Source organism: Pholis gunnellus, assembly GCF_910591455.1.
Source record: "Pholis gunnellus genome assembly, chromosome: 21".
Classification (NCBI taxonomy): Eukaryota; Metazoa; Chordata; class Actinopteri; order Perciformes; family Pholidae; genus Pholis; species Pholis gunnellus.
This window is the reverse complement of record NC_136548.1, coordinates 15,805,741-15,877,829: the sequence shown is the minus strand read 5'-3', so window position 1 is coordinate 15,877,829 and position 72,089 is coordinate 15,805,741. Positions and strand designations below refer to the sequence as shown.

The following is a 72,089-nucleotide window of genomic DNA, read 5'->3' as shown; positions in this document are numbered from 1 at the left end:
ACACACACATATTGAACCACACTGGGTAATGTATGAAGGTTTGAGCATCTGTGGCACTTGCTGTCTGGCCGGCTTCACCTGTCACCTGTCAGTTTGTCACTGTTCATGACTCCCCCATTCTCCCTCTCTCTCTCTCTCTCTCTCCCTCAACCTGCCAGCGTGGGGGCCATGACGGGGGACAAAGCCGGAGTGACAGACAGTGACAGGGCGGTGATCCCTTCTGTATGCCACGGGCAGGGGGCTGCCTCTCCATGTGTCACCCTGAGTGACAGAGTGGAGTCCTGAGCCCGAGGTGAGAACGATGCCGCCACTTGATAGAGGACTGATCCGTGATGCGGGCCTGTATCTCTGTCTCACACACACACGTGCATACAAATGATCAAAATGCACACACTTATTAAATGCATGCTCATATGAACACGTTGTACACATAAACACACGTGTATCTGCAAACAGACAGACCTGTTTCCTTACTGTATGCCCTCTTTATTCCACTCTGAGTGGGAAAAATTTGAAAGAGAAAATAATGAATAGATAATGAAACTCATTTTACTGGCTCTGTTGAAGGCTGCTGGGCATATGATGAAGTTGTAAATTGGATTTTATGTGAGATTGTAAAAAAATAATCTATATATATAAAACAAGCTTTTATAAACACAGCTTGATTGGATTTTAGATCAATCGGATTTGGACACACCACATCAAAACACAAACAAATCACAGCTGTGTAAATTACATTGGCTTTTTTCCATTGCTCTTAATTGCACACACAGAACATCGCCACCCTCACTCCAGGGCCGCTGCATTCGAAACTGAATGGACTCCATGAGTGCCATTCAGATAGATGCTGAATGTTGTTAAAAACAAAGAGGAAAAGGCTTAAAATATGTCCATAAAATGTCTTTAATAAGATATATATGTATCTTTATTCAGCTGTTTCAGCAACACAACCCTCAGCGACAATCTGCATGGAACCAGTTCAAACCAGATCAAGGCAAAGATTCCAGTAGCCCCGGTATTTTGATATATCTTTACTATCTGGCCTCAGCCCCCCAGGCATCACTAAACCCAATCAGGCTTGCAATGAGTAGCGTCATCACTGGAAGAGCTATCTCCCCCCGGAGACCCCCGGTGTCTGATCTCTGCGGGTTCGGGGTGCAGAGGAGGGGAAGCTGAATCCACATGAAGGGGTTTGTGGAAGGTCTGTGTTGTAGGAGGGTCATGAGGAAAACCCCATTACAACATCAACGCCAATATTTATGGCGAGGGAGTTCAAAAGGAGGATATTGTCATCCCCGCCTCCCTGTCACTACCGCCTGTCCAGAAGTTCAACTTCAAAGCTCTGAAAATACATTTATTCCTCCTTCTGCCTTAATGTTCTGTCTGTTTCTTGATCTCCTTGCCCTTCGTCTTCTCTTTTCACTGCCGTCTAAATTGCAAAAAAAAAATGTTATGGAAAAGCAAAAAGAGATAAAAAACAATTCTCTGCAAATGTGACAAAAATAGTAACGGCACAATAAAAGATAAAGGTTGATTCTCAACTGAAATCAAAACTTTAGGAACAAAGCCAACTCCCTTTTTTATAAGCAAAGTAACCAAGCAATTAAAAGATAAGTTTAGAGCACAATTAATGTTTTTTTTAAAAAGCCTCTTTAACTTGTTCTTTATCAGGTAAGCATTAATTGTGAGGCGCATGCTGGATTAAAAGGTCAAGAGATATGGGGGGGGGGGGTCAAACGTGTCCTGGACTTAGCGATGCGTTGGGTGGCGGACGTCTGATTGAAGCAGTTAAATGTTGGTTGCGACCATTAGTCCCTCCAGGAATCTGATTGGGACTGACAAGCCTGGCCTGCCCTGCGTCGCCGGAGAAACGTATCGAAGCGTTGTCGAGGGAGCAGACAGGCGAACGCAGATAAGCATCTCAACCTGATCCAGACAATTAGCCTGTGTTTACCTCAGGAAGCCGGCTGTGATGGATCAAAGAGACCTGGGGACTGTATCAATGAGCTCCGGAGGTTGTCTCCCTGTCTCCCTCGCTCATTCTCATCCTCCCAGACTCCTGCTCTCTCCCTCCCTCTCTCTCTGTCTCTGCTAGTCAATTTGGCTGTGATTGACCTCGGGAGAACTCTGACCCGCAGCCTCGGGCCGCGCTCCCTCTTTAGCTACTGTTTCACACCAGCTAGCTACACTCTTCCCTCTATCGGTGTTGTCTGTCTTACAGGATTTATGCACTGTGTGTTGTGCAGGAAATAAACACTGAGAAGTGGCTGCATGAGATGCGTTCCCTACATATGTGTATATGTATATATGTATATATATATATATATATATATATATATACATATACATATGTATGTATATATATATATATATATATACATATACATATGTATGTGTGTCTTTGTGGTATGGTAAACGGCTCAGACAGCCCACATAAAAGGTTCTGTTCCTGCCAGGGGTTATCAGTACAGGGGACCCCGGTGGTTTGACATGAGCAGGCAGAGACAGAATGAGGGGTGGCTTATCTCCAGCCTCCCTGGTCCCAGAGGTCTGCAGGGAACCAAGCATCGCCCACTTCCTTATGCTCGCACAGACCTAAACAGACAATCTGCGCTATTCTCTGGTCCCATGTCGGCATGGAGCAATTTGACATTTAAGCGTTCCCAATCACAGACACTAACCCCCCTTTATTTAGCCCTCACACACATGTCTCAAAACACGTCTAAAATCATCATTTGAGGTTTTTGAATCGTGTTCAGTCTCAAAATTTGACCTTTTTATTTGTAACTATCATGATGTACGGTGTCGGTTTATAGTTAATATTTATTTCATAAATGTATCAGTCTGTATTTTTTATTTTTGATTAAAATGTTAATGACTTAATTTCTGAAATCCCAGATGTTAAGATGACGTCTTCAGTATGTTTTTTTAAATAGGACAAAACCCAAACGTATTTAGTATACAGTGATATAAAACACATCTTTTCTTGTTAAATGACTTTAATGATTAATCCATTACCAAAATTCAAACTAATTGACTAATCCATTAATCTACTGTTTAAGCACCAATAAAGGGATCTGACTCATTTGAATAATTTGTCACTAAATTAAACAACTGAGGCTGAATGGAAACAACCTTTTATTATCTGAATTATCACGCGCTTCCTATTTCATCTGCTTCATTCATCGAAGCAATTTCACACTCTCTCCCCAAAGCAACCTCCTGCCACTCCAAGCCAGACATCTACACTATGCCCCCCCCCCCGCCTGCAGGCTACAGTAGTCAATACTGAGCCAGAGGGACGGAGACAGCAGAGCCATAGAAGTGAACCCACACAACATCATAGCGGGGCATTAAAAGGTTCCTCCTGTTATTCCTCTCTGCCTTCTGTGATAAGGGGGCAGTCACAGCGGTGAGCAGCAGAGGAAGCTCTGATTGTATAAACCCAACTTGTGTCATCTGCTGTGGTTTGGGAGCGGAATTGCTGACCCTGCAAAACTGGCTGGAATTAGCTGATAGTGGCGTGTTCCCGAGTTGTCGAGGTTGATTCAGCGGAACGTTTTATGAATGCCGACCGATCTTAATTGTCAGAAATCAAACAGAGCAGTGGAAACCCCCTCAAATAATAACAACTTTTGTAACCAAAACTAACAATCATGCCAACTTCATGCAGTAGCCAGATGTGCGAAGGTGAGAAAGTAGCCTGAATTTGAGGTTCTCTCTCTTTTTTTTTCATCCGTAACATAATTACTTCCTTCTGTGTTGTGTCTACAAATGAGTGCAACTCTAAGACTGACTTTGAGAAAAGACTGTCCAAAAGTTGCCCTTCTCTGTGACAGATGGCAGATCAGGCATTGCATAGAATAACAGATGGATGGATTCATACCAGCTTTTGACCACTGGTAAATGTCCCAGAATTCCCCTTTAGAAGAAAGTAGAGGATGAGATATGATCAAAGGCTGGCTGCAGGCTGCAGGCCAACACACAAACTTCCCACGTTCCCCCCCCACTCCCATCCATTGCCATCCAGACAATAGTTTCCTCCCGGCAGCTCTTCACTTCTCACCTCGCGCTCCGCTCTGTGGCTGAGCTAACATCACATTCCACCTTGTTCACATTCCCCATTCTACTTCCTGAAGAAATGTGTGGGGGGGGTGGGAGAAATGGAGATAGAAAGGTCGACGTAAATCTAGGTCAGCTCTCAGTCCAAGTTCTGCAGCTAAGTGAGTTATTTGTGAGTGCAGCTGAATCATTTATTGTAATGGGAAGTTGGTTGTGGGAAAGGTAAGGCTGGAGTTTTAGTGAGAGGGCTGAGCCACGAGGCTGAAAACAGAAATTGAAAGGACCGTACATGGTTTGTGGATGACTTATTTTGGACTTATTGTTTGTTTGTACTCACTTGGTCTACATTAAACCATAACTGACCCAGCTCACGGTGAATCCACACTATGTTTGCTTCTGCTTAGAACAGGTCCAATCATCACATCAGCGTCCCCCTCTGATCAGAAGCATGAGGCTGTCAGCTCCAATTTCCCGTCCAGCGAGCCCTGACTTCATGATCCAAACCACGACCCCGATTGGCCGACTCGGAGCGTAGTCTGGTACCCTGGGGTCCTCGGGTCTCTGGCCTTGGGCCAAACAAGTTGCTCAGTCTTGATGAGCAGACAGCAGTGGGGTCAATACAGGTTAAAGAGAGGGCAGAGAACAGTGAGGGGGTTTGCTTAGTCCAACCCGAACACCTCCGTCTCCCCGTGAGCCCTCAGTCAAAGACAACCAGATGTATCAGGCTTCAAAGCGTCTATAGAGCACGGGGTCAGGGGTCCGCGGTGAAACCCGATCTTTTAATTTATCTTTATCTGTTGCCGCCTATAGCTTTACTATTCAGAGGACGAGGCAGTGGAAGAAACGTTGCGCTGAACCTGCACGGTCGCCATCGCTCTTGACAAGCGCGCACACAAAATACACAAACATCCCTCTCAGCCGTCTTGACGGGCCAGGCTTTTAGAAGTCTGGGCTGCTTGGTCAGGAGGCCTACACACTCCGAACGGGAGGGGTTCACCCAAATCTCTGACAGTGATGAGAAATGCGTCCCTGTTCGCTGGCTGACCCCCAGAACAGCCCCTGCCAGCAGGCACTGCAGCCCCCCCCCCACCGCTTCAACGACTGCGCTCTCAATCACGTGCTGCATGTCGGACAGAGCCGGCCCCCCCGTTGAGTCGCCATTACCTGATGAGGAGTGGCAGTAATCAGCCTGATAACTGGTCATTCCTGTCCAATTAGTCTGAACATTACCTGGCTTAGCTGACCCAGGGCTGCGCGCTCGCTTTAGACTTAAAGCCATTGAGAAATGTGCACCACGTGGATCATATGATAGTGTCAACTCTTAATCCACTGCAGGGCAAAGAAGGGCCAGCACATAAGTCCCTGCGCTGAACGCGAGGAGGTGGACTCCTTGTTTGTCCCAGCTTGAACTCTTTAAAGAACAAAAAAAACACATTTTAAGGGAAAATAATGCTCAACCTCGGGTCTTTTAAAATCTTTAGTTTTCCTTAGGTGTAAACAATGTACGTTGTGTGCACTGCGCCTATGTTCACACTCCCTTTGTGCACCTACGTCTCTGTTGTCATTAATAATTTCTGTCTTTATTTCCCCACGTTCACCTGTCATTGACTTTAAAGGTTTTTGCCTAATAAGTCTCATTTCACGTCATTAGCTTCTGGCTTGGGGGTCTATTCAAGCTGGGATGATATATTACCTTGGCGACACACACACACACACACGCAAATGGGCATGTGTGTGCAGGAGTTTGCACATTTTCTCCCCTCACTCTTTTGTACACACACACACACACACACACACACACTCTCCTGGGTAGCCTGAGGTGCGGCGGTGCGCCCGGCTCGTATGAGTGCAAGGAGACACACACAGGAAGAGAACGAGGGCCCGGGTAATGTGCAGTAATGGTGGTAATTGATGCTGGTACTCTAGGAGGTTTTTTTTCAGGCTCCGTCTGTGGTTTGCTGTTCTCCTCCTTACGAGCTGTGGGCCCCGCCTACAGCTACAACAGTGTGGCTTCATGCTCCCGGCTAGCCCTCCAATGCTTCTCATTCAAATCAACACATTTTACCTGATCTGCCTCAAAATTAAGCCAAAAGTAATTACCGGCAGCGCGATGTGTAAGGAGTTTGGGACAGTTGCCTAAAATGACTGGAGCAGTTTATTACATTATCGCAGCCCCCTCCAGGGTACAATAAGCTTCCCATATGTTTTTAGGCACCGGTTGTTATTGTTCGGCCTTTTATCACCTATTATGACTCGCAACGCTCTCTTTTCCTTCGGAGGCAACGGCCGTTGTTTACCGCAGTAATCTGTAATCTGTAATCAGCAAACAAGATCTCCATAAAACCCACTTGGTTCCTCAATGAATGTGGAAGGGGGAATGGAGCTGCAGTTTATGCATGGTTTGTTTTTCCTTTGAGAGAGAGAGAGATAGAGAGGCTGTGTTTGTGAGTTTTGGTCCGGTTGCAATGACGGAGGGTTCTAGAAACAGACAAGATGGCCGTTTCAGTGGACGCTCAGCTCATTAGATCCGAATATCAGGACGAGTGTCAGAATGGCACGACTCATTAGTTCACTTAATGACGACTTGTAGCCTGTGTGTGTGCGCGTGTGTGTGTGTGTTTTTTGCATCAGCCACATTGTTTGATCCGAACAATGGGTATTAAGCGAGAGGACGGCTAATTACGAGGTGTGGTGAGAGATTTCTCCCAAACCTTGTTTCCACATTAGCAACGTTTTATGTGCAGTTTTTACGATGGAACAAGTTCAAATCAAAGAAACAACAACATCATAACCTGCAAAACAATCCTCGCCCACCAATAACCAAAGCACAGTGTGGTGCGGGGTGACTCTGCGTGTTTGAGACCATTTTGTTTTAAAGACTGGTGCAAGTTAGTCGTCTTTCATGGATTCGGGTCTCCGTCCAGAAGTTTCTCCGATTCCCCTGCCATTTCTTTTCTCTGTCATTACAGCTATTTCAAAAGTTTTATAGATCATCTGTCTGATGCACTCATCTAAAACAGGGTCAAATATTTTTGGGTGTATTAAGTTGTCTACATCCTCCTGTGAAGTATCCGAAAACAGATCGAGCCTCTTCTGGCCCACTGGAAACCCCAGGAGCCTGAGTGGCAGCTGAGCTCAGTCGGGACATTGTTTCCTGAAGGAAATACGGCCTTGCCAAAATTCTTGAGATGCTCCAGTTGCATTTAATATCATCTGCTAGAGAATATGAAATATGAGACTGTCATCGAAGACAGCTTTATAATGACAGTTGTAAACATAATCTGGGGCTTCGGTGTAGGCTAAATGAGAGCTACCGCTTCCCGTAGCTGAATAAACTGGGAATGGAGTTTTGTGACCACATGGAACAGTGTTTTTTTCTCAGCCTACTGTATATAAAATAAACATGGCAACAGAAGTCACTCAGTCAGTTTTCTGTTCTTCAAATTACGCCTTCTTGTAAAAGATAAATATAATAAAACTGACCGATATGACAGCAGCCGCGGTTAACCGCAAACATCTCTCACAGCAGTCAACTTCACTGTTGGGAATATTTCCAGTGTCCATACTTTTGAACAATTAGTCAACAAACCACTTTAAGATAAAGCAATAAAACGTCCGACACAGTTTCAAAGGTTACAATTCTGTTAAGTTCACACTTGAAGATGAAGAAAGGAAACTTTTCCTTCTTTACGAGCCTCTAAAATGACACCGTAAAAGCTGTTTTTATTTATTGCATTCTTTGCCTGTAAATTAACTCCCCTCACTCAGACTTTATGTTTGCAGTGAGTGGATTGGCTTTGGCCTTGTGCTGCATGCCGTTTTAATGCAATTTGTAAATATTAAAGTGTTCTTTTACAGGCTAAGTGGGTTCAAATGTGCCAAAAGCTCCCTCAATGGGCTTCTCAGTGGCCTCATTCTCCTCTCCTCTTCAGTTGCTTTGAAGATCAGAGTGTGGAGTGTTACTCTGTTATTAGTATGTCTAAAAAAAGTACCTAACCTTCATGGTGTGTGTATGTGTGAGACTAACTGTGTAACTCTGTGTGTGTGTGTGTGTGTGTGTGTGTGTGTGTGTGTGTGTGTGTGTGTGTGTGTGTGTGTGTGTGCGTGCATGTGCGCCATTGCTTCCAGAAATCGGAGAAATCCTTTCAAGTAGGAGGGGAAAATGTGATTTTACAAGGGGAGGAAAGAGAACTCCCCGCCTCCTTCACCTACATTCTCATCTTCCCATGGGGGGAAAGGAGAGAAAAGAAGACTCTGCGCTTCAGGGAGTCTGGGCTCAAATCCATTTACACACAGAATATTCAATATCGAGGGTCGTTATGTGATGCCGGAACGTGATTTAAGCACGTATTGCTCGAGCAAACCGTTGCTATTGGTAAGGTTTTGGAGTGCCAGTCAGCTTCATAGCCTATTCACCTTAGCAGCTGTGAAAGTATCCAGCCAGCCGGCTACTAATGCGCATCTTAAAACACAAAAGGACAGAGGGGATGGCCTTGAGCCTGGGTGAGATTAATTTACCGGAGATTTATAGGCCGACACTGAAACCAAAACGAAAGAATGCAGCCTCCACCTACTCCCACTGTTCTCCCTCTCTGTGGCCCGGCTCACGTCTTAAGACTCGAGGTCTGTTTCGCAGAGGAAGCTAATGGTTCATAACTAATTTGGGCCCAATCCCGGTGCTCCTGGTTTGTGTGAAAATGCCGAGGACATGAACGGTTACAGAACAGGGTTTTGTAAGAATATCTCCAGGGTCTTGGGGGATTCTGGGGGAGAGAGGCGTGGTGCACTTGAGAAAAAAAATGTGGAAAATGATTGTAAGGGCAAATTCCACTCAGGGGCTCCGTGGGACTCCACTGGGCAGGCCACCGTTAAAGGGGACTTGATGATATATGTGCTGCAGCGAGAGCCGTTGTGTGAGGCCTGCTGCATCAACGAGCGTTGGCCCCGTAGAGGGGGAAAAAAATCACTGTCACTGCTGATTCACATGATGAAGATGTTTCATTTCGTTGTGAGCTCAGCAGGCACTTGTGCTGCATTAGCTGAACTATTCCCTCTTCTCATAAGGGTTCTTTTTCTGGGGAAATTACTCTCTTTGGCCCGCAGAAAGAAGTGCATGCTTAAAATCACTGTATAAAGGAGGTGGACGTATTCGTCATGAAATCACCCGTTGGTTTGTGGACTGCCGTTTTGAAGCCTCGAGTTCGACGTTTTGGCCGTCACCATCTTGGATTACGGCCTTCGCCGTGTTGACTTTTTGCAACCAGGGAACGGAAGTGACCATATTTGAACTGTGAAGGAGTGATGTAGAGACGTTGTATATGGCGACCTGTCAATAACAAGGTAGTCCCGCCCTAAAGCATACTCCACTTTATGGTCTATTTTACTCTAAATGGGACCATCATGTTAACAATGTTTAATGAGTTAATAAATCAAGTGAGAAGTAGAGTAATTTTCTCATAGACTTTATACAATCTGACTTCCTTTTGCAACCAGAGGAGAAAATAGTTATTGCAAATTTAAGACACTTCCGCATTGGATTCTCAGAACGCTTGCTCAAAACCAGTTGATGAAATGGTACACATGGGTACTCTCCTGGGCCAGATCAGACATTTATGCAGTGTGACATGTGCTTGCATTTTTGGAAAATCTGGATTAGGACCTTAAGGGCGACTGTTTAATTTCACGGGGTTAAAACAACCATGTCTTTTTAACCCTGACCTTCTGCCGTGCAGCAATGCAAAGCCACACACGCTCGGTCGGAACCGACCCCCCCCCCCCCCCCCTCTGACTTCACACACTTGCAATGCAGTACCAACTGTGGCACATGCATGCCTGCACTCTTACCAACCTGTTCTAGTTTAACCCCTTTGACTCCCCACCTGCCTTCTATCCCGCTGCACCCACCGAGACTCTGCGCAGCAACCTGTACCGCATATTCTGCACTCCAAGCATGCTTGACCCTTGTGTACCTATTACCCTCCAGGTCAGGTTCGGTCGCCGCTCACACACCCACGGGCATAGCGTTGCAGATGGACAAACAATGAACAGACACTCCTAGGTCAGGGCAAAGCACACACAGTTGTGGACCTGAACCCTGATATGGCCTTTGACTATCTTTAGCTGCGTTTGTTAGAAAGGCTAACCTCAAAGTAACTCGCTAAATGACAATAACCTTTCAGGTTAAATGTTGTTGAAGTTGGGATAAAGTTTTAAAAAACGCAGCTTTGACTTTGTCTGTTGTCAGTTTTATAAAAGAAGTGACGCAACTTAACCGTTACGTGCTAACTTTGTTGGTTTGCTTTGTTCTTCAGTGCTTTAGAAAGGCCAAATGCAGCTTTGTTTTTCCTCCAACAGCCACCAACATTTTCCTGTCTGAGAATCTGTTAATTCAACAAACTGAACTCTATTCATAGCTTTCTTCAAGGGATTTGTGAAAGCAAAGTGATACTGAAAACTTGGCAGGGATGTGTGTTTATTTACCGCTAGAAAGTCTGTGTAAAGTGCGTTCATTTTTGATGAAGTCAACAAGTTTTTGGATCACGTTCGTCTGTTTACAAGGGCCCATGTGGCTGCCATCACGTGGAGGATGGCAGCTTGTTCTTACGGTGGTGTATTGTTTAGAGTAGTGTGTGTTCTGCGGTTTGTACCGACCCGACCACATGTTATGTCTCAACAACCTTTCTGAGACCAGCGGAGAAAAAAACAACGTACGTTCAAAGGAAACATGAGGGACTTCGCTCTCATTCAAAACAGATCTGATGTGCCTGTTTACTTTTATATACGGGAAAAGCTAATCGTCCCGTGTTGTTCAACTTCCTGGCTAGAAATGAAAGTTAGCTTGTCACAGTATTCTTCTGCTGTGGGCTAGGTTAACACTAACGCTAACAATAATAGAATAAAGTCCAAATTCATTTAAAATATCATGCTTTGCTTTAAACATTTACATGCAGCACTCGAATTCAGTGTTCCAGACGTTGAATCTGCTTTACGTCAGAGTTCAAGTAATAGTTAGGTCATGGTTTGGTAAACATTTAAAAACGCTCTGATCAAAATTGCAATATGACCTACTGCAATTTTCGCCATGAGTAGGGCAATGAGTAGGGCAAATGATAATCCCAGTACCCTTAAAGTGATACCGATAACGCTGCACCCTGACGCACGGTGGTGGGACCGCGTTGTTGCGAAAGCATAACGACCATCATCCATTTTCCCACCAAGTTGACACTGTTAACACTGTCAGTACTTTTGCTGTTGTTAACACTGTTAGCACTGTTAGCTGGCTGCTAGCCACTGGCTCCCGTGTCACGGCAATCACAGTTGTATGGGTTGTAACTGCTGCACTAGTGGGCCAATCACACTTCGTATTAAATCAACACACTTGTGGCTGCGAGCTAAGGCATACAAATAGCCATTGTTTTTTTTTAATAGATTTTGACACAAAAAGAATTGAACGCAGGTGTTGTTTGGCTGGAGAAGTTTTGACTAGTTGGTACCGGTTATTTCGGTCGATACCTTAAAGGTATCAAGTAGCGATAGCCAGCGCTAGAAAGGAGAGATTGTCACTGACATTTGCCTCACTTCGTGTTTTCTATCAGCCCATAGAAATTATGTCAAAGGTGAAAATATCATATGTTTCAATATATCAGAATTCTCCTTTGACTGAGTGAAAATCAATTATTCAGAAATAACAAGTGTCCCTCTTCTACGATATCCGTCCGATTTAAATTTTGAGCCGACTGTTGCCGTTCTGCTAGCAGGCCTGTGAAAACAACCGTGAGTTGTGGGGGTTTACTCTCCACGCTGCATTCTCTAATATAGTGATTTTCTGTTTGTTAAGGCTGAGAAAATGCCAATAAATAGGGAGCCTGGAGAAAAGAATGCTGAGGCTGAAGAACAGAGACGTCGATCACTCACTCATACCACTCGGCCTATTTTCTCCACATTTAACGGGGTCTTACAGAGTGTATAGGATTCATTGGAATGCAAAAAAAAGAGAATGAAAGGAAGCCTCTTCCTTGCAGCGGGGGTCCCCAAAAGGATACACGCATAAACTAAAGTGGTGGGTAAACCCCTTTACTCCATCTCACTCACAAAGACATGCATGCGCGCACACACACACACACTTGCAAAAAACTACTCGCTCACGCTGTCTCCCAAATATACACACATATATTAACCTCTCTTTCTTCCTCTCTTTCTTGCCCCTCCCCTATTTCACACACACACATGCACACACACACACACACACACAAACAGACCAACACAGACCCAGTCACACAGACGCATACAATGTCGCACACAAACACACACAAACACCCCTCAATTGAAATGGCGCCTCTGCACCGAGGCAAGAGGAGAAAATAGCGGGCGGAATTAAAAGTGCTGAGTGAAAGCGAGAGGAGGAATTGGGGAGGGAAGAAACGACAACAATGCAAACTGGGAAAGGAAGTGAGGCTGAAAAGAGGGAGATGTGTTTGAAAAGAGAGAACAAGGTTAGGGGACGGGAAGAGCACGGAGGATGATAAAAGGCAGCGAAGATGAGGCTGGAAATAGAAAATGATTTTTTTAAATTCTCCTCTGAGCAGTTTGATTCTCTTGTGTGCGTCAGTCTGTGCATTGTAAGTTTCTATTGGCTACTAGACTTCTTGTTTTCACTCTGCTGCTGTCTTGCTAAGTCACTAGCTATGAAAAGAATCTTGAAAATGTTGCGTGCCTGCATTTGAAAACAAAACAGTTCCCTGAAACATTCAAAAACAATGACCGTCATTAAATCTCTTATTAAATCCGGATTGTTCTTTTATTTTTTTGTTTTCTTGGATCAAGAATCTTTTAATTATTCTATGGAAGGACACAAACTTGCTTACGTCCACATCGCTCTTTATCTTGTATGTGTATAAGTGATGCATCACTGGGGGAGGCTTGCCCATGGGCCAGGGCGCTTTGTGAGGCCTTGTGAAAGGCTCCCTGAAAGGAGCCGCCAGTCCATGCCCGGCGGATTTAGGGGAGTGAGTTTAGGGGGTCAGCATGGTCACCCGGGGGATAAATGCCTCCCATTGTCTGTTCTAAGGAGATGCTCTCAGTAGGGAGTCTATAAAGCCCCAGTGGCAACACTAACACCCAGAGCTCTGGGGCTCCTCAGGGGAACACCCCGGGACCCCCAGCCAGGGACGGGCTCACAGCTTGTGGGGGGGGAGAGAAACAGCTGAGGGGACCCCCGTATACGGTCTGGTTGCCTGCTAGCTTCGTCATCAGCGTGGGAGTTGTGATGGGGTTGGGTTGGTTGGTATTCGCGCTCCTCCTGAAGACATACAACACTATGCGCAGGTCAGCAAATAGGTACGTGAGATTGTAACCGCTCCGAGCCTCACGGGGAAAAAAAAATCCCCCCCGAACACCATTAATACAGAAAGAGAAACAGAATGAAGCCTTTGTTTTTGGTAAATTGGCACAAGCTCTTCTTTCTTTGGGTGGGAGTGGAAACAAGAGGTTTATGTCAGGGTGTGTGTGCATGTTTGGCGGCGTATGTTCACGTCAATACACACATTTATACCGTATATAGAGACTGTGTGTGTGTGTGTGTGTGTGTGTGTGTGTGTGTGTGTGTGTGTGTGTGTGTGTGTGTGTGCGTGAGAATGAGAATGTGTGTTGTTGTGTGGGTGCAGGAAGCGGAGGGGGGGCAGCGTCTCATGGGGTCTTTTGTGGAATGTCTCTGCTCGCCCCTTCTCAGAGCCACGAGATGGGCAAACATGAAATCAAAGTGGAAAAGACCCACAAAGGGGTGGAAGGAGGATGACTAGGGTCTGGATGGGGGTAGGGGGAGGGAGGGAGGGAAGTGGGGTTGGGGGGTGGGGTGGGGGGGGTTGTCCCTGCACCCCAGGACCCAGAAAGCACCAGGCCCCACGGTTCCATGAAAAGAGCCCTTATGAGGACCTGGCTGTTCTGCCTGCGTCGGATTAAGACCCCAAACCCCACAGGCTGCCAGCACGGTACATCTATGTCCTATTTTATCACTCTCTCTCTCTCTCTCTGTCTCTCTCTCGCTCTCAGCACAAGTGTAAACCACAGCACAGTTTGCCTTTTGGTCACTCGCACCGCCTTCATCGGTGTCTCTTCCCCATTGGTCCGTACGTGTGTCATTTTGAGCAGAACTCTGGGACCGTTATTATCAAACCGCAAGTCTAGCCTGATCCGCAAAGGCAGACATCTGTAAATACACTTTAATTAACAGATAAGGATAATTATTTATTATATTTAAAAAAACGCCTATTTATCTGTGTTTATTTCAAATGTTCAAGAACTGGTGAAAATCAGATTTTACTTAAATCATTTGTTTTTTAATGACTTTAAGGGACTCGGGAGGAATTTCAAATGAGCTGCTGGTGATGCTCCAATCAGTTTCTTCAACAGGAAGCCTTTTCTGAGCTGTACTTCTCACAGGTTCACCAAGTTTAACGAAAACTGCAGTGAAGAGTGACTCAAGGCTACAGCCGGTTTAAACCGATTTGCTCCATTTATGACAGGGGTTCTCAACCCTTTTGTTACTAAAGACCCACTTTTGATCGTTAAAACGATTTCAAAGACCACTTTCTCCAATAATTGACGTAAAATGACATATCCCACTTTTAGCTCGAGTGATGAATATACATTAAATATTCTGCTAACTCTCACCCATCACTGCCTGCCATTATGAATAAATACTTCATGTATTGAGGGTCATATTTCCTCACCGCACGCTCTGGAGCTTTAACTCGTCTCGACCATCACAAAACTGATGCATCCGAGGGAACTTTAGCTAACAGTCGCACCTGATGGTGATATTCAAAAGTGACTGGTCATAATTTTACTTTTCTATTTATTTGAATGGTTGAGCATATTTGAATATGAAAAATAACTAGCTTGTAAATGAAAATGCGTTTGTGTAATCTAACAATTTGTCAGTATCTCCGCGGCCCACTAGATGGCGCTCTATGGTGGCCCCCATGCGGAGGTTGAGCACAGCTTATTTCTGAAATCAGGGGTATTCTTTGGTACAAAACAAAATCTATGAAATTTGCCACATATTGTGAGAATGTAACACTTGCCACATGTTTGGCTACAAGTGAATGCTCCCACATCTAAGGCAGTCTCCACGTAATTGACATGTCTGTTCTGCTCACTAAATTATTACAGCTCTGACATGCAGAGAAACACAGAGCGAAGGGGAAAGTGCGCTGGGTATCTTTGCAATTATGCTGTAAAATGTGCACCACCTCGCTGAAAGGGCTTTTGTCGTTTCCGCCCGCAGGGCATTGTTCTTAAGTCTGGTGCCCTGTTGGAGAATTACAGATGTCTAAATGTCATCTTCATTAAACATGCCTCTGAATAATACACACTACAGTATGCATATATTTATCTCATTGTCAGCTCCTTAAGGCCGCTTCTAAGACTGTCGCCGTCTCTTTCTCACGTGCACATACAGTATGCACACAGTTCTGATCCCTGAGCGTCTTAGAATAAAGGGATGTCATGCTCTAAATAGGATCTCCCATTCTTCACGAGGTAATGATGTATCGCTCATAATGGGTGTAGCTGGCGGAGTGGCTGTATTTGTGGAGATTGATGCTAAAGGTAATTGGACAGTTTATGAGTGAGAGAAAGATAAGAAATGTCAGCGTGAGAGAGAAAGCAAAAGGATAGTTTATGCAAAAATTCTCTCCACCTGGAAATTTGCTCTGTTTCTGCTGAGATAATGATGTTTGGATGTTACAGCAAACACACCCAGCTGCTTATTTGTGTTTGCCTGTTTGTGCCTGTATGCGTGTCGAGCACCGTGGGCGGATGTAGCAGAACCTTTGTAGCTGTGCAGGTCTCCGTGTCACCAGAGCCGGGACCCTCATCTCAATAGGGGGAGTCCGCTGGGGATTGGAAGGTGCGAGGCGAGGTGCATGTCTGCTCCCTAAATCTTCCGTCCCGTAACTGCTATGAAATAATCCCCCCGGCAGGTCGTTTGTGGCAGGAAGGGAGGGGGGGGGGGTGCAACCGAATCTTCCTTTGTTCAGCACAGCCTTTACCACATCAACCTTCTGACACCCTCTGTGTTAACATCTGTGTGTGTGTGTGTGTGTTTTTTGTTTGTGTCCCTGTGTGAGTGTGTTTTACGAAAAGAAATTTGGAGAAATGCAAGTCTGCATATTAAGTTGTTTGTCAGTGCAGGAGGTCTGGAATAAAGTTGCTTGTTGATCACAAATACATTTTGATCCTTGAACGATCCAAGGCGCAGAGGAAGCTGGTGAAAGGTTCTTGGAGCAACAGTCGATGAGGTCGTGAATTGGCTTTTACTTACACGAGTGTAATCCAGTTTGAGTGTATAGTGTGTATAAAGAATTGTAGTATTTTAGTCTACAGTCCTAGATTTCAAAGTGAATCTAGGACTTGCTCATAACCTTTTTAAAGGGATAATCGTGGATGAGAAGATTGATTACACTGTCCGTCCGTTAAACATGCAGTTCCAGGAAACTGTTAGCTTAGCTTAGCATTAAGACTGGGAACAGTGGAAAACAACTACCCTGGCTCTGTTTAAAGGTTTAAAAACCAGCACCTCTAAAGCGATACAGTACATATTAGTGAACAGCTACAGCTCACATCCATGGCATGCTATATATAGTTGGTGGGCTACATTGACTCTTTGTTGTGAGTAAACACAGAGCTCAAAAACACAGAAATAAAGCGATTACATTTTCAATCAGAACACACATTTACACTAAGCCTGTAAAAATAAAGAGTTATATGATATCTGCAGGGACCGAGCTAGCAGTGCCAACACCTCCCTGTCTCTTCTGGCTGTGGCCCCACTTTCCTTTCGGACGCCCCATTAGGTCACCAACATGAGGTCACCTCTGTTTGCTGTCCCCCTCCAACCAGCCAAATCAGCCCAACCAAGTTGTACGTGTGTGAATAACTGTGTGTGTACAGTATGTGTGCCAATTAGTATCCCACTCCAGACTGATTACCTGTTTATCCTGCTGTAGAGAGAAGAAGAGTTGGGCTGCCCTCAGAAAAAAAATACCTGTGTGCGTGTGCGCGTGCGCATGCACGGGCTGGCACACGCATGTCTGCCAGTGTGTGTTTATCCTGCCAGGCCTGTGATGTCAGCGCTGTCTGGCGACAGGCTGATTAATGTCTGAATGTTTTCCAGCTATTTACCCCAGAGCCTACACACACCTACACACACACACACACACACACACACACACACACACACACACACACACACACACACACACACACACACACACACACACACACTTACACACACACAGGGAGAAGGGAGCGAAGGATGGAAAGAGGAATGGAGAAAAGGAGGTAAAGAAGAGAAAGAGAAGGTAACGCACAGCGGAGAAGAAAGCAAAGGTAGACTGTAGAGGAGGATGTGGGGACGCGTCTGCTTTTATTAAGATGGACATTGCAATCATCCTGACTTCCTCTGACTTGATGACTAATCTAATGTCCAAAGCGTCGTTGATAGCGGGCCTGTCCGGAGTCATTAGCCAGAGAACAGAGCGACGCCAGCAGCGCCTTCTAACAGGACCGTCTGACTCATGTGTAATAAGGGGAACCTTGTGCTGACGGGATTTCTGAACAATCATTAACGGACTCTCCGGGCCGCACTCTTTGTCTTTGGCGCTGAACATGCTTCTTTCTCACATGTTGTGTTCTCCCATTCACACCCTCGCCCGTTATTTCCCTCCCTCGTTCCTCCTTCTCCTCTTCCCTTTCTCGTCGTCCATCTTCCTGTCTTCTTCTCCCGTCACTACCCCGACGATTAACTCCTGGCCCGGCTCCGAGGAGAGAGGTTCATTATCGAGACCGTTGAAGGATCTCAGGGTTTCCCCGACAGCCGAGCAGATGAGATGATCCTCGCTAAAGTTCTCGTTACCGCTCCTGGGGAGGAGCAGAGCCGAGGGGAGTTTTGTTTGGCGAAAAGACATAATTGTGTCTTAAGTGAAGCGCCCTGTCAAGGTGTCAGAGGGTGTAGGAGGGAGCAGGACGGAGGTGGTGGTGATGTAGAGACGAGAGGGGGGGGGGACATTTGTTCTGTGATTAACCAGCAGTCGGCTCTCAACTCCTCCAGTGTAGTCTGGAGTTAATTAGCAGAGCTATTATCAAGCCTTGTTCATCTGCACAGATGAACAGACAGCAGCTCTAATCGTGCCGCACTCTTGACGTAGTCTGGAGATCTCACATATCAGATTTGTTAAAATAACAGATGCACCCCACCCTTCATCAAATAACTATATCATAGATTAAAGCCTTTCGGGAGAATGGTGCCAGAGTGCTGTTCTGTTGACTGCCTGGTATGAGCCGCGGCGGCTTTCATCTCATAGAAACATTTGATCTCTTTCCATCTACATGTATGGTGGAGTGGATGTAAAGTGGGGGTGGTACAAACAAAGACACCATTAATGAATCTCTTTTTCTTTCTTTTCTTTCCACGTCCTATCCCGTCCTTTTATCCTTTTCTGCCATATTAGCAACTGTCCCGTTTGTGTCTCCTCAGACTTAGACATCACAGCCGCACCAAATCTCCTGGAGGCACGAGGCGAGGGGGGAAGAATTCGGCTTATAGCTGAAAGACGGCACGGATGTCGGGGCCCCTGCAGAATCCCCTCCTCCCTGTCTCTGTCTCTGTCTCTCTCTCTCGCTAACTTTTCATTCTCTGCCGTGGAAGATTTACTGTAATCTGGCAGATCAAAGGCAAGCATTGCAATCCTATTCCCCTAATCCAGTTTGATGGTGACTTTTGCACATGTAATAACACTGGCAAAAAGAGAGATCGCTTTTAAGCCAAGCTTTTTTTTTTCTGTTTTCTCTCTCTCTCTCCTCTTCTGTTGTCACAGTAATAATCATATGTATGAAAACGCAGTCAAAGCCAGAGCTATTTTAGTCTCTGATTACATATTATGTTAATAATCTTGTCAAAATTGCTATTTGTCACAGCAGCATAAACGGTCCACGCAGGGATTCTGGTGATGATGTCGGCTCTGTACTTTCTTTTTGGTTTTAAAGTCTTAAACTAGATCTTTATTACCCTCACATTATTTTTGATGTTTATCTATGAATATCAAAATGTGTCTCCAGTCGGTGAATGGATTTTCAACGCATCGGCATCCAAACATCTGGTTATTCTCAGACCGGACAAGACATTTCCATACTGGGGGCCACTGACTCCGGAGGGTTCAATCAAGCCCCTTTCATATTGTATCCGACAGCGCAGTCATATTTTTAACAGCCATATGAGATGTAACTCATTTGATTTGGCTAAATGAGAAACAATTAGCGCCGACATCCCTTCGAGGCATCTTCTAGCTCCTCTCCCCGTGTGATCACTCCTAACCAATGACATCCCTTTGAAGGGGCAGATGGCAGGAGGAATCAGGAAAGAGTTACGTCATTGATCCTTACCTATAATTTATGCCACGCAAATGTGAAAAGCAGAGAGGAAAAGATTACCTACAGGATGCTCTCTGTCGCTCTCAGGTCTTCTGCTTGCTGTTGTGCTTAAACATATCATCTTTCTATCTTCCTCCCCTGGATCGTTGACCCTTATTTCCCTCCTCTTTTTGGCATCATACCACCTCTTGCCTTTATGTATCTAGGTACACTTCTAATGCAGCTCTGCTGTCATGTGGTTTTCACTATATCTGCTCTAATCTACTCTAATTATCTGCATCGGACTTTCTCCTACCTTGATATTCTTGCTGCCTGTTTGCATATCCATTCTTCTTTCTCCAACTCTGTCCATCTAAAGCCCTCAGGGATGCGCCGATTCGTCTTTTTCAGGCCAGATACAGATACCTTTGGGTGTCGGCCGATACCGTGTACCAATTTAACACTGTGTATTGTATTAATAATAACTTCCTCCCTGCTCTGACTCATTAGAAACCTCTTTGTGATACATCAAAAGAAAACATAATCCACGACAAAATACATTTTCAAAATAAATTTCCCTCAAAATGTAATTCACGATGCAGTTTTGTTGTTTGGGAACGTAGTTTAGGAGACTAATCCCTAACAGCCCTCTGTACCTTAACCAGCTCTGCTCTAACTCTTGCTCTGCATCCGTCCCTTCGGTGCTCCTCACTGACATTATGACACATCTTCAAATCTCTATCCCTCTCATCTGTTTCTCATTCACTCGAACCGCCATTGTTTACATTCACCGCTACAACTGTGGCGTGTCTCACACCGTGTTCAAGTGTGTTACCAACCGAACGGGTTAAAGCACAAAGTGCATATTTGTGCGTCTCCAATTTGCATGCAGTTGCAGAAAAACTTCAAGGATAGAATTTGTCCATTGTGCCTTCTCATCTCAGTGTATACTTTTGGCAGAGTAATCATTGTCTCTTTGAACAGAAAACACACACACACACACACACACACACACACACACACACACACACACACACACACACACACACACACACATTCCTTATTTTCACACAGAAATGAAAAGCAGCCCGATTGCACATGCTGGATTAATGTGGAAAACTGCGGTTGCTCTGCTTCGGATTCAAAACGTTTCTTTCTCTCTCATTCGGTCAACACTTTGATGGATCCATTAGTGAAATGCATACTGCTGTAATAACACACATTCTGTAATATGCTCATCCTTTAATCCTTCGTCATGAGAAGTGGTTGCTGACTGAAGCTTGGGGGGGGGGGGGGGGGGGCTCCTGCTTTCAAGTGGAGAAACCTGTGGAGTAGACAGCCCCTAGTGGTGACTTCAGTTATAAGACCTTCATGGAGTTGACTCAGGCCCTTTCTTTTACTCCCATAAAAGTACTTTTTTTAGGTGATGTATAGGCTTCATGAGGGGAAAATATCTCCAGAACACGATGTAAAGAAACAGAGAAATATGAGCTCTACATAAGGAATATAAGTATCTCACTGTTTTCAATCAAGACATCTCTCAGAACCGCAGACTAACCAGATATTAAATTCCAAACCAGTTCAGTTCATCTGACGTTAAAAGGAAAGTGGAAGAGTTTCAAACGAAAGGTTTTAGATAGAAGTCACTTTGTTGTGGAGTTCACAAAAATGTACAGTTCTTCAACTGCCAAGTGTTTCATTTACTTTTACTTTGTTTTTACAAATGTCCTTCATCCTAAATTGTATGCGGACTTGGAACTGTTCAATAATATACAGTATCGCTGCATGCAAAGTTATTTTCTTGGGCTAAACTAAACCAAGCCGGAGCAACCGATGATGTATTCCTAATAATACATCTGTCTGGACAGTCCTTTCATTCATTCAGCTTTCTAATCAGCTTTCTGTTCAGCTGAGTAATAGCACTCAGCGAAACTGTGTTTACGGAGAAATCGGCTTCATTGTTTCTCATTTCTGTTTTGTTTTGACGTCCTTTCACGGTTTATGTAGCGTTTCACCCTCAGTTTATTTTCTCTGGTGTGATTGTTGAGATTGTGTTCTCTTTCACCGGCTGCCAAGTGGAGAGAGAAATGAAAGCAGATCCGGTGGCTCGTGAGCAGCGCTTATCAAAGAGGGGAGATGGAGAGAGGGATGGGGGGTAAGGTGGACGTAGGAGATGGATGGTGCGACGGGGATGGACGTGCGCGTGGGCGAGAGATGATCGCCGGTAGAAATTAGGGCGTGCTCCTCTGTGTATGTGGCAGCGTGGGCGTGTGGGTGCTCGTGCATGGGTGTGCGTGGGTGTAAGTGTGTGTCTGTGTGTTGCAGAGGTCCTGTCAGTGAGCGGGAATGATTAATGGTCTTCTGCCACATGAAGGAGCCACAGACTAAAACCCCACCACCTTAACTGGAGCATAGCGTACTTCACCTCTTCCTCCTTATTTCCTCCTTCTTTCCTTCTTTCCTCCTTTCCTTGTCCCTCTTCTTCCCCTTGTTTTCACACCTGCTTGCAGCTCTCAAAGCTAAGGAAGTGTTTTTTTTCTTTTTTTCTCTGCAAGCTGTGCATCTGCAGCGTTTGTTAAACTGGGCGGCACCACGGAGAATCGACTGTTAAAGGGAGCGGAAGAAAAGGAAGCTTGGATGTGCAACGGAGCAAAGTGTTCAAATGTTTATGTTCTGCACGACAAATAAAAAAAAGTGAGCTAATCGATGATTGATGAGCTCTTGTTCTCCCAAAATACTGACTGCGATAGTGTCACTATTGCATGTTTTGGGTGGAGTTTGGAGGAGGCTAAGTTTGTTGTTTTTTCTAAGGGGTTTAAATGTGGCCTTCCTCTGCTGACTCCAGGTGTCCCACAGTTGGAGGGTCTTTTGGGGGTCAGTGTTTTGGATGACTGCGGATGTAGCGGTGCTGCAGGGCCATTTGGTTTCAGTCACTCTATAGCTGGTCAGCAGCAGCAGCAGTGTGGGGCAGGTGCCACATATGCCAGAGGAGGGGACGATGGCGACGGGTGGCCCGAGTCACTGTTGGGCAGAAGCGCTGGCACTGTAAGGTGAAAATGGAGGCGTCTGGATGTGTGTGTGTGTGTGCGCGCGCTCATATGTGATTGATGAACATTTGGTTGAACGTAGACAGGCATGGCAGAGTGTGACAGATTAACACTGTAGACCCCTTTTCTGTCAGTGTCATGCACACACACACACACACACACACACACACACACACACACACACACACACACACACACACACACACACACACACACACACACACACAATGCGGAAAGTCTTGCCAGAGGGACACCTGTCTTTTCTGTTTCACCAAGGCAGCTGTGATGATGTGTCAGCCGCTGCTATTAATTTATTCAGATTCTAATCAGGAAGCAGTGAGACAGCAGTTCATGTTCACCCCGGGTTTGAGCCGGATGAGGGCCAACAGACTGTATCATCATATGGACCCTGTGAACCAGGATTCATTAGCCAGATGTTCAGATGTGCCAGAGCGAAATCACAATGGATCGCTCCCTAACTGCACTTTAGGGGTTATTGTCTCTTCTTCTTTCCTTTCAAGCTGCTTATTCTGATCCGTATTCAGATGTGACTTATGAGGAATGTATTATCGAGCCTGCACAACGAGAACTCTATTGAACAAAGTGCATCCTTGATCTCTTCTCATTTCTAATTCCAATAGCCTGTTATGCATTTTACACTTTATTTAGTTAGTGAAGACCAAGTACTTTGAGATAGACAATTCATGGACATTCTGAAAGCATTGCTGATTAGATGTTTATATAGATGTTCATCTTTACTTCATCCTTGATTTAATTACTTTATTTATTATTTTATACATTTCATTTTACTACCACTTCCTTGCTACTAATCTACTTTGTTATGCTAATGATTCATTTAGAAAAAAAAAACATCTTTTACTTACCATATTTCTCATGAATACCATAATAAACATTGGAACATAAAATAGTGTTGCTTAGTTATTTTGGTAGAAAATGATCTTGCAATGCAAGTCGGGGAAAACTATGCATTCCCTATTGTTTGGCCCGTGACTCATTGTTTTTCTCTCTATACGGCCCACAATCCCAAAAGTTTTGGCCACCCCTGTTGTAAACAGTATCCACACATGCTTGTCCTTAAGGGATGAGCTCAAAGCATTGGGAGCCTCACTCCCACAGAGCTCAACACCAGAAAAACCTGGCAGCCTCACACTGACAGCTAATTTCAATAATCTCAATGTGCTGCCCAGAAACTCCCAAACAGCATAAGTCCAAGTGTGAATTACTTTCCCTACCGATCTTTTGCCTTAACTTTTGAACTTAAGCGGCCCTGCCACCGTGCATATGTTTCTATGACTGCATGCCTTTTCCTTCAAGTTCAGAGTGTTGAGGCCCGGGCTTTGTGAGCGGAGCTGATAAGGACACATAGAATGGAAAAGACTTCAGCTCCTTGCACGCATGAAAACAGCTTGCCTCCTTCATATCCACTTAGTGAAGTTTTCTCTATTAAATCTGCTTCTGCATAAGTGCTGTTATTGGTCAGTAGTGTGGAAGTCAGTCTATGCAAACGGTGTCCAACGAGGCAAACGGCAGATCCTCTCTCCTCGCAGCCTTTACTAAATGGAGAGGGATTTGAATTTCAGAGAAGATGCTAAAAAAGAAAAGTCAAAGGTAAACTAAGATGGATGATATATGGAAATAGGACTGTTGGTGTCATTCATTTCATTTTGCGATTTGAGACCAGACTTAATACAATCTGTTCTGATTCACGTTCAGCTCACTTTACTTGGAGCTAGTTTGTTTTGACAATTCACGTTTTATGTCTGTGTTCAACTGCTACCTTGCTAATGATTATGTACATGATGTCACAGTACAATTTCACACATAATGTAACCCGAGCAGGGCCCAAAGGTCACAAACACGACACAAGCGCTCCTCCACGGATATGGTGTCCATCTCTACTCCACACTCACACTTATAGAAAATGAGCTCATGGGGGTTGGAGCTCCGCTGGCACACTGTACATGCCATTCCTATCCTCTGATGCTTTTTTTTTGTGAAGGCGGGTGGGCTCATAATCACCGTGCTCCTCTGCCTGCTTGTTATCCACTTCCAACGCCACCACTGACAAGCACAATCCCACCTGGGCCCTGCCAATCCTGATGTATTAGAGAAAAAGGGAGGAGCAGTTTGGGCAAAAAAGAAAATGCCCGAAGGGAAAAGAGATAAACGGGAAGGGGAGAGAAGTAAAGACCGGCCAGGAACATTTGAGGTAATGGGTAGCGAGAGAGAGAGAGAGAGAGAGAGAGAGAGAGAGGAAAGGGGATGAGAATTTAATTTGGAGGTACAAGCGTCATGTGGCTATTCCTGGGTAGTGACGGTGAACAGTGCTGGTTGCCTGCAGGCTGGACTTGTCTTATCTCCAGTGCAGTGTATACTCTCCGGTAATAGTGGCCTCTCGTTACAGAGCTGCAGCCCTGGGGAGGCTTTGGATGAGTTACGGGCTCTCGTCACCACATCGCAGAAGGCCGTCCCTCATCACGCGGTGGGAAAGTGTTCGACGAGAGGGCCATTCCCATTCGTACGCGCACGTATTTGCCCGCCAATGTGCATATTTCGTAATTGGGCTTGAGCGCACTTGGGCAGCTCGAAGAGGACAAACATTAACACAGACACAAAAACACACACACACACACTAACCCGTGCAGTTTTATTGGACGCCTGAGTGTCTGGTGCAGAGCGGCCAGGAACAGCTGTGTGTCCAGTCCAGCCCGAGTTCTCTCCAAGTACCAGCAGAGAGACAGACAGTGCCCCCTGCTTAGCCCCATAATCTGGCATAATGCCTCTACTGTAACTCAAGCTCACATGTTCAGTGATGGACACACAGCCAATTCCCATCAAGTCCCATCCTCTGCTCCTCCCCAGCTGGCAAAAACTTCCACCTTACTGGTAGTTAACACATTTCATTCTCGCCAAAGACCGTAATGCCTCCCATTGGCGGACGTATCTGCAACGTGGCTGAACTCTCGCGCCGCCCGTTGACGATGACTGAAGGCACCTGTTGTCATGACGGACACACGCACGGAATGTTCCCTCGCGTTACGAAATCCTTTTCAGCTTTCAGGTCAGAAAACAATCAACGGTACAATATATATATATATATATATATATATATATATATATATATATATATATATATATATGAAACTGACGGTTCAATGACCTGAAATATAAAATTGTCCCAATCAGCCTAAAAATAAAAATACATATTCAAGCATGAACACCACAAATCCATAAATCTCTACACACACGCACGCACGCACACACACACACACACACACACACACACACACACACACACACACACACACACACACACACACACACACACACATCTCCCATACTCCTGTCCCGCTAATATGTAATCATGCAAATGCAAATACTGACATACACAATCATACCGAAGCATGGTTTTTATCCGATTTACCTCAACAGTATATGCACACATCCACAAACAAACACACACACACACACAGAGATACCGCTATAACTAGCTAGCAGAAATAAGAGCTGTGCCCTCCTTATTTCAAAACAGGTTCTTGTTGTCTTTCTGACAGGCCTCCCTCCCCACCGCCAAGCTGTCCCACTGAGATAAGCCGGCTGGCATTTTCATCATTCCGGCCATACTGATTGGACTATTATCATAAGAAAGAGGCTGAGAATCCAGGAGGCCTTCCCTCTGGACGCTGATTCATGTTCAAAATTGGGATTAGCAATCTCGCCCCTCAAATCCCCTCAAACAAGGCAGGGCTGAGCAGGCAAATGAAGCACGCATTCAAGATGATAACGGAGAAGGCTCAGTGGATGGATGGATGGATGGACGGATGGACGGATTGTGAATTAGTTGGTGACAAAACCTCAGAGAAAGCAAGATTAAAACTTGTCATTCAAACTTCCCTACAAAATGCAATTAAAGCTTTCTCACTGTAGCTGTGTGACAATCTGGCTAATTTCTGTGCCAACTATAATTCAGTGTTAGATATAACACAGATATAATCCAGGTCACAAACTGGAAGAGAAACGTTTCCAGCCTAATTCAGTCTTTCCAGAAATCACAAATTCAAGCATTTGTGGTTTCAGCTCAAATTTAAGAACCATTTTGCTAAATCCGTTGGGACGTACAGCGGTTACTGGCTTCATGTGGCTCACTCGTTCCAGAATGAGTAACGGCATACTGCGGTTTTAGTACTGTGGCTGCTGGCAGGGAGGCACTTGAGATCACCTGAATTTCAATTCTCATTACATAATTTCTTGCTTTTTAAATTGCTTTAAATGGGAATTAAGAAAAACAAAAGAAGTCAGATTGTATAGAAGTCTATGAGAAAATGACTCTACTTCTCTCTTGATTTATTCCCTCAGTAAACATTGTAAACATGAGTTTATGGTCTCAATCTCTAGTTTCAAGTCTTCTTCAACACAGCATGATGTTCATTTAGTAAATGATGGTCCATTTAGAGTCAAATAAAGCAGGGTATGCTTTAGGGCGGGTGTCCTGTCATGGTGACTACGTCCACTTTTTATAAGTCTTATATGGTTACAACCAGTAAGCACAGGCATTACCAAATCAAGGAGGACTGATATTTTAAGTATTTTTTAATAAAAGATGTTTAAAAAGTGATAAAACATATATAACACATTAAATCTGCATTTAGCAACTTTTCCAATAACATGTATTGACAACAGTTTATAGTGTAACCACACACACTAAACTGCCTACGCTGGATGGATGAATAGAAAATGAAAAAACGTGAAACGGGGAGGAACGGTGGTGCATGAGGAAGTGGAGATTTGTTGCCGAATCACGACTTCTATGACGTCTTCTAACAACACTTTCTTCAACCTCAACTCTCTCTTTTCCCCCCAAACGCATCATAAAGCTTCAGAGATGTTTAGTGCTGACCTTTCCCACTCCAGTAAAACTGCAGCAGTAATGTTTTTTTAAAGTGAGACACACCTTATCATTCCCTGCCGGTGTTTATTATGCACTCGTTGTCTGTGCCGATTTACAGAAGTGAACAACCGCTAGGCTGCAAGTCACGCAATAACGGCATGTTTTCACTGTCACTCGTTGAGTTTGTATTTTCAGAAGTATCACAAATGACACACAGTGGAGCACAGCGACCTGGCAAACCTTACACAGCTATACAGTATACATCAATCCAGAGTTTCTATGCAAAACATTGTTTGAAGCGTGTTTTGGATTTAGTAGAATTCGAGGTGCTGAGAGAAGACTATATCGCATCTCTTTGTAAAAGCAGGAGTCACGACAACTTTGAAGCTTTCGCTCCGTTTAGTCTTTGCTTGGTGTCGTCTGACATTTGATCGCTGTCTCTGAATCTGTGTTTGAAAAAGAAAAACAGAGGGCTCTGAAAGGTCTGTGTGAGAGTATAGCGACTTAGCTTCAGAGGAAAGAATAGCTGGCACCAAAAGCATCGTCTTCTTTTGAACTGCTGTGAATATATCTGCTCTGGTGCGGGATGTGCGCTCTATATCTGTATGTTTCCATTATTGAAGAATACGTAGTTTGGTCTGTAATGCAAATAAGATAAATCCGAGCAAATGCCAGTAACATTGTCTCCAAAGGAAGTGAGCAATGGGCTTGAGGATGACTAGGCCTCTTACAATAAGTTCTCGCCTCTTCTTCCATGCCGAGATGAAAAAAAAAAAAACTCTCTATCAATTGGGCACAGAGCACGGCCCTCTCCAGGTTGGTAAATGATCGATTATTTAAATTCCAGCCCATAACTTACACGCAAGAGGTTATGAATCTGAGAACATTGTAATTACACTCTCAGCGTGGGGGAGCTTTGGCTCATCAGCACCCACGGCTCCGAGGTTCAAAGTGAAACGATCCTCCGACCAGGTTAAGAGGACAAACGCTGTAAGTTCCACAGAGCTGCATGACTTTCCCTTCCCCGTGGGGTATGCAAAGTCATTCTAAGAAAGTTGAAAGAAACATTCCACCGAAGCATTACAATTTTTGTATTAATTACTCCGCTTCGTACCGTGTAACAGTGGATGACAACACATTCTCACTTGTAAACCCTCGGGGAGAACAGAGAATCTGAAAGTAGCCACTTTTGGTCACACGGAATTTGACTGGAGACTCATTTGAACAACTGTGAAATGATAAAACCTCGAAAACTACTCTTCAACCACTTCCACTTCCTGAAATTAGTTTCATACTCAATATTAACATTAGTTTAAACATTAAGGTGCAAGTAGATGGTATACGAGTTTCTGATACAGTTTTTCTGTTGTTGAAACTAGTTTCTCTTCTTGGATGGATGAAAGCTGAGATTGGCAAAAGGAGTTTGTACGAATGCAGAGATGGCATTCTTGTTACTACACCGGTGTGTCACGTATACTTGCATATTACACAAATATCCAGCTTATTTGAATGTATTCCTGCTTTACAATGTAGCTAGTAAGTTGGAATGTACCCCAATTTCTCAAGTAAGAACTTAAAGTAAGAGCACGAAGGACTGCAAATCCAGGTAAACGGAACGTAAACGATACAAAACTGTTTGCAGTGAGACGTTGAATGGAAACTAAAATGCCACAGTGGCCATTAATTGTGCGTTAGAGCGCCTCCCCACAGGAAGTGATTTGCTTTGAGATCTTCATTCTGCATCAGCAAAGCCAATAAGAGAAGTCAGGACTCATATTTACAATATTGATTTCTGAGTTTTCAGCACATAATCAGTGCAATCATTTTTTCTTTTTTCTTTTTTGCCACCGCTGAGAAAATCCTGGTATCATTCAGAATAATATGCTCATTAATTACATTAACAAATGCAGAGGCTTGCAGCGTGGCAGTAATTACAGCCAGAGCAGCAATATATGATTAACATTCAGCGGATGAAAATGACTATGATTATTCCCACCGATGTCGAGTTCATTAAAAACCATGTAATCCAAAGGGGATATCAATATGGGGTGATATTGTAAATGCAAATGAAATAAGGAAATGTGCTCAATTATAACTGAACGCATAAAAAATGATTGTGTAGAGTTTAAACTTGGTGTATAAGAAGTCATTTAGACAATTAACATTTACAGATTGTCTTGATTAAAGGTTTTTAGTGTAAATAAATAATTACATGTATGGTAAATACAGCTCGTATGTTTCTATCATCGTAGTTCTGTGGCTGTGTTTTAGTCTTACTCTCTGCCTATACCAGCGTTTTCTTTAAATCAATCCAGATGAGTGTTGTGGCCGTAGCATACAGCAGCTGCTCTGTATTGGTGATTTATCATTTGATTAACTAGAGCAAGGCACCCGAACATATGGCAGTGCTGCTTTTAAGTACACTGGAACACTTAAAAATACATTAAACCCAAACGGTAAATATGAAACACTTGGTTTTATTGTTTCATATTGTTCCTCAATCGGCATGGAAGTTAAATCCTCTTGCGCTCCTCTTTTCACGGGACGCGGCTCCCTTGAGTGAGAAGAAAGGGGATTTCAACCTGATCCATATTAATGTGTTACGGTTTACGGGCAAACGCTTATCTTTTAATGTTTGCCTCCCCTTCTTTTTTGCAATCACATTAAGCAGCTCTGCGAGCCTCTGCATGATGTTTGCATTACAGTCGCGTATAAGAAAGTATCAAGTGCGCGAGGATTAGAGTTAAGTGAAGGCTAAACCCGTACCTGGATCACATTAGACATGGAAAACTACTGGGATCACATGGTGTGCAGAGCAGCCATTAATACGCTAGCTTGTTCAAAGAGCAGGTGGAATGTTTGTCAGTGTAGTTAAAAAAACACAAACATATGGCATACAGGTGGATCATGATTTTGGTGGGTTTAGTGCTGCAGGGAATTTAGCATCGCCCTTGTTTCCTCGACACAAAGACGATGGGATTTTTCCAATTAGATTTTAAGCATCGCAGAAAGTGTGATTTTTCGTAAACACAAGTTGGACACGAGATACTCCGACGTCAGCGGCGCAACCTGTGTTCAGCATGATGTGGTTTAGTCTCATTTAGCCACATACAAGTTTAAAATGTTTTATATTTACCAACGTATTTGATGTTGTAGAACAAATAGTTAAAATCTCTTAAACTTGTGTTAACCACAGACCTTATTTCCAGCATCTAACCAAAATCGATTAAAAAAAAAAAAACATTGACTTCCAGACTAGGGAACCGTGAGTGCAAAATGCTCATTTCCAGGTTTTAAGACTCAGTCCTGGACTCTATTAACATGCATAGATGTGAGAATTGGATTTGAATTCAAATTAAAGCAAAAGGAAAGTAGAACAAATCCTATGTTTGATTTTGGATCTGGTTCCAGGTTGACAATTTACGTGCAAGATCAGAATATTTCAAACACATTTAGGTAGCAGGCTTCTCCTTTTTTGTTGGTGATTAATGTTGCTGTGTTGGAAGTGACACACATCATCTGTGGCAGATTATATCAGCTGTAGCTAATTAACATTTATTCCATGAGTAATTTACCCAAAGGCCCAAATGAAGCTTGGCTGTAATTGGGTTAATATGCCTTGTTTAGAGATAGAACCACTGCTTCACGGTCAGCTGTGATCATGAGTGGATTGAGTGTTTTTTGCAGTTCAACGACGAGCGTTGACTCTTATCTAGTGAAACAAACGAGCTCATTTCTAGGTTTAGTTCCCTTACAATGAAGGAAAAACTAGATTTGACAAGGATTGATAAGGGGATTTAATACTGGATTGCAATAAATTAAAATGCTTTCAAACCCCGAACACTATGTGGATCGTGTCTGTATTGAAAACAAAGAGAAAGGTTTCAATAGACTTTGATCTTAGAGCAGTATCTATAACATTAGTCAGTGTTGGTTTTGTCTCCCCTGTACTTCTGTCCACCCTCAGGGCTTTGAGATCCTACACACATCTATTGATCCTCCTCCATCTCGGCTTGTGCTTAATCAAAGCTTTGCCACTGATGTTTGCAGGAGCGTCCAATCACTTTTTATGATCTCCCTGTTTTAAACCTCCATTGTGTATTCACTGCTGCCCCACTTGGTAGAATCCTGGTCCTCCTCCTTTCTTTCTGAATGGCGCCATCACCACCTGGTCTCCATTCACTTATTGATTGCCGCAGGCTATGGTGATCATCTGGGTCCGGCTTGGTATTTAGCATTTATAATGCCCCTGCTCTTCAAAAGAGTCCTCCGTAAAACACCGTTGGCCTCCTCCACGCCCCCCCCCCCAAAATATCTGCATGATCCTCCATCAGCATTCACAGGAGATCAAGTTAACCCACCAGAGAAAAGGCCAAGCTGCACACAAGGTTTCTCTACAGGGACTTCTTTCTTTATCATTATGATTATGTGTCAACACTTTACCCCTTGGCCTCTCTCCTTTTTGGAGCCGGCCCATTTAGGTGTACCATAGTTATTCCTGCCTTCTCTCTTGACAGTTTGCATATCCAAAGTTGCCAATCAAGCCTATGAAACTCTCTGCGGCCCTAATTTTCTTCCCATCCGCCAGAATCCATCACTCATGGCACAATGGGACAAAAGGGGGGCTGTACCGCTGCTGGGTAGTTGGTCTGTTGGGGAGGGTGGTGTATGGAGGTGTATGGGGCGAGGGTGTTACGGTGGAACTACCCCATTCTCTGGTTTCCAGAGCCAGGCAGAAGGGTTAACGACGGGTTGAATGGTTTCCTGCCCCTTCCTCTGAGCTCGCGTTATAGCTGGAGATAGGGCTTCCATTGTCGCCTCGTGTCAAAGTGCACCGGGACAATGTGGACCTCAAGGTTCAGGGCTTACCTCTCGAGGCTCGAAAGGAACCTATCGGTTTTTCATGTGCAATGGGGTGTGCTGGAACTCCAGGTCCGCTCAATGCACTCTTTGATTCTGCTTTGGGTCGCAGGGACAAAGGAAGAGAAAGTGAGTGTGTGTGTATGTGTGTGTGGGAGGAGACGGGGATTAGGGCAGACATCAATCTTTAACCTGTGCACTGGGGACACCAAACACAGCTGAACTCTGACAGTGGATCTCACTGCTCTGTCCGCCTCCAGTACTGCAGCGGGTTAACACATTTCAGCAAACTTGCGCTTTAGCTGTTGAAATCTCCCAGTCACAGATGGATTCAATCAAAGACTGGCACCAAATTATGCTTAAACATGAAGCTGTTTTTGAGGTGATAAAGATAACGTTTTGGTAGCACTAACACCAAAGTCTTTCTTTTTTTAGTTCAGCCATAAATGGCCATAACTTTTCCACATGTCCTTTCTATGAGGCCAGTTCTTAAACACCTCTGTGGTGCTTTGATACACTGAAAGGTATTCAGGCTCTCAGAAATAACAATCAATCTGCAGCCTTTGCTGTTTCTAATAAAATCCGCATGGTAATAAATTTGACACTGCAGGGCCCATTATTTCTAATTGGGCCCTAATTTGGCAAATATACATCATGAGTGACATGGGGTAGCTGGGGTTGTTAGACATTTTAGGTGAAGCTGAGACTGAATAATTGAGGGTCTTTTTTTTTTGGCTGATGCATTGTGGTCCCAACAGCCGAGCACCCTTTAAGCTGTTATCTCCTCATCTGGATTTAAAGCCAACACGCCGTACAGAATAGCCCAAGGAAATGCCCCTTTGTATGGCATGTACTTACTCGCAGGAGTTTTATTTCCAGTTAATGATCCTCATTTAGTTTTTCCTGCCCCCCATCAACCACAGCGCGCTGACATTCCATGATGTCTACGGCTGTGCCCTTTCATTTCTGATAAGTGCAAATTGTTCGCGCTGTTCTATGGCCATGCCAAGTTTTCAGTGTTTTGACAGACACCGTTTTTTTTACGAGCCATAGCGAAGATTGATGGGGGTTTTAAACCCATTCAACTAGCATACGAATCTACCGAAGGTCCCTTAATGTTAGTGTGTCTTTGGGTTGAGGTTCAGGTGACGAGCACACACAATCCATCATCTATCAACCGTAGTTTTTTTCTTTTTACAAGTGTGATTGAAATTTATGTAGCTTTTACTTAAATGAGTAACTCTCACTTTCAAGAGTAATTGCTGATGAAGTGGGAATAGTTTCTGGAAACAAACGTGTATTGTGAGCTGCTGAACAAAGTAAGGGCTTTAGTAGCTAATGTGGCTCACAATGTCTGATTTACTACGTATGAAAGCACTTTCCCTCGTTGCTCAAAGAGCACTGAAGACGGAGAAAAAGAGTGCAGAATTGTTAGCAAATGGTGTTAATTTAAGAATTACTCCATTAGGTCTAATTAATCTGCCATTATCCTCTTTCTACTGGTAATTTGGTGAGCAAAGGGCCTTGGTGAGACTGGTTACCTAATGCCATTGTCTCTCTGCCGCTTCTACCATTTCTTTTTTTCTTGAAAAGAACCCAGAAGCTTCATCGGGGAGTCACCAACAGCTCCAATGTCTCATCCTTTCGTAGGCGAACAGCCCAATTATTTCCTTTCTTCCTGAGTTGCAGGGCCTAATTGGAGCGCAGGCTTTGGTAGCAGTGCAAGTATGGACCCGAGGAGGAGGAGGGAGGAATCTGTTGTGAGGACGGTTCTTTACAGTGAAAGTTTCCTGTGAATGAGGATTCCTCTTCCCCTCACCCCCTGCTCCTCCTCAGCCCCCACTGGCAAAGACAAAGTGTTTTTACAACGGCTCGTTAACGGCAGAATGAATGATTTGATGGCACTCTGAAAGGATGCAGAGTCTCATTGTTGAGCCACTGTCTCCGGTGGAAAGTTGGTTCATTTTGGGGTGATTGTTGTGGATTAGGGCACTCGCATGGTCTTTCAGAGCGGGGGGATAACCTCTTTCATTCTGCTTACTCACATTAGCATCCAAATGTCCAGTGATTTACTGGTTATTTGCATTTGACTTGTGGTAACTCCAATACAGCTGTGGGTGATTGCAGCTTTATTTAACATCAAAAGAATATTACCACATTATTCATGTTTTAAATGCTGAGCAGGTAAAATACAGCACAGGCTCAAATGTAACTCAAGCTTTGAACAATTTCACTCAAATTAGATGTATCTTGCTTCCAAATCATTGTTTCTCTTTATTTGTATGTGATGACACTCTCACGCCTGTAGATATTTCCCTGCTGAGCTGTATTTTATTACAGGTGACAGTTTTCCCCCACATGACCCCATTATCGCAGAGAGAACTCCTACCCCACATGCATACAACATGTGCATGTTTCAATAGGTCATTCTTGTCTAAATATAGTTTATTGAATATGTGCTTAATGTAGGGAATTGGTTTTAATGCAGTTTTTTAATTAAGTATACTCTCAGCTATACCAAATAAGTCGTTTCAGGCCTGCTGTGCTGGTCTCTGGATATTTACATTGCACTACAAATTGTGCCTTATTTGACATCAGACAATGGTGTTTTCGCACTAAAGGGGCGAAGACTGCAGATCTAAAGGAGGTAAAGTGACCTCTCCACGGTGGTTATCTCGGGGGTCACGACACGTGGAAGTGGGTCACAGCTGGTGCCCCACGACCAGATGAGGGAGGTGAGGTGACGGGACAGGAGCCCGAACAGCCCGAGCCGTCCACCTGCCACCGTCCGAACTCACCCCCGGTACCACGGCGCTCCTGCTGAGCGGCACCATGGCAACCAAAGAGCTCCCCACTGATTGGCCAAGCTGTTCCAAATTAGCACATCAGACAGCTTTATGGAGATCATTAGCATATAAAGAGGTGAGCTGAGGGCACGGAGGTGAGATCATTTGTGGCTTCCCCTGCAGTGCCCCTGGTCCTCTATAATGACCACTGAGCACCTTTACTTGGTCCCTGAACACGGACAACAAGGTGCTCGCTCTGTCAGTCATTTGTCACTACTGCCCGCAGGCTATGGTGGGTCACCAGGGACGATGGTACGGCGTCTAGCAGGGTATAGACGGAGCCCGTGGGATCAGCTGGGAGACAGTGCCCCGGGGCAGAGAGAGGGCAAAGAGTGCAACATCAGCAGCATCGTCATCATCACTCAGCCTCGTCTCGGACCTCCACTTCTCATTATCATGCTTATGCTCATTTCTTCCCTCCATATTCGCCGTCTCCTCCTCCTGCTACATGTGTGGGCTCACAGTGATAGATGCAGAGCGCCCCGACCTCCATATGAAACTGCTCTGGCAGGCTTACAGTTTAACCACTGTAACTCCGGCCCAAAGGTCAAACAGTAGGCAGTCAATGGGCGGCAGAAGGATCAATGCTTATCATCAGTCTACATGAGACGGGGACATCATTAAAAGCTAGTTTCTGTTAATGAGAAGCCCTTCCCAGGGTCCCATTGCGTTTACCATTAGCTCAATACTGAATGAACCAAGAGCTCCTATTGATTCCACACAGCTGAACAACACGAGACGCATCAACACATCTCGATACTGTCAGTAATGATTCTCTGTGATTGTGCAGAGGACTCATTAATAGAAGTTGCCGTAGTAGAAAAATCTCATTCCCTTGTTCTGCACGGCTTTCATTTTAAAGAGAAAGCATCTTTCATGTCTTTTTGATATGGAAAGCTGGAAGGAATATAAAGAAAGACAAGCAGGGGGGGGGGGGGGGGACGTTGTGATCCAAGCAAGCCAGAACATATGTGGTGCCGGAGGCAGGTTGAACTATTGCACCAGCAATACATCTTGTATGGTACCACTTGGACCTCTCGTCTTGTGAAGGAACGACATCTACATATTGATTCTATTTCCTTCCCTTTAAGTAGTGATCTGCTGAAAGGCCCGGAGTGCCAAACAGCCTGTAGTACCATGCAACCGTGGACCCCTTTCTGTATGCGAGTGCATGCTCATTAAGAGGGGATGTCCCTGTTTTACATCCATTAACTCCAAGGTTAGAGACGTTGAATGTATTTCAAATACTCCTTTTATCTGCTTTCCATTGCTATCTCATTTTCCTCACTGACTTTGAGCAATGACATAATATTTGCTGTCTGATGCCATCTTTTTGTCCGTCTGGATCCTAATGATTTCTTTAATTACAAGGCTGGGAGCTGCAGCAGCCATGGAACAATGGGCCTCAGTGACTGCGCCTCCCGTAGTGCAATTAGCTCTGGCTGCAACGTCCTGGTGTGTCCTGCAGCTTTCACCTGAGCCTAACGACTCTGTAATCTGCTATCAATTACTCGCATCCCTGTCTGTCCTTCACCATCCCATCCTCCCTGGCATTACACTGGCAAACATCCTCATAGCTTGATTACTACACCCCCCCCCCCCTTTTCTTTGCCTTGGTAACATCCCTGTCTTATTCCTCAATCCATCCTCTTCTGAAACATTTCACTCTGTTTTCACAGGGCCTTGTTTACTTCCTGTAGCAGGATCCTTCATCCCTGAGTGCTGAGTCCACCCCAGGGCTCCACAGAGAACTCTCAAGTATTTCAAGTAGTCTAAGGCACTGAGCTCCTTATGCACTGCTCTCCTTCTTTTGTCCGGGCCATGTTACCCCCCCCCCCCGTCGCTTTTTTCTTTTTCTTTTACACTGAGCACTACACTCGCTAGCAAAGAAAGTATCATGTTCTCTCAAGGACACTTGTTTTCTATTTGGTGTGGAATGTTTCTCTTGACTCCTCACCCTCCACCAGGAGCTGTTTGCATATCTGACTACAGAAAGACCCTTTCAACTGGTCCCTGTAAGCTGAGAGACCGACAAAATAGGAGGAATTCTAGAGGGAGAGGAGGATGTTTTTGGAATAGTTACCATCAGGGAATCGTATCTATTAACATATAATAAAGTAGACCACAAAAGTAAAGGGCCTCTTATTTAAAAAATGCTTATTTATGAGTATTTAATCTTCCGCTGAATATGCTGTATGATAATCAACAACAGCTAATCACCTTCTGCCCTGTTCTTTCGGTCTTATTCCTTCCCTCTCAAATCACCTCATCCTTCATTTCGCCATTTTGGCGGTCCCCTTCATAACCCCGCCTCACAGTGACCCCCTCAAAGTGAGGGAGGACGCTTCCAGATGGTTTAGCGCTTGTCAGCGTGACTTCAGTGACCCCAGATGCTGTCCAGATGCAGGTCAGCAGCGGGCGCAGGACGCTGTCCGAGTGACTTACAGCTCGCTGTAAAAAGCCACCGCGGACGGAAAGGAGAGAGGGGTAAACCCCAAACTCCACCTCGCAGAAATGAGCCAAATAGGCATGAAACGCCTTGAAGATTGAGTTCTTTATTATTGTGTTTAGTTTTCCTCTAATGTTGTGGCAGCTCGTTTTTTGAGAAAGTTGACACGTCAGTCTGCCGGTTGTCACCAGAGTCTCTGTTCTGGATCAGTGGAAAGCATAAAGCGGCAAGTTAAGGTTTCCAAATGTTGCTGAATTATGGCTCCCTGCCAGCGAAGGAAAACACTGCTGCAAATGTTAACACCTCCAGTGTGTTTTAGCTTTGGTGGCACTTTGCTGTGTTGGGCTCTCTTGCCAAAATATTGTGGACCATTAACTTTTGATGCAGAGTGAATTAACTTTTTTTTGCGAGGCACTATGGAGGAGCTCAAAGTCACTTTCATGTGTGAGTATGATTGAGCAGAATGTAATCAGTTTTTGTTTGGCCATCTATTTAACATGGCTGCTGAATCTCCCGGTGAAGCACAATTAGCTCCCGTGAAGTGATCAAATGATGCATAAAAAGGACTGATGCCCAGGGAGCAAGTGCAGAGGTGCAGAAGAAATCGGCAGCGGTGTGTAATGTACTTTGCTTTAAAACGCGTTATGCGCTTATGTTTTTCTTTCCTAATTAACCAGGGTTGTTTCAATGGCCCCAGAGTGCCTAGTGACTGGACTAATAGAAATAAAGGCTCTCTAATGGACTGAGGGCAGACTATATTATTTTGCCCTTCAAACTGCCCCCCCCCCCCCCCCCCACCCCGAACACCCCTCAACAAAGCCACGGCCCATTCTTTAAACAACAGCCGTAAAAGCCGATGAACCGTAGGAATATGTTTGCCATATGGCCTTTGATTGTTAGGGGGAGAAATGGAAGGAGAAAGCAAGAAAGCATAAAGGGACTGAGTGGTGGGGTGGGGGGGGTCCTCAAAATTCCCAATGCTGCATGGGGGCTGTGGCGGTAAGGCCTGTGTGAGTGGTGGCAGTGTGAACATTATCCAGACATTCGTGCGTGTGATTTACAGCGCTGAACTGCGAGTGCAACAGTGTTTCTAGGGATGAAGGGTGAGGGGGTGTGTACGCAGGCTCTGAGGGTCAGGCCGACAGGGGGCTACACTAACCCTGCAGTGCACACGCATACACATGCAGACGTATATATCTGACTGTGGCCCATCAACGTGTCTATTTGATGAATGATTCTCTGCAAGATTATTTTAATAAGAAAAATGAAACACGTGCAACTGCTATCTTCATTTTAACCCATAGGTGCAACATAACAGCGAGTAAAGAATGCTGTGTGTATGATCTGGATGGGATTCAAATGCTGTCAGACAAAGCCACCTTATTTATTTATTCACTTACTAAAATGGTGCATAGTCAGTCAATCATTTGTTTTTCCGAGTCATTGCAGGAGATAACTCACTGTAAACTGTGGTGAATAGTGACTTTGCTGCTGCAGGAAACGCAGCAGCAAACTCTTTCTTGATGGCGATAGTATAAAATCATAAAATGTAGTGGTGGGGGGGGGGTGAGCGGGGAATATATATTGGATTTGACTTCACAGAGTTTCATTTTAATGTGATGGTGTGTGAGTGAAGCTTGTGCACTGTATACATATACGGTGCACTATATGTTTTTTCTCTTTGTTCCCATGCATGCATAATGCAGTATGGCCTTCGCGGTGGATATCCATGCCGCTGTGTCCTGCCTTATCTTCCCCTCTCGGCCCTGCTCCTTTGTCCTGGGAATCCACAGCTTTCCCCGCTAACATGAGCACTTACCAGCTCGACCGTCCCCTTGCTATCAGCCCGGGCCTGCTATCTTCTCATGGGCCCATAGCTGGCACTCCATTGAGAGAAGATTACAGCGTTCGTCCTTGTTCTGCTAATCACCCCGTCTCTATTCCATGTACATGTTTTTTCTTTTAGGGCATGCAAAAGCTGCGAAAGTAGCTGACTAATTAGGTTTACTAATCACAGTTTCATTAGCATTTATGTCTGAATCTCTGTGTTTCTAAGCACAGGAAGTTTTTTTTTCTTCTCCTTTTTGGAGCCTTTTTTTCTAGTCCTGCTCAATTATTCAAAAGGAGAGTGATATCATAATTAGGAGTTGAATATGCGCCTTTCAGAGCTGTAAATAAATCATTTGGGTATTCATCTCAGGGTGTCCTTCAGGAGTTCTAGGACACGCTTTGTTTGGGCTGCTCATGCAGGTCAAGTCACTGCAGAAGGCAGAAGAGACTCGGCGCTCTCACACTCACCGTCCAGCAGCAGAGCTCGTTCTCTGCACTGAGAAAATGTATCATAAACATGTTATTATGGACATTTAATTAGAGGCCTTTTCTCTTCGATTATTATATTCAAGTTCAATAGGAGTGTGCCGCATAGGCAGTTGAAACTAACTATCTGTAATGTGTCCAGGCTCACTGAAGGCACCAAGCATTTTACTGAACTTTGCAGAGCTGGAGGGCCTGCGTGGCGTCGTGCTGCTTCGTGCAGAAGAGATGCACACTGAGAGGGATCTGATCTTCTAATTCGTTGTCATCCCAGAACTTTCTATCTCTGGCTCATATAGCTGTCTGCTCCTGCTCCATCCAGGCTGATTTAGAGCCTGTTGCCTTCAATGACGGGCAGAGAACTTGCTGCGATGTTCAGTCCAACGTTGTGGTTGCCTAATGTTACTACGTGTAGCTCTCAATCTTGGCTGCATGCACGCACGTGTGCATATATTACACGCGTAGAGTGAGGTGGCTGAAGTATCTACGTAACCACCAATGAATGAGGCTCTCAACGTTTAAGATGCAGCACAGCGCCAAATAACTTGGCTGCTGTGTACTCCATTCCCATAGGGGGTCCCGTTATAGCCTGGGGGAATTTACGAGGCTTCATCGACACCATTCAGAGAGCTTTTTACTGCCGCCCATCCGACCAGTACGGGGCTTTACTGGACCTCAGGAGAGCCATCTGTGTGTCTGTGCGTCTGCAGAGATTAAAAAGCAGCCTTGTTCACTCTGCTGCACGCCAGGCCTGGAACCTTCTCGTCCACTCCAGCTTGCAGTTTTGCAACCATTTCTGTGTTCTCTGTGTGATGGCGTGAGTATTAAATGCTATAATTACAATGGCACATCCGTGTTATTTGCTCCATATAGAGCTGAGAGATTCCTATTGTGCCCCTTTTAGAGCGGGTTGTCACTAAAATGGGAACGCACATGCTTTGATCATGCGTGTTCATTGATGCAGCGGGACTCTCAGCTTGAAAAACAATGATCTTTTCATAAAATCCTCCCATGTTACAAGTGCCACTTTGGTTTCATGAGGCAGAGAGGGAGCCATTTTGTTGGCTCTGAAATGTCCAGTGACGCTCCCCAGCTATAAAAGGTGCACTCATGGTGTTTAAGTCATCGCTCAAACACATTCAGAGAGCGAGAGGCACACTTCCACACCACTGCCCTTCTCCAAATCTCCCACAAAAGCTCCCGTCCGTCTCGATTGTGCCGCGTCCGGGCGCTCCGCTTCATCTTCTCCGCTCTTTTCATTGCCGATAAAATGATTAGGCCCTCAGTGCGAGTGCATGTTGGTGGAAGTGATTTTGATGTATGGCAGAAGCTGAAGTTGATTTAGTCCCCGACTACATCGGCTGCCAATCTCCGCTTTGTCCCCCGAGCATGATGGACTCCCTCTGGGTCAAGGGTCAGGTATGTGCGGCGCTGACCACGGCGCAGTCTTGACATTGGGAATCGGTTGGTATGGTGGGTATGAGCAAGTGTTGTGTCTGTTGTTTCAGTAAGGCCCTTCTTTTTTCACATAACAAATGAATGGCTTTGTCATTGGGGGGGGGAAAAACAACACACACACTGTGTCCACTTTGACCCTCCAGGGCTCCAGGGAGAGTTAGGGCCCGAATCTGCATTTGGGGGGTTACGGCTCGTCCCTCAGCGGCCGGGGATCATGTTCCTAAATAACCTCCAGACACCCTCAGGGATTTATGGACCCACTCAGCCAGAAGTACACCTTGGATCAGGGTCAGCTTTGATGGCGTGTAGGCGAGGTGTTGTGTAGTGGTGGAATCGAGAGTGGGACTGAATGTGTGTGTATGTGCTCACGTGTGAACACGCAAGTGCGTTTATGCCCGCGCTAAAGTGTGAGAGGTCAGATCTCCGTGTGATCTGACCAGCTAATCGAAATCTAATCTCAGCCAGCTGCACGTCCTCGGCCCCTTCATCGCCATCTCCCTGTTTTTTTTTCTTTCCTGCAGCTGAGGGAGAAAATTATTAAAGCTACAAATTACCGAGACCCAGAGGTTCCTCCACTGGTGGTGATGGCAAGCAGATGGCAGCAGAACTAGCAGAGGACCCGGCCCTCCTCCCCAACCCCAGCCCCTCACATAAAGAGCCATTTGCATTTCATGAGCCTTAATTGCGTCTGTTGCCCTCCTCCCCACCGGCTCTGCGATTTTGTGCCTGTCACTGTTCACCCCTGCACCCTTGGAGGAGCTGTGATAGATTAAGGTGGACCTTCTGTTTGCACCCCCTTCAATGTGTTCCAGAAATTAGAAAATGTTACCTCCCAGTAGGCTCGAAGTAAAAAAGAAAAGGGGGGGGGTTGCAGGACGTGACAGTGACATTGGGTGGGATGAGACGAGACAGGGGGAGTTTTTAAGGCATTAATGGGAAAAGTGATTGTTTTAAAAGCTTGTCCTTGACCCTGTGATGGCAAAACAATGATGTGTGGAACCCCCAGACACCTATTAAACACTGAGGTAATAATTCGTATCAGTCAATACTTCATAGATACAGAATTTGTGGTTTCTTCTTTTTAAGTCATTCTTTTGCTATTGTACTGCATGTAAAAATGCTGCTCGAGAAAATAGTGTCTGAAGGCCGGAGTTTATGAGGTTCATTTAACTGCCAAAAAAACCAGGTGGTGGTTAAATCAAATGACAAAGCTATGACAGAATGTTTATCTGTCATCATTACAATGCGACGGGGACCGGACGAGTCCTTCCAGACTGGTGTAGGTTCAGGATGGCGTGATGAATATGTCTGGGGGGTCTGTCTGCTTTGTCACCGCCGCCGCACATTTGTAGTCTCTGTGATTGTGTGCGCGTAGATGCATAAATATAAGAGTACGAGTGTGGCAGAGGTTCACTCAGTTTAGAAATGTCCGGATTTTAAAGAACACGTGAAAGGGGCTTACATGTTGGGGTGTTTTCGTAGTGCATTGCGCTTGTGTTTCTTAATTTTCTATATTTATTTCTAGTATTGAGTATAAATTCAGAATACATCAGATGTAAAAATGGCGGAGATCTTCTACAAGTTCAAGCGGTGAGAGTGAGGTCAGCATTTTGGTAAATAAGCGAGATACAGACGGGTGACGAATAGTGTTTTTATCTTGTTTTTGAACTGCTTGTGTACATAACTGTCCTGCCTGTTCTATGTGTCTTTATTCGACCAGCTTTGTTGTCCTTGTCTTTAGCTGTGAAGTCTGTTTCTGTGTAAGTAAACTGAGAGAGATGCAGAAAAGTCCAGAAATAGTCAAATTCCTAGTATGTGCATACTTTTCCAATAAAGGTGATTCTTGATTGTGGTTCTGAAAATGATGTGAATCATTTCAGATCTCAGCCCAAATGAACAGCAGCTTTTGTGTTGGACAGCGCTCTCTACGAACATCATCAAAACATCAAATGAGGGAAGATGCCGTCCCTCCTGCTCCATAATACGGTATCGGACGAATCTCAAAGTCCCTAAAACGCTGTGTTGGTGTTTCCTTTAATTTGTCGCCCATCTTTATTTCATTCATAGTCAACTCACCTGATCTGAACTGGCCTTCTGGTGCTCCACTGGAGCGGCACATTGGCCAGCTGGTGAAAATTTGTCGGTAAACAACATCTCCTCTTCCAAATTTGAATGTTTTTAATTATTTAAGTTGAAGCAAAGCATTGCTGATAGCCGATGCATCAGGGTTAAAGACTCCAAGATGTTTTTGCACAGCAGTTCCGACCCTCTTCTGCACCCCATTCTTTATTATTTAGGAACACGGTGATGTTATTGTGTTTTGTCTGAATTTATCAAATCGTTCATCAAATGTAGAACGTCTCCGCCTTTACCTCTAATGATGTGTTGTGCCATAAAAGCCTTCATAATGGCTCCGGAGGAGGAGCATCCATTAGACTGACTGAAGGGTAATAGAGAGTAGACAAGTAGGAGAAATCACCTCTCTATATCACATGCGTGCATACTAATGGCACGGCGTGTACACCCTCGCAAACACGCTGAGTTCTAGACAATGCTTAATGATCATATGTAGAATTAATGAGGTCTGGCACATTTTAATAAGAAAGAATTATCTGCTGAGCCCAAGGGAGACATTGAGTCTTTCCACCCTCTCCAGAATATCATATAGATCAGACAGATAGATGCAGCTGTAGTGCTCATATTTCACCACACGGAGGCAGTGTTTGCCAACTAAGTGTGATATAAGAATTGTGTTGCTGTTATCATATGTGTCCACCAGATAGCGCTATTGCGCAATACATAGTAAACTACCTAAAGGTAATATATATATTTCATTTCTTTAAGATAAATGTGTATAATATGATAAAATAATAATAAAATGAAAGATAAATATATAAAATCAAGATTGTATAGATGGAACGATACGCATACACATTTGCAGCCCTTGTCAGACACTCAAAGCTACAGTAACTTGCACAAACACGCAGACCAGAATGCACCGTCCCCATTTCACCCGGCGCTAGTATGTGAGAGGGGGAGGCAGTGGGAGGCGGTGACCTCTCAGGCCTGCGACGAGAATCCTCCTCCTGAGAGTTCTCTCTCAATGCTGGAGATTTAGAAGCCCTATCATCAGCTCAGTGCCGAAGCGCTTGTTATGGACTGGCTGTTGTCTTTAAAAGGAATAGATATCATCACAAACCGTCGTCTGTCAGCACAGGTCGTGTGACAGACGAGTCCTCCTCCACTATAACAGGAAGGTTTTTGCCTCTCCAGAGATACATTGTGTATGTGTAGGGTTATCAAAAGACATGAAACGAGCTCCATCGTGGTGGTAAGAAACATCCTTTAATGATTTAAACTCAAAGTAGCTTTGGTAATATCAAGAGCATTTGGAAGTTTAGGTGTAAACATGGCGTAGACATTTGAACTCTTGTCGCTTTGCACAAAATAGAAGGGCAGTTGTCATTAGAGGCGATCTCTTCTAACTGAACCCGATAATGAGCATCATGTTAAAAAACAACAACACAGCAGACTAGCTAGTGTAAGCTCTGAATTAAATGCTTTAATTCCACCACAGCATAGCTCTGTCTCGGGAGGATGTCAAGCGGAGGACAGACCGTTGCAATTACAGTGTTCAAGGTACCAAGTCCTCCTATTTCTGATGCTAAGAGAGACACACGATGACACTGAAACACTAGCTGCATGTTTTGAATGACTGGCGTCGGGGTGTCAACCGCCGTGCCTTCGCCCCCCCCCCCCCCCCCCAGTGTGTGTGTGACACAAGTCACAAAACAGCATTTGCAACCACATGCGCAAGGCCGCTTATTTGATCTACTGCGGAGTACGATGGCAACACTGTAACACTGTAGACTGCACACAGGAATTGTACATACTGCACGCTGCGTTTCAGTCTCTGACATCTTTGTTCCATCTCATAGTGCATGCGATCAGGATGGTTCAGAATTCGCTATCACTGTAATGCCCCCCCCCCCCCCCCCCCCCCACATGATGCTTTCTGCAGCCCAGAGATGTGAGATTCAGAGTTTACGGGCAGACAGACGAGACAATAACTAGACATTCTGCATGCATCAAGTGTTAGCGTGAATCCAGTCCCTTGTAACAGTGGAATACACAGTATTAGATAACGTGAGAGTAAGTTTTATTGAGTAAGTGAGTGTTTTTAGGCTAGATCCTCATCACCGTCTTGTTATGGCGCAACACATGAACAGCGTTTTTACACAGAAGAAGAGAAACTCATAGACGTCAGTGGGGCAGAGACGGCAGCATGTCAAACTTCAAGTATTTGAAACAGACAATTTGTGTCATCACTGCAAACCTCTCTGTCCTTTTCATCACATATAGAGTTAATACTACATACGTTTTTCCTATCATCTGATATTATCTTATATGGCTTCAACTCAGTGGCATTTCTTTCTGGTATCATATCAAATGTATACTTTATTTCTTAGGCTATAACGCCCCACAGTGTTATTTTCTTTATGGTATTCTACTAAATAGGCAATTTGGCTTCTTGAGACTTTAACAGCCAGGTGAACACAAACGTCAGAATGAGGGTACAATTAAGGAGTTAAAATAAAGCCTATATGAAGTGATTTCACTGTAATCCAACTCTTCCACAAACTCGCAGAATAATACTGACATTCTATTTGGATTTCATCAGTGCACCGCCCCAAACTCAGAAATCAGACACCGCAATGTGAAATAGACTGTGTTCCCTAAAGAAGCAGTCAGGCACTGTATGTACAGGTACAGGTGTACCTCTGTCTGATTCCCACTTTAATTAATGGCCGTTTGACTCTAAACAAGAACAAGGTAACTCCGTTGTAAATGATTGCTATCAGTAATAGGAATGATAAATACATAGCACCATCTTTTGTTGAAAATAAGAAATAGAAAAATACTGAAAATAAAAACACTGAAACTTGAAAATTCACAAAATAGAAAAGGACCAAATCTCTATATCCTGGCTATGCTACATCCAGGGATGTTACCACTCTTTTTGTAAAGCAAGCCCATCACAAAATCTCTTCTTCTAACCCTTCTATTTCTATACATGCACTTTGGTTAAAATACTTGAAGTAACTTTTTTGCTTCTTTTTTTTTTTTATAATTCTTTGGCAATTACCAAAACAAAAAAAAGGCAACAAAAAAAGGAAACGCAACAACAATAGCATCTAATTATTTCATCATTACAAACAAACATTGAGGCACTTAATCAGCTAAAACAAAGCTCATACATGTATCCATTGACAGAGCAACACAACAACTATGTACATATATGTAAAAAGTGTTATAAATAGGTTTTAAACCATAGATACTATATACATCTTTTAACTGAGACAGTATTGGTTGTTTTGTGTTGGTTTGCTTGTTGATTTTTGGTATTACCACCCTCCCCCCCTCGCTGTGATCTGGTTGTGTTGGTCTGGTGGCTCCAGGGGCCATTGGTACTCAGGCATCAAAACTTTTGTTTAACTTGGTTGGGTTACTGGGAACACTGGGATGGAGTGACGGCTCATTCTCGCTTCCTCAAGATGACGTAGATGAGTCCGCTGATCAGCGCCAGAGGGAAGGCCACCCACGCCAGGATGTAGGAGTAACCGAAGGCCTCGGTCCCCGGCACCCACTGCGGACTCATCACCGTGTAGATGATGGCTCCGCTCATCACGAACAAACCTGCAGGGAAGGGAACAAGCCGGAAAACACTTAACAATGCTGGCCATCATCTTGTTCAATTATCAGATCATGTTTCTCTGCGGTGTTGTGCTCTCTGTCTTGAACCCTGTCTGGCAGAGGAGGGCGAGCAGGTCAGTGTTTCCCAGAAGGCATCCCTCCACAATACATCACAGCGCCTCACGCTTATTGATCTCCGAGCCAAGCGTCTCCTGCTCTGCCCGCCTCAACCCCGGTCCGACATGGCACGACGTGTTTTGTCAGCGCTGCCGGGGCCTTCCTGACATTTCAACATGGCGCGGCTGGCGGTGCGCCCAGTGTCATTCCTGTTTGGCTGAGTGGGCACCTGGGTGCTAGGCAAAGCGCTGGCACAGTACCAGAGAGCGAACCCTGGGATGTAGGAAAAGGGCTGCCAAGCGAGGACACACAATGGGCAGTGGAGCCGCTCTCCGGCCAAAGGGGACTACGTACAATAGACGAGTGGAGCATTAAACCATTAGTTACTGGCTCAGACTCTCTTAATCTAATTCTCTGCCGCAGTAGATGCAGTGGGATCGTCTGCTATTGCTCTGTCCGTGCAAGAGGAGGATTTGCGTGAGTGCTGTATTTTCAGACTACTTTTACTGGGCTAATCAGAGTAGTGCTGATTAGTCATTGAGTTGATTTTCAAGTGGTTGTTTGTCAAGCAAAAAAAGCTGAAAATCATGTTTACAACTTCTCGAATGTGAGGTTTTGCTGCGTTTCTCTCTGTTTTATAGTATTGACAATAGCATGCCTTTTTGGTTTTGGACTTTTAGTCGATCAAAACAAGTAATTTTTCATAATTTGAGTCACACCGGATCCAATATGAATCCCTTTCTACATTTTGCTTTGATACTACCCAAAAGCAGTATTACGTGTTATCTGATGTCGATGGATTTGTGCGGAAGTGTCACAGGGGGATTCAACTCACTGGCAAGGATCTGGAAGGTTCCAGTGAGGAAGAAGCGTCCGCCCTTCTGCAGAGTGAAGAGCTGGCAGAAGAAGAGGAAGAGAGCCAGGCAGCTGAAGATGATGGATAGGATCATGAGGGCCTGGACCGCCTGAATCCACTCTGCGGGGGGGGGGGGAGGTGGGGAGGGAGTGAAAGAAGAGTGTTGTCAATAACTGAACCACATTCATCATCATCTAAAGCATCATTTATATATAACATTGACTTAACAAGCGGATGAGAAGGAAAGAAATACAACAAGAAAAACAAATGCCACAGTCTGCTGCTCCTGTCCCGGCTGAATTGAAGCATCCTCTCGTAATGTTTTCTTCTGGGAATGTGTAATGGATCCATAACAATGAAACCTGGGTATCCTGTTCCTAAAAGCTCTGCAGGACCTATGACTAAATGTACCACATCGATCGCTACTGCCAGTCCTCCAAGGCCGGCATGCTAGAAGCCCCATTAACCCATTAGACACCTGTACTGACGTGGGAAGACCATCTCAACTGTGTGCTTTATATGTGTGAGCGTGGTCGTGTGTTTGTGTCTGTGCTTCTTTCGGGGCCACCATGCCAGGAATCCAAGGATTCCCAAGCATGGTCTATTTCTTGTCTGAGGGTTATCCGTGCTGCCTCCCTGCCCTCTCGAGTTTCCCGAGCACTCGCTCTTTCCCTCCCAGCATCTATAGAACTCCGCGTTTAGCCGCGTCTTTGCTCTTACTGTCGTATTCTCGTGCCATAACACGCCGCCGTGTGACAAGGGCCTTAAAGTTTGCTTGTGCATTTGCAGCCACCGCATAAGCTCACTCAATTGTCCTACCCGTAGCATCAGCGAACATTCCAGACAAGCCTATAAAACAATAAGTGGGATTTCGGTATTGCTCCATTTGAATGCACACCACTGCCGGGCTCTTGACCGTCAAATCTCCGATGTGGTTCCTCCAACGTTCTCAAGCATCTGCGCTTTATTGATTCTCTTACATTATTTGAATGTTGTGGTTTAATGAGGGGGCACTTACAACATTGGGGAAAAAAAAGCATGATGCATAATTTATTACAGCTCATGCAACAAAAAGGGTGATAAAGTAATTGGCCGGCTTACTTTGCGCGATGATACGACTTTGACCGACCGCGTTTGAACGCTGTAGGCTAAAATGAAAACATATCGCTATAGTTGTTACTTTACTTTCTGTGGACGTTCACTGAGAATCATGCAGTTCTCCTGGAGAATCTGATAGATTTAAAGGGAAAGAGTATCCTGAATCGTTGCACAGCGTTACCAGGACGGAGTCAGGTTACCTACAATAACAGAGCTACAGTTTGTCCTGATGATCATTGCCTGGGGGGGAGATATGGGAGGAAACATGACACGCTGCAAATTCTCCATCCGCAAGATGCAGCCAGAGCAACATTTAGATTCCATTATGATGATCCTGTCTTCAGATATTTGTGTATTAACACTGTGAGAAACAGGTGAAATGTTCCACCCCTGCCCTATAAATACCGACAATACATCACTGCTTTCTGATAAACACGCATCTTGTCCTTCCTTCCTTCCTTCCTTCCTTCCTTCCCTGACCAACAGTAGGAACCAGTGACATGGGGCATTTCCTAGCATGAGGCGCGGTTCAGGGCTCAGAATGTCACTGATAAGCAACTGTGACTCATATTCAAAAAATGTGTTTGAATGCCTTGGTTTATTACTGTGGTATTACAATGCTTCTACTGTAGACTTTCACTGTGACACCAAACAGGAAACTAACTGCTGATGTTTTTTTTCTGCCTTCTATTCTGCGACCCAGTAACTCAAGGTGCTGAAAATAGAATATAAAACTGCTGTAGTAGTTCATTCATCGTGTTTATGTATGTATGCCTGGAGGCAGAAGACTTGCTTCCTCAACAGCTAATTTTAGAGCCAGTAAATTCTATGAAGTAATTTCCCCAGCTGTAAGGAAGTGGTATTTAACTCTAGCCCAGCATGTGATAACTGTGACATGAGTATCTCTCACTAGGGCGTCATCAAAACCAAATGGAGCCAATATTTTAATTTACCAAGGCAACCAACTCATCAGAAATACACTCAAGATGACTGTGATTATGATTCACTTCAGAAGGAACTTGATTGCTCAGCAAAGCTTCAAAAAGGCTCCATTGAACGCAGGAATTGGCACCCACGTGAGAACGGCCCCACTATCTTCCATCTCCCAAAGCCAGAGCCCGGACGCGCGCCCTCTTAAATAAACACTGTGAGTCAGTGGCGCTAATGAAAGCGAGTCAAACAGACCGGCTGTACCGTGGAGCTACCTGGCAGAGCGTGCAGGCGCTGCAGCCAGGACAAAACACACACACACACACACACACACACACACACTGGCTGAGCGCGGCTCATTCTAGACCGATGACATCACCCGGCGGCTCCTGCGCCACTGTGATGCCACATTTAGTAGCAAATAGAGCTGCTCAACAGTGATCTCACCATGAAGTTGTTGCTAAATTATTCATATTAGGACAATGGGAATATTATTAGGTAGGGGTCTTTAAAAACAATGGAATCTATATATCCCCACATATCTTGTCAAATTCAATCAAACAGGTGGAGGTGACTGTCTTGATAAATCAGTAACGCTGCAGCTGCTGCCTTAAATTGTCCCGATGATCCCTGCAAACTAACACTGGACACTGTGAGCCGTCGCTGGGCGTCACCCGCCATCAGGATGCTATGTTCTACATGAGGTAGCCCAAGGTCTCCCCGCTTTTCCGACACTCTGTCACAGGCATGCACACACACACACACATAGATCTGAAACTTTATATACTCTCTGCGGCCCCACCCTGATCCCTCCACAACTCCCGAGCTCCCGTCAACCGTGGAATCCCATCTAACGCGGGACCTGAATATGGACATCACACCACGACTATTTATACAGCTGCAGCCTATCAGCTGGCAGTTCCAAACAGCAATGCCACATTCTCTGCCCTAGATGGCACCAGAGTCCCAGAGGAGCCGTGACACACCCACATCATCAACACGGGGAATGTTGGATTTCAGCAAGTCATTTCACAAAGTTCAAGTCCCCCATTAATAACAGTGTGGGTGCTTTAAACTTGTGACCGTTTTGTCCAAAGCAGAACATGAAATGGGAGCAAATCCTGAGATGTGTCGCAGCTTCACAGCAGAGCAGTGATAAAAAATGTCCAACAGTGGCCATTGTATTCTAAATAAATAGCTGTTTTAAAGGAAAACTGTAAAATATCAGGCAGGGGTCTGACCTCCAGCTGTTGCCGGGTCACAGTGGTATCCTCCATTGGCAGTAGAGCAGTTTATCCAGAGGTCTGAGGTGCCAGTTTCACCTGACGTCCAAACCTGATGTCAACAACAAACAACTCGGTCAGTAATGTGTGAAGAGCAGCACCAAACCAATCAGTTTCACTGGCATATTCAAATTCCTAAAACACAAGTGTATCTTAAATTATACAGAAAAAGTACATTATAGTTCTTGCTGCAGGTATAATATATCAGTAAGCGTCAATGGGGAGTTTTTAGTCCATTTATATTTAATCTTTAAGATTGAATTCATCTGATCATAGAACGACAGAAACATAAGGACAGTTTTACTCACGCTGACAATTGTTGACACAAACAGGAGGACCAGACCAGCGACGTGCAGGAGGACGATTCCGAGGAGAAGGAGCAGCATCTTTGCAGGCGATCTGGGCAGTAATGAGAAGAGGAGACGGTCTCTGTCAGTATGTGAGTGTGCGTGCGTGGTTGTGCGTGTGTGGATGTCTGATCGGGGGGACATGGGTGTGGGGACATGGGTGTGTCGCTGCAGCACGTTCAACACGGACAGCCTTTAGAGAAACTTCGTCGGCTGACAGCGTGTACATTAACGGTAATAACGTCACGTGTAAGATAAAGTCACTGCTAGTATTCGACAAATTTGATTTACTTTTAAGTTTAAGTTTGACAGGATTCAACTTTCAAGCTGATCTCACGTTTCTTGTTTTTATTTACACCAACAAATGCCCAAAAATAGCTTCAATCTTTCCAAATTGCGTCCCTTTTTCGTTGCAAAAACCCTGTTCTTTTAAGATGGCTTTAAAATGCCGGCTTTGTGTCATCTACAAAATGGAAACAATTTGAGGACAGGATATTAAAAAGTAATATCGACAATAACTTTAAAATAAGGTAGCAAAGTACAATCCCGTATTATCTACTTTTATTAATCTAAAAAAATGATTTCTTAGCGACCAATTAAGCATTTTATTTGCGGTGACAGCTCAGCCGTCCTGTCTGTGTGCGTAATGGAGCGGCGGGTATCCCAGCGAAAAGCGCGTTTCCTCATTGAATCCGCCTGGATAGACTGAGCGCAGCTGAATATGAGAAAGTTAACAAAATCCACTTACTGAGAGCGGTGAGCTTGTATTTCCACAAAAAAAAAATCACAGAGTTTCAGGCTCGCAAGAAGCAAAAGCAAGTGTTCCCAAAAGAGTCCAACAGCGGTAGTTCCTCAGTTCTAAAAGTCGCTCTCAGACTAGATTGATGCCAGGGCTGACGTGCTGTTATAAAGTGTCTCATTATGGGAGAACAACGCCCTGCGTGCGTCGCTACGTCATGGAGTGACTCTCTGGTCCACGGCCAGGGTTCCCAATATAGACGTGCCATGCGTAATAGCGCATGGGTTGCCTTAGTTACTAACTTGCTGTATGTGTAGTGACCTGACAGATCATTGTTTGGCTGTCGCGGTAACTGAAAGCAGTAATATGTGCTTTTGAGGATTCTTTTCTTCTTCTTCTCTCTGACACTGTTTCCAGCTTCCTTTTTTTGCTGTTATTACAAATTACAATAAACTTCAATTTTGTTGTTGTTGCCTGCGGAGTAAATATAGAATCTAAATATATACAGGACTGTCTCAGAAAATTAGAATATTGTGATAAAGTTCTTTATTTTGTGTAATGCAATTAAAAAAACTAAAATGTCATGCATTCTGGATTCATTACAAATCAACTGAAATATTGCAAGCCTTTTATTCTTTCAATATTGCTGATTATGGCTTACAGCTTAAGAAAACTCAAATATCCTATCTCTAAATATTAGAATATCATGAAAAAGTATACTAGTAGGGTATTCAACTAATCACTTGAATCGTCTAATTAACTCGAAACACCTGCAAGGGTTTCCTGAGCCTTGAAAAACACTCAGCTTGGTTCAGTAAACTAAATCACATGTATGGGGATTATCACAATATTCTAATTTTCTGAGACAGTCCTGTATATTTAGCAGAAGTACATCCAACATACATTTCATAGAGTAGACATTGTTCAAAAAGAACATATTTGAGATAACTTGCTTTTTTAGCACATTGTGTTCATCAAGCCTTTCATGCATTTGATTGCATTTATGTCTATAGTACAGCAGAGTGAGAGAAAGCCATTTTGGACTCAATCCAAAATGGAATATTTCGCTGTAAACTCAGCTTTTCGTTGCCTTGGCAAGTAGAAACACAAACATGTTGCAGTGCGGTGTAGTGGTGGTCTTTTCCCTCTGGTAGTCATGTTGTCGGCCTCGTGACTCACAGTATGTGTGAAAGTTGGTATGGGTGAGCCCAGCGCACCGCCGGGGAGAGATAGCATCTGGGGCTCTCCTCTGTTTGACGTGACTCATTTCCAGAGGGAGTGAGATGGCGTTCCACCCTCAACAGGGATTGCAGCCCATGTTGTTAATGTGTTCATAAAGAATGCACTGAGGTGAGTCCTCTAAATATTGGGTGTTGTAATGATTAGAGTTCCAGGAAATATAGGGAGCGGTCAAAAGTGTAAATATTTGAAAAGTATGAATTGACTACCTTATCTCCTCCTCCCTCTGGTTCTTCTCCGTGTATATTGCAGGCGTCATTTCCAAATACAGTATGATTTTTTATGTGCTCCTGATAACACTTCAACATAAGTCATCAAACGCATACTTCTGCAAAAAGTCAAAAATTGACTTCTCAACCTGCGCGGAAAATCCTGGGCTTCCTCGATGGGCAGCACTGTATGAAACATACGCCTTTCTTCGCATTATCAGGCTGGTGGAGGAGCTTAGGAGTTGTCCGAACTCAGATAACCCCCCCTGTCAACATCCACTCTCTATTCTTCACCACTTAAGCTCACACTTCCTGGACGCCTCTGCGTGTGGGTTTTTTCACACTTGCATGAAAACAGAGGCCTCTGTGCTCATGTCGCACACGCACACATGAAAGGGGACCAGTTACAAGACCGGATCGCAGCCGTGAAGTGCCGCGCTGAGCGCAAGCTTTGTGGCTGCTCGGTTATCAAAGTGTGCGGCATTCTTAGTCTGAGCTGCATAGAAGTACCTATTTGTCCGATATGATTGCTCTGTTGTTTGCAGCTGATATCTGCTTTTGTGCAACTCTAATAGAATCATTAGGTCTTAACTCTGATCACATGAGCGGCGAAGTGGTCATGTTTACGGTGACCTGTAGAGGAGAACTCTCGTTAAAAGTGTTGAGTAGCTGTGCAGGCGCTCCCCATCCCTTATATGTCAATGTTTGTAAAAGACTGACAATCAGTGGGCTGAGTGGACATGGGAGTGTTAAGTTTACTGCGTTTGTTATTGAGCTTGGAGCCGAGCTCTCCGGGGAGAGCCGCATAACAAACATTCAACCCTGAGATACTGAATAATGTTACATCTGGAACGGCGGCTAATATTTCACCTCCGTCGTTAAGGTGATACAACTTATCTTCACGTTGGCGCGGCAGACAGCGAGGGTGCATACCAAAACCATAGATAGGACCTCGGCCAGGGGGGTGTGAGTCCGGAGAGCAAGACGTGATTGAGTTACTGTAACTCCATCCACATGCCAACACAGAGGAGAGCGTTAAAGCAGATGCGGCGCGCTTAAGTGGTGTTTATGTTTCTACCAAATGAATTCCTGCAAGATCTGTAAAATGAAGAGGCATTGGAGATACTGCAGCAGAAAGACCAAAGATGGGCCCTCGTCCTTCCCTCAATTAGATTGCCGTTGATTTTAAAACGATGTGACAGGCCGCCGTCTTTCACTTGATTGCAGTGCAATTTCACTCATCTTGGCTCAAACCACAATCCATTAGCTGGGATGAATAAATGGCTCATACTCACAGCAGATGTTATTCAGCTCGACTGTGAGTCGGCGGATCCAGCTGATGCTCCGTGTCGGTCAGTGGGAAGGCCTTATCCGCGTCACTGTTTGACTGGGATTTTCTGCCTTGTGTGTCGGGTTCTGACAGTTGTCGGTCAAAGGTGGGTCAGAGCTCGTGTCCTGTCATCAGGGTGTGAAGTGCCGCTGTCTGTCGGACCACTGAGAGTTGCAGTCGTTTATTAGCTCCCCTCCTACTGCAGCCGTGTCCGAGTCGGACTGCCCCTCTCTCCACTCATGTCAAACTCTCCTGTTTTACAGAGACATACAGAACTTGCATGCACATATATGACCGTCTTTTTTAAGCATAAGATAAGATCACGTGATGCCAGTAACTACAGTTATACTACTTGTGAATTAAGTGTTCAAATCAGATATGAGGGGAACAAGCAAACGGGGGACACAGACGGGCTGAAAGTGAGATGGGAGGTAAACACAGTCTGTTTGTTTGTGTGTGGATAAGTTTTAAGCTACTCACAGCCCTTGTCTTGTCATCACACTTTAATCAGACGGGACACAGAGTGATGACAGCAGAGGGGTAAACCTAGCCCTGTCCCGTAAAATACACTAAATACACAACAGATAGCCTGTGATGTGGGTAAAGACAGTCTGTGGTTTCGAGTTAATAAGAAAATAATGAAATGAGCCCGTGGAAAAGGGGAGGATTTCACTCTAAAATCTTACCACGGCTGTCGTGTCATTGCTATGTTATTTAATCTATGCTCATGAATTCGTTACTTAAATCTTATTGTAAGCCCAAAATCTCACTGTTTGTGGAAAATGTATGTGATTGCATCATTTCACTGCTCAGTTTGAAATGAAGCTTGTCGGCAAACTGTGGCATTAAAATAGCATTTTGAAGAATTGAAAAAGGCCCGTGTCATTCTGACATTACTGAAATCACACGGTCGTGATCCACTCAATATCCCGTCACATTCAATCTGTAAATGGTGAAAGATGTGGCCGGAGTATAAGCATGGCAGAAAGGTCACCACCATCCATGACAATGTGTAAAATGGATGACGGAAAACTGCAATTTTGACCAGCTCTGTATCTTTTTTTTTTATTGCACTCTGCTTGTTCCCATGGTTCCCGCTGAAGCCACATGTATTAGATTTTTTTTTTCAGTCAGACCACGGTACATAACTTCCAGTCATCCTCACCCCCACTATGATTCAGCAGGAAAGACTGCAGTACTGTATCTTGACTTCTGTGTCGCTCTGTTGTCCACCGGCTCCTCTTTCTACGGAGAATGAGAGGAATTGGACTCACAGATCAGTGTTATGGATTGCTCCAGAATTCCACTCAGTCACACAAATGACCCACAAGACCCTCTGTCTTCTCTACATTGTATTTCATGTGCCAGTCTTTGTGGCTGACCTCTGAACTTTGGTTCGCAGTGATGCTTCTCTGGGTTATCTCGACTCCCTGATTGGAGACAGTTATCTGCAGAATGCTGGGGGGGGGGGGGGATATAACGTTGGTTCGATCCAAATTTAGGAAGGCAAAGATTTCTCATGTGAGCGACTTATCAGCAGACAGCCGCACACAGCCACAGAGCCGCTGTGCGAGAGGTTGGCAGTTGGGTTGGAAAACCACATTATGTATTATGTGTCTTATCAGTCCGTCTCCAGCTTCCTCTCTCTAGGTCGTAGCTGTTACAAGGCCGATTACTCAACGGATTCCCGCTTAGTTTCTCTTCTTTTCTTCAGTAATAGACAATCTTCACAGCCCAACGGTGGAGCGGCCAAACAGCCTCTTGAGAAAACTCTGAGTTTTGGCAGCGATCCAAAAGCGGCAGGAAGAGCTGGTTCCCATGAATGTTTAGCGCTCAGTCCAAACTGAGCTCTCCGGCAGTTTGAGATAACTGGAGATGAAGTGCTAAATGTTCCATATCGTCGGGCTGGAGGGATTTAAACTAGATATTCCAGTAAAGGCCATGATCCCATGTTACCCTGGCAACATGTTTTGGTAATTTGGATATTTTTGCAACAATTATGAGCCAGACTCGTTTTTTCACGATACATTTCTGTTTTCTTCATTCCCCTGTGGCCAAGATAAGTCTATGATAATAGCTAAATAGCTCAAACACATTTGTGCATTGCAATTGTAATTGGATATTTTCCATGTGCTGTATTATGTTGTGTTGATTGTGCAGTTTTGTACATGCACATAATGTAGTATTTGCTATATTACATGTTTTAGGATGTATTTTCTTTGTTAACATTGAAGTTACAGCTGGATTTAAGGTTTCAGGAAGTAAGGGATGGTCTGCTTTCAAATTGGCACAAAGCACGGGCTGGACAAATCACCTATAAGTATAAGTATAAGCTTCAAATAGTGTCCTCTGAAAAGGAAAGCATTATGTGGTACAGAAAAGGAAAATTGATATTTTTGGAAATTGATTTTAGACTGATTTGAAATCAGACAGCTAAATCTACATTAATCAACATTTTTATAATAACATAGAATCAGATATGTGTGATGTATGGGGATGTCTCACCAAATAGGGTATGAATGACAACAATTTTTAAGTCGTTTTGCGGGCAATAAGAATGCCTTTTTTTTCTTTTACTGTAGTTAACATACTTATTTTAAGCCCAACATACTTATTTTATGTTGCTCTGTTTCTACTGGATGTGTTTTGAGGCTATTTTGCTTACACATTAGCCATAACACATTTAAATATGTGCTATTATGCCAGGGCTGTGTCTGTTTTGGAGATCTAATCAACAATAATGTAATCAAGTAGCCAACAGATTACCATTTGTTTGTACAGGTTAGAATCAATGCCCATAATGGGGTAATCTGTGGTAATACATATAGTTAAACTGACGTACTTGGAGCGAAGCAAACCACTTTTTTCCTTCAATGATGCACACTCAGTCCAAGTCTGTAGTTACAGCACAGAGTAAGAAACCCTCGGTCGTGATCTGCAATCAGATCTTTGGTTTGGTATAGTGGTACGTCACAAACATGGGGCGCAGGGCATCTATAACAAGAACCGGTGTTAAGAATAAACCGCCAATATGCTTGGACTGCGGGGAGAATTCCAGAGTAGATTCCCTATATGCGGGGGTGGTAGAGGAGGTCAAATAGGAGGGCCTATTTGTGTCCCATCCCAACAGAGACCCGTAACCACAAAGAGACATACACTGTAGAAACGGGGGTTCATTACACTTCAGTGAACCGAGTTGGAAGGGGAAAAATGGGACAGACAAGGGGGGGGGGGTAGAAAACCCTCAACTTTGTGCTATCTGTCAGTATGTTTAATCACAAGGTGATGAGAGCAGCAAGTCTTTTGATGTAAGCTAGACAACAGGGGGCCTTTCTTTGCAATACTAGGGCTGAGGAATGTGCCTGGGCACAGGAGTGGGACTACACACACACACACACACACACACACACACACACACACACACACACACACACACACACACACACACACACACACACACACACACACACACACACACACACACACACACACACACACACACACACACACACACTGCAAGTAGGAAACCATGACAGAGACCTCCTGCCATTGATTCTCTCCTGAGGGTTTTAGTCAAACACAATGCTGTTTGCACAGCAGAGAGAGCTAACTGTGACAGTGACTCAATACAGTTGTAAAACATTACACCTAAATCAAAGTGCAAGTCACACACACACACATACACACACACACACACACACACACACAACCACACATGTTTTGGTTTATCTTTACGGCCTCTACCTCCCTCCAGTCGGGAGTCTCTATAATGAAACTACTCTTTTTACACGAGAAATGTTTTCATGCTTTTAGTGCTGAAAGATTTTAGTTGGAACCAGATTTTCAGATAGATTTGAGTGAAGCTCAGATGCCTGGATGCATCTCTTAACTCTGATTACTATGCCAGTCCAGCTAGCTGTCTGTCTCCAACTTCCATTCACTTTGTTTGCAGACACTCACTCAAATGTAGATGTGTTTTAATGCGTACTCTTTTCTTTCTGGTGCGATAAGTTAACAAGGATGTCAAACAGAATTTGACTGCAGGGGAGAGAAAATATATGACTATTGAATTTTGATGGGATCTCTCCTTTGCTCTGATAGTGGTGATCCATTTAACGATTGGAGACTTACTCCTGTACTGACGACGTTTAACTCAGGATGTATTGGTGATTCAAGCAAAGTTTACGTTCCTCAGTGAAGCCGACGGTTACACAGGAAATGCAGAAGGAGTGGGAGAGTTGGGTCAAGAAGTGTGATAGTGTTTATGTGCGTTCAACGTTGGTTCAGGCCACAGCTTTAAATGTGTGTTCAAGCCGGAGTTAACTCTATAGATGCCACCGCTCCCTGTGCTGGAGCATGAAGGCTCGGAGGGGTGGAGAAAGAAGCCAATGAGAAGTAAGAGGTATGGGGCTCAAGTCCTATACGATGGGTGGGGGGGTTTCATGTATGACTTACACGTTGTTTGTTCAGCTCCTCCTATGGGTGAGGCGCTGAGTGATAGGTCATCAAAGAAGGATGGTGAAAACATAAACGTCCTTCGCAAACCATATTTCTGTGTTGCACAAGCTTATCCCGGCTATTTTCTTGGGGATTACTGTCACACGTGCTACCGAGACCGCCGCCTGCCGCCGGCGTAGTGTAAAGACAGATCTGTGGTTTGAGTGAACGGTCCCACCAAACCAAATTACTGCTGTTCATGGTGTTAAAAGGGAAGGGGTTACGTTATACAGCAAGGCCTTCAAGTGCAGTAATGGAGTGAATGTATGACATTAATAAAGTAACAGTAGGTGTGAGGTTTGTATGCTTTTGATGATTAACAAGGCTTTTATTAAGAGTTTCTAGCATTTTTTTAAGGATAACGGTTAGTAACATGCAGTGAACGTGCCGTATAAAATATCGGTAATTGGTGGCAAATTTAAAGCATTCGGAGACCTGCCTGATTAATCACCATGGTAATTGATTCTTCCATGACATCACATCATTTTATGTTTTTATTTCTTTTTAAAACTTTTGTAAATACACTACGGGTACAAAACTCAAAATTACGATAATCCATTGTTTCAGTGCCCGTAATATGAAGTCATTTTGTCACCCACAACACCCTCAAAATCACTCCAAAACCACTTAAGTAGCAATAGTTATTTATATTGGTCTGCCAAGGCTCTCTCTTTGAAGACTTGAGTTAGGTGTAGCCCACCAGCCGAGGCATGCTGGGAAAGCTCTTACGCATGCTCATGCACTTTTCCTGGTCCAGGAAGAGTGAGTTGGCCTTGATGGACAGTTCATGCTCCAGGGTCACTTTGGTCTTGACCAAAGTCTGCAGAGTGTTCTCAGCCTCCATCAGCCTCACCCGGAGCTTATGAATGGTGTCCTCGATCTCCCTCACCTCACCCACAAGTCTGAACGAGGAAGGATAAAGAGAAAGCAGCTCACTGTTAAATTAGCTGGAGAGAGGAAGAAGTCAAGGAAACCGTTTCAGTCCCAGAGAAACACTTTGAACTACAGACTGTAAAACGATTTGATAATTTTGATATGATTCTGTTGAAGTTAAAGAAATATTGTAGTCAGAGATGGGATAAAACAGCTTAAAATTATTTTAGACAGATTCAAATCTGTTATGTCAAAATAAGCCAGTGCAACGCTATGCTTCTTCAGTGATCAACGTCTCACATGTAGCTTCGCGAACATTTTTACATCTGCACGAAAGCAAGAAATTCAAAAGATATTCGAAAGGCACTCTTTTAACTTTGTGAACTTTGTGAATTTTGGTAACGCAGTGCATTGCATCCATACACTGTTAAAATTTAAAACGTTTTAATGTCAAATCAGCTTCAATAGATTGTAGTTCATCAATAAGAAGCCAAGATCTGATATAAGTACATTGGTCAGTGTAGAGTGTGTTTACTTTTTGCTGAACAAGTGATTCATGTATTTTGGAAATACTAATGATTTCTGTCAGAAAATCTCATAGCAATAGGTTTTATGTGGCTAATCGTGCCGGCTAGCTATCAAAATGGTGCCACCAATATATTGTACCTCCAATTTTACCCAACTCAAAACAAATAGACAAATATAGAAAAGTATTTAAAGTATTTTCTCAAAGATATACAGTCAAATTGTTGTAGAACCATTAGTTTTTCTTTTCAACACGTGTGATTGATTTTTAGGGGAAAATGTCTGTAGAAACAAATGATTTTTTTTATCTCCTGAATACGTTAATTGCTAATGTGCGAAGGACTTGCACAGCTACAGCACCTGTGGTGCGGGTTGTCCCTGCAGAGCTCTATGTTGGGTCTGCGGGTCCTCTCCTCCAGCCTGGTTTGGGCCACTTTCAGCGGGCACTCTTTGTCTCTGAGGGCCTTCTTCAGAGACTCAATCAGCAGGTCTGTCTGGAAGATCTCCTGCAGAGTCTGGGTGATGAGACAAGACAGATGCAGAATGAAGTGACAGAAAAGGAAAGCGTCGTCAAATCATGGTAGCAACAGCTGAGTGTCTCGCTCATGAAAATAGCTGCTCAGCTGGTGCAGAGGGTGTTAATTAGGTTAAAGGAGGAACTATTGACGTGAAGGGGAAAGTAAATGAGAATCTCAATAGTAGAAGCAGAGAACAAGTACAACACTATCCACTGCCAGCTTTGAATCAGCTGAGCACAGTGCTGCACAGTGGCCTGCTCTGTGCGGACCCATTTGATGTAATTTAATTCCAGTGAATCACTATTCGTTACAACTGACAGTGACAGAGGTTTATGAAGGACTGTGTGTCTCGCATCACAGCTGCTGTCAGTGTTCAAGCCCATCCAACAGCTGATGTGGATTCACTGTTTAACCTCCTGCAATTAACCCGAGAACAATGGGATCCAGTGTAGAATATGGCACAAGCAATGAAGGGGGCATTTATTACTATTGCTCTCTTTTAACAGGAATGTTTTACAGTAAATATGCACATAATCTACTACAGACAAGACACATGTCCCCAACAGGCCATGTGGCAGGCAATAAGGGTCTATCATTATGCACTGTGCTTTTTTTGTAGATATCTAGCACAGGTACTGAAGAAAAGAAAAAGAGAATGGTGCCAAGTGCTAACACATGATCTCTGACATGACGTGTGACCATGTTGACAAGGTGCGGACCTTAGCCAGGTGCGTCTGTAGGCTGTTCTTAGCATCAGCGGTTTCTGATATGCGGTTTGTGAAGGCCACGTTGGCATTGTTGAACTGGTTCCACATTTCGTTGGACGTGGTGCTCATCAGGATCTCTATCTCGTCCCTCAGCTTTCGGGAGGCAGCTCGTTCGCCCTGGGAGAGCAGGATGTTGTCGTCGGTGAACTTGGACCACGAGTCCGGTAGAGAGACCCTGACGGGGGGGGGGAAAGAAGTTGATGCTCTCACTGTCTTTTAAAATGGTTTAGGCAAGATGGTAGTCGGATACTTTCGAGCCATCGCTAGCGATGTGGCTCTAGGCAGAGATGGGCAGTATTTCTATTACTTGTATTTGAAATACGTATTTCAATTACTTTTGAGTATTTTGTAATTTGTATTTGATAGGGCCGATTAAAAATCAAACGTAATTTGTAACAAAATACTTTAGAGTGGAGTAATTTTGTATTTAAAATACTCAAAATACTTTCTCCACGAATCAAAAAACAGTTCACGAGTTCAGTCTTCAGATCTTCAAGTTCAACGGATTGTCTGTCAATTTAAATATTGTATCTGAGTGTGACAGATGTCAACTAGCTTGATGTATACTTTATGTCTGGGTCTGGCTACATAGCCTACTGTATATACATGGTGATGGTTATAATATCAAGCTAGCGATCAATGCTAACATGCTAGCGATCGATGCTAACATGCTAATGACGCTAGCATGCTGTCTAGGCTAGTGCATAGCCAGTGTTTAGCAAGTTAGCTTATCAGTCGAGTAGCTAGCTATAGGAAGAGGGAGATTGGGAGCTTGTGTGATGAATATTTTCTTGTTGATACAAAGCCAAAGTTTATGGGCTGTTAAGTCCCATTAATACAAATATATATACAGGACTGTCTCAGAAAATTAGAATATTGTGATAAAGTTCTTTATTTTGTGTAATGCAATTAAAAAAACAAAAATGTCATGCATTCTGGATTCATTACAAATCAACTGAAATATTGCAAGCCTTTTATTCTTTTAATATTGCTGATTATGGCTTACAGCTTAAGAAAACTCAAATATCCTATCTCTAAATATTAGAATATCATGAAAAAGTATACTAGTAGGGTATTCAACTAATCACTTGAATCGTCTAATTAAACGAAACACCTGCAAGGGTTTCCTGAGCCTTGAAAAACACTCAGCTTGGTTCAGTAAACTAAATCACACGTATGGGGATTATCACAATATTCTAATTTTCTGAGACAGTCCTGTATATACATAATCAATCAAGTTGTTGTCTTTTAATATCTTTGCTTAGTTACACTGACATTCTGTGACTGTTCTTCAGTTTTGTGGGGTTCACCAGAGCTTTGTGTACATTATAGAGCCCAAACCTGAATGCTCTGCTATACCAAATTGTGAGAAAACAGAAAATCCAGAAAAAAGTATTTCCTATATTTTAAATACAAAATACATGTATTTTGTTACATTTTCTGGCACCAGTATTTTGTATTTTGTTGTAATACATTTATTTGGGGGTATTTTGTATCCAGATGAAGAAGACAATTGACTTTGTTGAACCCCTGACTTTTCCTTTACAGTCATTCTGAGGTTTATATTTTGGTTATTTTGAGGGAAATGTGGTAAACGTCCCTCTCCACTACATTTTTTATTTTGCTCAATCATCAGGTCAAATTCAGACAAATTCAGTATCTTTCCAGTTCTTTGGTTTATGTTCAAATACACACAAAGCTAAACCATTTCCATCAGACTCAGATGTGCTTTGTGTTTATTACAATATGTTTGTTATTGTAAATGTTAGCGTGCTTAATTTCTCAATATTAAGGCTCATTATGGTGTGTTTAAACCTAGCTTATGAACATGACTTTCAAAGATTGTCAAAAGCTTTTTTCTGTGATTGACAATTTAACTGTTCGATATACCAAGCCGGTTTAAACAAACAGGAAATAGTTAGCTGTTTGACGTGATTAAACCGTTAATAATTGATCACATAGCACTGTACTCACGAGGGGTCAAGTCTTTCAATCCCTCTGTAGTAGCCGATACCGTCGGATGTGTTCCTCAGGTGGTGACATCTGCCATCTATCCTCTGAGCTGTCACTTTGTCGCTCATGTCTCTTTCCAATTCATGCTGGGCTGCTCGGTTTGACCTAAGGAACCCCACAAAGCAACACAGAAACAAAACTATATATATATATCAAATACATATCAAACGTCACAGTTTTGGAAACGATCATTAAATGGAATCCTCCCACATTGAATAACATTTCACAAATTGATTTCTCAGACTCACGCCAGCTGAGCGATGACTCTGTCCAGATATCGCCTCATCCTTTCCTGACATGAGTTGATGACTTCCACTTCCTTGTTGCAACGCAGGTAAATAAAATATGCTAATTGGTTTCCCACGGTTGCTCTCAGAAGTCACACATGCTCACATGTCTTGCTTTAATGTTACCTTGATGAGGTCCTTCTCTACGCCGTCATGTACCAGATCGATGGACATCCGCTTCTCTCTGTGGTACAAACACTCTTGAGACACCTATTGACAAAGTGACCATGAGTAAATTAAGTTGAGATGGTTGTATGAGTATAATTAAAAGTCTATTAAAATACATTTTTTTCATTGTGACATTTAAATAGGTGAGAAAGTATGGTATATAAGTGCAGTATATGTCTGTGTAAGCATATATAGTGCAGTGTATCAGCTGCATTCTCCAGTTTCAGTTACGTGGAGGAGTCTCAAAGAAAGCCTCCTGCCATATGATCTTAGCTCAGCAAGGTGTCCATGTCATCAGATCTCCAGCCAGATCAAGTTGAGTCGATCTGGCTGAGACAAATGACCAGTGGTCCTCTACCGGGAAAAACGTGGGTGACCTAAATAAGACTCTGTCCCAACACGAGCATTGCTGCGTTTTTAAAGCGGCCTCCACGACCAGACAGACACTGTTACTACAACTAAACGGGGAACCCTAGTCAAAACTGTTTCACCACAGATACTGTGACGCACACTGAGACATGATATGCATGAATGTTAAGTGCAGGGAACCGAGTGTGAAGATTTCAAGGCAAATGCAAATTGTCCTTGTTGAAATGTAAATATTTCAAAATGTTCCAATAACACAACTCAAAATTGAGATATGACTTACCAGAGAGGCATAATTCAAGGTAACACACACGCACGCACGCACGCACGCACGCACGCACGCACGCACGCACGCACGCACGCACGCTCATTTATTCCTTCCACCCTCACCTGAAGGGGCCCCTGAGTCTCTGCCAAGGCTCTCTCCAGCCTCCTCTTAACCTCAGTGAGTGCGGCGATCTCTGTCACCATGTTGTCAATCTCGTGGCTCAGCTCAGACCTCCAGAAGACGATGTCATTCAGCCGCTCGCCGATGTTCTTGCTGCTTTTCTCTTGGGTTAGTCTGGTGAGCTGCTCCTTATCCTGCATCATCCTGATGGTGTCTCTTCTAAGTCTCTCCGCGCTATTCCGGGACAACTCGGACTCCCTGTAGTTGCTTATGTTGGACTTGTACCAGTCGTCGGGAGTGTAGCGGGTGGACAGCGCTGTCCTGTTGGATGGGTAGAACATGGTCTTGGCTCGAACCAGGCCTGAATTCTCTCGCTGTATGGAAGAGGCGGTTTGGACATTGCTGTTGGTCCTCCACAGGTTGGCGCTGGGATTCATGGCCAACTCATGGGGGTTGCGATAGCTGGATGCCATGGTGGAGATGGCGGGCAGGAAGTGGCTGGTTTCTGGCCGAGCATATGTAGAGTCGATCAGCTCCATTTTTGACTCCCGTCAGGGTGCTCCTAGATTTCAGAGTTCAGTGCATAAAATAACGTTTCAAAAGTATTTATATCAACTTCAATTTGTAGGCTTATAAATTGTCTTAACATCTTTTAGAGATCCAAGACATTTAAATAAATGGATCAGACATTAAATACAGTATAATAAATAGCTAACTATGCTTTTTTTTGTGTCATTAGAGTTGATAGGTAAAAGAAACACAAATAAAATGACAAAAAAAGCATCAAAAGAGAAGAAGAAATATCTTACCAAGATGAACAAATGTGTGCTCAGAGTCTCGACGCAGGCCGGCTACCTCTCAGCTTTGCTTACCTGGAAATGAGCTCAAGAACGCACCGAAGGTAAGCTGACATGCATAATAGATAGACAAGTAATTCATTCAGCCAGCCAATGGTGTTGCATAGTCCTTGGCTGCAGGAGCTGTGCCCATCCAAGATTTCCGTTGTCACAGAAGCAGTTGCCATAAGTTACTGAAACATTATGCCTGGCATTTTTAGATTAATGGTGAGCACGTCCCACTCTTCTTTTACCCTCAAATAGACACATTCAAGCACACAAAACAGACCCTTGGCACTCTAGTCCCCAATTACTGCGGTGAATTTGTCTATATGACACCATGAACTTGATGCTGCTCTGCAAATTGTTCTTGTCCACAACTTAACTTTGTAATTAACTGTGAAAGTTCACCTTTTCAAAGGGTCGCCTACCTTCAAATTTCCTGTTTCTTGTTTCTTGTCTCGAAAGGTGAGCAATCTGAGCTTTGTCTTCAAAAGCAGAGGAGTTCAGTTGGTTGCTAGGCAGCGTCAGTTAGCTCACCGTCGCCCCGAGAAGCTAGCTGTCTGTATGGATTACAGTCCTCTGTTTAATGATTCATGCCACAGGAAGAGTCCACACAAACCCCTGTAGCACAGAATAGTAATCTGTGTTGTGTTACCTCCGATTAGAAGTGAGGATCGCTGACACTTACCTGTTCTGATGCGGTAGAGCTGGACAGATGATAGCCTGGTTTCCACTACAGAGACAAGCAAAGCTGTAACCAGGAGTTACTCAGCTGATTTATCTTTGTCACAGAACTTTGAAGTACACATATTATTGATTTTTGTATAATGCAGACTGGTTTCTATGACGGCATATTGAGCTGTGGTAATGCTAGCCGTTTGAATCTCAGCCCTGTTCCGAATACGCAGAGTGGATAGATGGAATATCAGCTATGATTTAATATGTTTTGAACTTGGCGGCTCACATTATGCTTATTTCTGTTCTAAATAGAGCCCAAATGATATCAGATTTTACTTTCTGCAAAAGTTACATAAATTGCAGTCTATATCTATACTATCAATATTATTAGCCTGCCAATATATCGGTCAAGCTCCTGTTCTAAATGTAATAATAAAGTATCTGTTCCATCCACTTGTAACTGCATCATGTAATCTCAAGCTCACTAACGATGGCTATGTGATGGGCTTGCAGGTTTATGTTTCCTTCCCCGAATCGTCCTCTGTGTCCAGCATTTTAAAAGGGCAGTGCTTCAAAGAGAAGGCGCTCTGCGCACTATTTTGCACCTCGTGGTCAGGCTACTATTGTCATAAACGTGGAGGTTTAGATTTAGAATGGAATGACATGTCATTGCCCCACCCCTGCGGCCTCAGCATCACTTAACATGGCTAGGTTCAAGAAGGCCACCCCACATGTCTCCACCGCTGTGACCTCAGCCGCTATAAATACTCCCCCCAAGAAAAGCATGAAAAGCCAGCCCTCGTATGAAATTCCTCCCCGGGTTAGAGCTGCCAGTGTCCGCTGGAAAAGTGCTTTCCGTTAAATCTCCTCGCTTGCCTCGGAACGTGAGGGAAATGTTAGAGGGGCCTATATATATACTCCTGTATGGTGGCCCATGAGAGTGTGTTTTGAATTACTGCATAGAGGAAATGTCTGAGGGAGCGAGCATGCCGTCCACTCCACTTAGAGCACAGTGACACTGAACGCTGTAATCCACATAGGAATGAAAACACAATAAATAAGAGCTTTTTGATTAAAATGCCTGGCATGTCGAGTATCTAGGAAATTGTCCTCTTTTGGTATGTGGTATGGTACCGTAGACCACTTAGCAGTTAAACTGAATAGTTTGGGGATGACAAGTGGCCAAAGCATTAAAGGAAAAGTATCGTGATTCCTCTAATTTATGTCATGTGGTTTGGCTTGGGGTGTTTGGCCCTTGGCTGTTTCTCATTTTGGCTTGGACAAGACATGCGGTGAATGCTCACATTAGGACAGAGGGGACAAAATAAATGATGCACTGGACCTCCTGTCAGTGCTCTCAGGTGACGGCACACAGGGGCTTGAATTTCATCGATCAGTAAGTGAGAAAGCACTTTGGACTTTTCTCTTTCTCAGATATGTTCGCTTTTATGTTATATACTTTCTTTACAACATAAATACTGGAAGACACAAACCTCACCAGACATTTTACATATATGTCTCCAAAACCACGGAATCACTTCTAATCAGGTCACAGCGCTCCCTTCAAAAACGGCGAGTGGCCAATAACTGCAGACATAAAGCAAGTAGTTCAGCCTTGTGACACCAAACCCCTCAGTATCAATATACAGACATTACAGAGACTGCCAAATACAAACACAAGCAGTCTGCACTCATAAGCTACCAGGCAGCATCCTGCAACCCTTCTTGCTGCACACACACTCGCCCTAAGGCTTTGACACATCCTTCACTTTTCACCGTTGACCTTCATCTTATCAGGTAAGAAGAGACAATCAGAGGAGGTCAGAGGTGGTGTCTAAACATTCACACCCAGTGAAAACAAGCCCTTGTCTGTTCCGTCTCCGGTCCCTTGTGTTTTCACTACTTCAACCCCCCCCCCCCCCCCCCCCCCCCCCCCCCCTCCAACCCATCCACCCATCCGCCGCCCACCACTTTCTATGTCAAGCTGGAAAGATTCCTGCTCAATCCAGCGCTCTGGTCACACACCACAGCTTCCCTTATTTCTTTTTAAAATCAGTAGTCCCACCGTGCTTTGCTTGCTCTTCTAACTGCACAGTGCAATGGGTAAACTAGAGATGCAGCTTTCTCTCTCTCTGTCTCTGTCTCTGTCTCTCTCTCTCTCTCTGTCTCTCTGTCTCTGTCTCTGTCTCTCTATCCGAGTGTACAAGCATCAGTTTCCTCTCATGAATTGTGGATGGAGCTGTCTGTGAGGAGGAGGGTGGCCACACCTGTAGTGGAACACAGGAGAAGCAAATCATCCATTAAATCTGATCACCGTATTAGAGATCCCCCACAGAGGTAATGGCTCATCCAGATGGGAAAATCACAGGAGCCTCCCGGGCTCATCTCAGGTCATCAGCGGCCGTTTGAGACAGAGCTGCTGTGCGGTCTGACTGTTAAAGCTGCAAGATCCGCGATTGGGAGCATTTCGGATGGCTCTTAACGGCTCTCAACATGTCAAAGGCGAGTCGGCGACTCATAGCTAATGATGCTTATGGCGCTAACAGTGCAAACTAGGGAGAAAGTGCTACAAGTGGTCTTGGCGCTTGGTTGTGGATCTCTGAATTTTTGTATCCAGGCTCTTGCTGCACAAATAGTTCACTGATAATATCTTTGTGTGGCGTTGCATGGTAACTACTGTGTTTTCAGTTTGATGTGTACAGCTTTAGTGGAGAAGCCTCTGAGGCACTCTCTGGGCTCTATTATATTACTTACACAAAGGAGGCAAATGGATACTGTATGAGATACTTAGACGGAGGAAGTAGAGACAAGCAGGCAGGCAGCAGATGATGCATGTGTAGCCTTGTTTGTGTTATCTGGTCTCAAGTGATTATCTGTGAGCCAACGTTGACACACCAACACACTGATTTAGCTTTCCCTAATTCTGTTCCTCACATTACCAGCAATTAACCTCTCTCGTGCTGCCATTAAGGATAATGGATGGTGGGCTTTTAGTGGTTAAGAGATGTTACAGAATGAATTCTACTTTTTGCCACCTGTTTCCAAAGTGCACAGATAATTTATCTGTCTTCTTTTGACGTCACACCACACGCAGGCACGGGAAACATCCCAAGCTGCTTCTTTGAAAGATTAGGATAACGAGAAGCATTCCACCGCAGCATTTGTTTCTGGGTTTTAAACTGCGAAAGGCTTCTGCATTATCTACAACAAAGTGGTAAAAAAACAATGAAATGCAGCAGATAGAGGTGTGCGGCTGATGTGGCGTCTGGCAGTCATGTGGCGGTGCAGGGGTGGGCAACTCATGTCTGACGGGACAGGCGAAGGGGTGCATGGACTCTGGCCGCCCCAACCTCTGTGATCAAGGCTCCCAGTCGCAAAACTTCCAGAGTGGGACGAGGGGTCATGAATGCGGGGCTTTGTCCGGGTCCGTGGTCATCACATTCCACTGGAGCCACTCTGTGGCGCGCAGCAGAGCGGAGGAGAGGGCAGGCCAGGGCAGCAGAGGACACGGCCAGCAAGAGGCCTGGAGAGGAAACCAGACCACAATCTCTGCCTGTCGTACGGTCATGCAACACGAAGATCGTATCAAAGACCTGCTTGGTCCTGTGCCATTTATGTAGTGGAAGTAATTCATTATGAGTTGTGTCTCTCTATGTAACTAATTCAGCTTAAAACCATTCACAAAAGCCAGTGTTGGAGATCTCCTTGCTTGAAAACCCCTCAGTGTGTTCATGTTCCACAAGACAGCACCTCTGCTTGTCAGCTACTGGTGGGAACTTCTCTTAGCGCATGAAGTCCTTCATGTTTTAGTCTCTGACTGTATTGGCAGGTATGAGTCATCAGGATTGGTGGGGTGCTTGATGCTGACACAGAGAAATCCTGCAGCGTGTCTGTATTGCACGGACTATTGCTTTCCATTAACTACTCCATTGGTGCGCCGGCGTGCTCGCCATATTGGGTTTCTCTGTTGATTTGTCTCAACAACAACCATGGAAAACCCTAATTTTGCTGCTTTGTTACAAGTTGCTTTACACACATATAAGGCTTTTTAAGCTGCCCAAGTATCTATAAATTGAGTTAACAATGTGCTTTGAGGTTACAACTGGCTTGTAATTCTAGCTATTTTGGGCCAAACGTTTATAAAGGGGAGAGAGGTCTAATGTTTCCGTGCTGACTCAGGAGTTGAATTATTCACCCTGGGCGTGTGTGTTTCTCTCACACACAGACCTCCACCCCCAAATTAGGGAAAATGCAACTTGTGCTTGTCATCAAGGCAAAACAGGAAGGGAAGCATGAATGATAGAAACCTCAGATGGTTGCACGGTGACTCATTATTACGCAAGTAATGGTCAGAGGAATATCAGGGGCCTTAATCATGAGGAAAGGACCCTGCATTCCTCATGTTGGTGCCACTTAGGAGGAGTGAGGGTGTGAAATGAGGCCAGCTGATGTGCAAACCGCATCACAGCCAAAAAGACAAAGAAAGAAAGGAAAAAATGAGGAAGTAGGCATCTGTGCCTTAATTCCTATGCTTCCCTTTATTTATTTCTCACACACTGCCCCCCCCCCCCCCTTCCATATTACACCCCCATCATTTCCTTTAATCTCCTTTTAAATGTTCCATTTGCGACAGTTCTCTCTGTGCCCTTTTTATTGCCGGTCCTAGTCTATGTCCTCTCGCACAAAGAGGTGTCTGTCAGTGTTGATGGGAGACTGTGCACAGCTGGACTTTGGCAGCATGGGAACAAGGGTTGGAGCTGGGGCTGGGGCTGCTGGGTCCAGATGGACGCTGTGACTGTGGCCATTACTGACACACGATTAACAGCCTTCCAAACAGACCGTGGTCTCCCAGAGGAGACGTTTGCCACAATTAAAAGTGGAGGCAGAAACAGCTCTCCTGCTCTTCTTTGCCATGAATGTCCTACTAAAGTTTTGGCTGATGTCTTTATTTGAAAGCCCAGAGTTTGGACATTTAA

The 72,089-nt window shown here is 44.3% G+C and overlaps 2 protein-coding genes across 2 annotated transcripts; both read right to left on the bottom strand.

Annotated features, from left to right (window-relative positions):
* Window positions 1-45,365: 45,365 nt before the first annotated feature.
* Window positions 45,366-52,548, bottom strand: pmp22b (peripheral myelin protein 22b). Its single transcript, XM_079183271.1, has 5 exons — window positions 52,426-52,548; window positions 51,639-51,729; window positions 51,289-51,382; window positions 47,999-48,139; window positions 45,366-47,049 (listed from the first exon to the last, which is right to left on the bottom strand). The coding sequence occupies exons 2-5, from the start codon at window positions 51,714-51,716 to the stop codon at window positions 46,889-46,891; spliced, it is 474 nt and encodes a 157-aa protein (XP_079039397.1). The 5' UTR covers window positions 51,717-51,729; window positions 52,426-52,548; the 3' UTR covers window positions 45,366-46,888.
* Window positions 52,549-60,376: 7,828 nt separating this feature from the next.
* On the bottom strand, window positions 60,377-66,135 carry tekt3 (tektin 3; the record flags this gene model as incomplete). Its single annotated transcript, XM_079182027.1, has 7 exons — window positions 60,377-60,593; window positions 61,450-61,604; window positions 62,327-62,549; window positions 64,349-64,492; window positions 64,636-64,706; window positions 64,801-64,884; window positions 65,599-66,135. 7 exons carry the CDS (start codon window positions 66,133-66,135, stop codon window positions 60,377-60,379), a joined length of 1,431 nt encoding a protein of 476 aa, XP_079038153.1.
* Window positions 66,136-72,089: the final 5,954 nt, after the last annotated feature.

Excerpts from the sequence above, each read along its gene's own strand:
- pmp22b (XM_079183271.1), bottom strand. The coding sequence starts at position 51,716 with ATGCTGCTCCTTCTCCTCGGAATCGTCCTCCTGCACGTCGCTGGTCTG. Across the intron at positions 51,383-51,638 it reads TTGTGTCAACAATTGTCAGC|GTTTGGACGTCAGGTGAAAC; the intron begins GTGAGTAAAACT and ends TGTTGACATCAG. Across the intron at positions 48,140-51,288 it reads TGACCCGGCAACAGCTGGAG|AGTGGATTCAGGCGGTCCAG; the intron begins GTCAGACCCCTG and ends CCCCCCCCGCAG.